A 72,089-nucleotide genomic window follows, 5' to 3' on the forward strand; every position below is an offset into this window, starting at 1 on the left:
GCCCCTATATTTACGCTCCTTTTCCAATTTGGTCCTTGGTTTCGGATTTCCTTAATTAAGTCCTTAATTGGCTATTAAACTTCAATATTTATGCAATTAAGCCCCTGATTTGACCAAATCAACCCTCAAAAATTATAATTTAACCCCAGAACTTTAATTTCTTTAAATTAAAGCCCAAATTGACATAAAAATCAATTTTTCTTGCAATTAAACCTTCTATAAATTCAATTAAACCTTCAATAAAATCCAATTGAGTCCATAAACCTCCAATTTTAGACTTTTCTCTTCAAATTGAATTTTCTTTTCCAACAGGGCTCTCATCATTCAGGGATATACTATCAAAATTTTAATCTTTGTATTTTTATCCTCCTTAATCAATTTTTTTTTATTATTTGCTGAGCGCTCTCGTCTCCTATTATTTATTTATATTTATTATTATTATTATTATTATTATTATTTGTGAGGACCCAAAAATAGGTTACAACAAACACAATCAGCATTAAACAGACTCTAAAAACTAACATCAAGAGAGAGCATGGTTAGCTATTGAGACGAATCTAAGCCCACTGCCGTGTAACACGGACAACACATCTAATATAAACTATTAAAAAAACTGAAATAAACAACAACAACAACAATGATTTGTGTAAACAACATGTCAAATAATAGCTTAGCAGAACTGGATCTACTTAGGCTATTCTTTTAAAGGGCATTGAGCTTGGAAATGAGCTAAACTCATATTATTTGGAATTGATATTTTGTCAAGCTTAGAATAATTTGAATATGAACATAAACTTCACTCATACTCAAACATTAAATTATCACCCTACTTTTAAACCTTCTAAAAAATATATACTTAGGCTCAAAATTATTTTTTCAAAATATGATGTGCAGCAAGTCTATGTGTTTATAGATATAGTCTGTACTCCTTCGCAGCTCGTCTGATGGAAACTGTATGTTCTTGGGGACTTTCACCCTTCTATGCCTTGTTGGCTTATAATCTTAATAGTAATAAGAATTTCTAATTATGCTTGAAGGATAAATCTGGAATTATATTCATAATTCATTTTTAATTCTATTCAGAATCAAGGCATTAATTTGTAATTTTTTTAAAAGTTCAGGGACTAAACTACATCGAAGGAAGCTAAAGGAAACTGACTTCTTTAATTTTTCTCACTGCTGGGAGAAGCACTAAGGAAGCTTTATGTATGGAGGGTGAAACATCCTTAGCTGAATGCTGACCGACCACATTTTAAACATAAGACCATAGGTCATTTGGTGTTTTTATGTAGAAATTTATTTTTAAAGTATTTTTTATTTAAAAATATATTGAATAATATGTATTTTTATTTTTAAAATTTTTTTAACACCAACACTTTAAAAACAATTTTAAAATATCAAAAAAATTAATCTGAAGCAAATAATATTTAAATTTTTTTAAAAACAGGGTTGGACTGTAATATTAAATAAACTAATAAATAAGAGTGAGTGTTGAAAATACAGCAATATTAATTTGTGGAAATCATTGATATACTGATAAATTGAGTGAGAATAATACTTCTTTCAGGATTTAAAAATAAAAACAAAAAAGCAAAAATAAAAAACTGCAATATGTATTCCCATCACTATTTACAGAAAGTAAGGCTCTATGACCCGAAAGTCTTCATTGACGAGACTATATGTACATGAACGACAGTATTTGATTTCCTAATTACTGTTTACAGGTTGCTGATTTTCTTAAATTAATTCATTCTTGTAGTGTTAAAAATAATTAAATATTTATTTGACAAATCTTGATCATGTTTAATTTAGTAATATTTTGTTTTTTTTTTTAATACTTCTCTTTCTTACCAGTCTTTCAATTTATATACTTTAATTTAGTAATATTTTTTTTTAAAACACTTCTCTTTCTATCAATCTTTCAATTTATATACTTTGATTTTTTATTTTTTCTATTTTAAATAAAAAATAGATAAAATTATAGTATGAAATATATAAAAATTATAAGTTATAAATCCAATTAAAAATATAGAGATTAAATGTTTAGTTTATAAAACCATTAGGACTAAGTTATCATTAACCCAAAATAAAAAGAAATTTATGCAGATGTCAATTGGAACTTGCATGTCGGAGATAACATCTACGACTTCTCTAATAGAGAAAGACTTTTATGTCATCAATTTCATGCAAAAAAAAAAAAAAAAGTCAATTTGCACAATCACAAATAACTAGTTTTTCAACATCAAAACACAATTTACATAAACAACATATAACATATTTAATCGTAAATAAAAAATTTAGACTGGCGATTAACACAACATAAAATTTTATAAAAAAAATTAAACTAACTATACATCTATTCAAAATTTTCATAGCATATAATAACATGTAACTATATCTAATAATCTATCTAGCTCATAGAAAGGTATGGATCACTCATGTACACATCTGGAGCATCACCTCAACTCTTCTAACTTGAGGACACGTTTGTCATATCCGTGTAGGTGTGACATCTTCCAACTTGAGGACATGTTTGTCATCATCCTCATCTTCTCCATCAACCACAACTCTATCAATATGATACTCATCTTCATTATCACTTGGTTCAGATCGTCCATAGCAATATGGAGGAGATGTCATGCCATATTAATGATTTCCTACTTCCAAACTTGTCTATTAACATTACCACCCAACCTAGATGGACTAGCTATTTGTGATGACTGTGTGGTTCTTTGAGAATTACTTGAAAATCATGTCAACTACATACTAGAAGAGCTTCCTCATCTATGTCTACTACTCAAGTAGAGCTCTAGCATATTAATCCCATTGATCCTCGCAAAATCAAACATTAATTTCACATTTCTGTCACTACAGATTGGTATACCGACATAACGAGCTGGACTAACCCTGATTTGCAACATCCTCCAAATAATTTTAACTTCTATTTTAAACATATTTCAGCCAAGTCGATCACATAACATTCTTGATAATTCATTAAGGGACATGTTTGATGTAGTAGTTAGGAATTTATGGCTTCCTCTATTATAAGTGATACAATTGTCAGTATTGACAATGATATTACCATAAAAGTTTAATATTTCTAAATTATAAATATTCTTTCAAACAATACAACAAAATACAATTATAATTTATTAATATTTTAAGGTTAATCAAAGTGCATCAATTATCAACTAAAAAATATAACAAAAAAAAAGAGAAAGAGATGAGTGATGTAGAGAGAGATGCGTGTGGTGAGGGGAAGGGGGTTAGTTTTGAGAGCTTAAAATTCAAAATGAGTGGAGGCTAGTTTTTTAATTATTTTTGTAGCCGTGTTACTTTACCCTTTATTTTAATTTGTAAAAAAACAAAAAATCTCCAATAATTGAACTTTAGTTTTCGTATAATGACCGGCTGTAATTTGGTAAAAAAGAATTAAAGAAAAACAGCCTTTTCCTCGACGTTTGAATTGGAGCAGCGAAAGACGGTGTTCATGAGCTCATAATTGAGTTGAAGAGGAGAAATTTGAGGAGAAGGATCGATGATTAAATTGTTGGATTAAAGTGCAAGGGAAACATAATGGAAATGAGAAATTGAGCGAGGGATAATGAATAAAAAATAAAGTAGTTTGTAGACTTAGCTTTCTTGACTCAAAACTCAGCAAGACCACAGATTACATGTATGCAAAATAATGCAGCACTAATGACTTTGCCTATTATATCTATATTTTCATTATCCAAAAGTCTTCATTGACTAGGAATGGGAACACCACTGTATTGATTTACATCATAGTTAATTGGTGTTTCTTATTATGAAGAAAATTAATTAATCATATTAAAAATAATTATATAGTCATTTGACAAGTGTTGATCAAAGTACAAATAATCGAGAATAATTATGTCATAAATATGATTAAAATTATAGAGATTTAATGTATAACTTGCAAAACTACTTACTAGGATTAAGTTATAATTAACTCAAATAAAAAAGAAATTTATGCAAAGGTTTTAGGAGCTGTCATAGCCTGAATTGCTTTCACTTTATCAGGATCAACCTCTATACCTTTATTGCTTATCACAAACCCTAGCAACTTTCCAGACTTCACCCCAAATGAGCATTTTGCAGGATTCAATTTCAACTGATACTTCCTTAGTCTATCAAATAATTTTCTTAGAATCTGAACGTGATCTTCTTCATTCTTAGACTTGGCAATCATGTCATCCACATACACTTCAATCTCTTTATGTATCATATCATGAAAAAGTGTCACCATTGCCCTTTGATATGTGGCTCCAACATTATTTAACCCAAATTGCATCACTTTGTAGCAAAATGTTCCTCATGGTGTGACAAAAGTGGTCTTCTCTTTATCTTTTTCAGCCATTTTAATCTGGTTATACCCGGAGAATCCGTCCATGAAGGAATAAGTTGAGCTTCTAGCAGCATTGTCTACCAAGATGTCTATGTGAGGCAAAGGAAAATTATCCTTTGGACTAGCTTTGTTTAGATCCCTGAAGTCCACACATACTCTAATTTTGTCATCCTTCTTTGGTACCACCACTATGTTCGATACCCATTGAGGGTTTTTAATAACTTCTAGAAAACCAGCATCCCACTACTTCTTTATCTCTACCTTGACCTTGAGTAGAATATTCGGGCGAGTTCTTCTCAATTTCTGCTTAACAGGTTTGCATCCTTCTATCAAAGGCACTCTGTGTACTACAATATCAATGTCTAAACCAGGCATATCTGCATAAGACCAAGCAAACACATCCATATACTCTTGTAGTAGTGAGGTTAAACTGCATCTTTCTTTTGTAGTAATCAGAGTTACAATCTTTAGCTCCTTTTTATCTTGCTCGGTGCCTATATTTATCACCTTTAATTCTTCTTTTGCAGGTTTCCAAGCATGCTCAGATTGTTCTACTCGTCTAGTAAACTCTTTCATATAATCTTCATTCCATTCCTCTTCGTCCATTGCAATCACATCCTTATCAAAGTTTGGTCATTCATTTTCAATGCAATATGTTTGTGGATTTATGGAGGATTCGCTTTCAGAATTCCTGAAAACAGAAGAAGTTTTTAGTGTAAATGTGTATCTTGTAGCCAAACAAAACAAAAGAAGATAACAATTGTTGAAGAAAATGCATGATCTCAATAATATTTTAAAAGTTGACTCAATAATTATGAAAAGACCTTATGTTGACATCTTGAGCCAAGATTTCCAACTAGGTACAAAAGCAAACTACAAAGCAAAGCACACAAAGCACATAAAAGCAAATATAAGCAGACGCTTATTCATTACTTCTTGAAAACAACTGGGGCTTCTTCAATCTCCCAATTATGGAATACTTCATTAACCGAAAGCTTTCGCACAAAGGCGTTGGTTGGAGCCTCTTCTAGAGAGTGGACAGTTAACTGAGGTAACAGTTCATCTTCTTTTGTTGTTTTTGGCTCGTCATTAGAATTCCAGCCTTTTCTTTCACCTTCCTTTACATTGTTAATATCCATGACATCAAGTTTCTGTCCCAAGACTTCCATCATGTTTTCAAGTTTCATTACATATGCTGACTTTAGGAAAGAAACATAGATGGATGGGATTACAATGTCTTCTTCTTCTGGCTTTCTTCCTTCCATTCTGGTGAACCTTCTTTCTCGCTTAATCCTAGCAGCTCTCTGGTGATCATCTTTCTTAGGCTTAAAGCCAAGCCTAAACCTCTGATCAACAGCCTTAATTTTCATTATGTTGACTCTCTTAAGATTTCCAGCAATTGGATCATTCTGGAATGGTAGCCCATGTTTCAAAAAGCACTTAGCTATCATACTTGCAGTATCAGAAATCATTGGTCTTCTTAACACCGTATTCTCTGGTACCCATTCAGTGTTCATAATCTTGAAGGCATGGAGATTTCCATCTTTGCAATCTTCTGCTTCAATATAAGGGACCGACACATTCCTTATCATAGACAAGGTTTCTTCTGCCTTAACTTTCACATTGATAATGTACTTCAAACATCAGTGTAGAGATGATGTCACAGCCCCAGCGGCGTGTATCCATGGCCTTCCTAATAACATGTTATACGAAGGATGGATATCCATCACTTGTGAGGTTATCAAAAACATCTGAGGCCCTATAAACAATTCAATGTCAATGGTCCCTATCACCTGTCTAGGGAAACCATCATATGCTCTAGCTGTCATCGTGGTTGGTCTCATATAGGTAGCATCAATTGGCATCTCATCTAGCATATGCCTTGGTAGCACATTCAACGCTGAACCATTATCCATAAGCACTTTGTCGATCAAACAATCTTTACATTTCACAGTGATGTATAAAGGCTTGTTATGCCCAGTCCCTTCCAGGTCTAGCTCATCTTCTGTGAAGTATAAGTAATTAGAGGCTTGAATTCTTCCCACCAAATGTTCCATGGTATCTTGAGTAATATCCTGTGGCACATATGCTTCATTCAACACCTTTTGCAATGCTTTACGGTGTAACTCAGAACTCAAGATAAATGACATTAAAGAGATTCTAGCAGGAGTTTTGTAAAACCCCGGATAATATTATTAATATTAAGAAAAGTCAGGATTATAAAAAAAATGAGGAAAATGGATAAATTAAATTATAATGATATATTTGAGAATTTGAATTAAAATGTTTTGTTCAAGTGTTAATATATATAAATAAATAAATATACAGGAAAATGTTAATGAGATTTTTTTTCAGAAGTGAATTTCATGAAACTAAAAGTATCAACGAGTAACAGATAGAAAATGGAAATTCTTGTATCTCTGAATGATTGTATTCACAACTATATTCACATGGTATACGTATGCACGTATATATAGTTACAAGTATTGTAACTGTCATGACAGCTGTCATGACAGTTATTATAACTGATTCAAATCAGTTATAGAATCAGTTATAGTCGTTACACATCAGTTAATTAGTAACTAATTCTGTTACAAGGCTGGGGGGAATAATTAACAGCAACAGTTCTTCTTCTTTTACTGGTAACAGCAACAGCAGCACGTAATCTATCCTGCTTCTTCTTTTGCTGGTTTATCATCCCCCCGCAAGTGAAAGGGTCTTGGTACGAGACACAGCTGTGACTTGAGAAACAAGAATCTTGAACTTGTAAGATGTTTAGTAAGGATATCGGCTGGTTGGTCTTCAGTTGGAACGAATTGCAATTCGATCTTCCCTTGCAGAACTTGGTCACGAATGAAATGTAGATCAATCTCTATATGTTTGGTTCGGGCGTGAAAGACTGAATGTTTGGCCATATGATAGGCACTGATGTTGTCATACCAGAGGATAGGGACAGCAGGGGTAGGAACACATAGTTCATGCAGCAAAGCTTGAAGCCAGATGATCTCTGCAGTTGCTAAAACCAGTCCCCTATACTTCGATTCTGCACTGCTACGTGAAACTAATTTTTGTTTGGTAGAAGACCATGAGATGAGATTCCCCCCTAGATAAATGAGGTAGCCACTGGCACTTCTGCGATCATCAGGCTGAGCTGCCCAGTCAGCATCGGTGAATCCTTCAATTGTCAGCTGAGGGGATGAATTGAGAAGTAGGCCATCATGCATAGTTCCACGTAGATAGCGAAGAATGCGCTTGACGGATAGCCAATGTGCTGATGTCGGTTGTTGCATAAACTGACATGCTTTATTCACAGAGAAGGCAATGTCAGGTCGAGTAATCGTGAGGTATTGAAGGGCTCCCACTATACTGCGATAAACTAAAGGATCTTCCATAGGTTCCCCATCAAATTTGGATAAATTCTGTCCAACAGAACCAGGAGTGTTGACAGGTTTCGTGTCAAACATAGTTGTTCTATGCAGTAAGTCAGAGATGTATTTGGTCTGACTGAGATGCATAGAATTGTCATGGTAGGAGACTTCAATCCCTAGGAAGTAGGTTAGTCTTCCCAAGTCACGCAATGCAAACTCAGAATTCAGTTTTGCAATGAGAGACGTGACTTGCAGATGTGAGCTACCTGTTACAAGAATATCATCGACATAGATGAGCACGATCAAGGTTGTAGATTGGCCAAAGGAGATGAACATGGAGCTATCAGTCCTGGAGTTACTGAACCCCCACTGTAGAAGAGTAGAACTGAGGCGTTGGAACCAAGCTCGTGGAGCTTGTTTCAGGCCATACAAGGCCTTCTTCAGGCGACAGACTTTGGCAGGAAATTTGGTATCCACGTAGCCAGGAGGTTGAGTCATGAAAACTTGTTCCTCAAGTTCCCCATTCAGAAACGCATTGTGGACATCAAGTTGTCTTACTTCCCATTGATAACTAAGAGCAATGGTGAGAATGATGCGGATAGTTGCAGCTTTGACCACTGGGCTGAATGTCTCAAAATAATCCAGGCCAAGTGTTTGATGATACCCTTTTGCCACAAGCCTAGCCTTATACCTGTCAATGCTCCCGTCTGGTTTGTGCTTTAATTTGTATACCCACTTGCATCCTATGATGTTGACATCAGAAGGCTTTGCAACGAGATCCCAAGTGTGATTGTGATGAAGTGCTGCAATCTCTTGATCCATTGCCTTTATCCAATGTGGATCCTTTAGAGCCTGACTGAGTGTATATGGTTCTGTTACAGCAGTGAGATTAAGGATAACCTTCTTTTTAGTGATACCACTCATTAATCTGGTTTTCATTCGTGGAAGTTGACTAGATTCAGGAATGAAAGCATCAGTAGCTAATGTAGAAGAAGAAGGTGAATTTGGAGAGGTTGCAGACTCATTTAAGGAAGCAGAACCAGTAGTTGGCAGAATGGAATCAGTATGTGTGGAGGTTGGTGTTTCTGTTGGATTGTGAGGGATTTCACTAGATGGAAATATTAAAACAGAATCCAGAGTGTCAGAGGAGTTGTCATCAGGTTGGGAAGAAGAAGCTTTAGTGGTGAGAGGAAATTGTGTTTCATCAAATACCACATGAGGTGTGATATAAATGCGCCCAGTAATGTAATCAAGACACAGGTAACCCTTGTTGCTGTCAGTATACCCAATAAAGATGCACTGAACTGATCGATATTGTAGCTTATGAGTGTTGTAGGGTCGAATGAAGGGGTAACATAAGCAGCCAAACACCCTTAGAGACTTGTAGTCAGGCAGTTTTTGAAACAGAATGAGATAAGGTGAGGCATTGTTGAGTACCTTACTAGGCATTCTGTTGATGAGAAATGTGGCCGATTGAAAGGCATATTGCCAGAACTTCATAGGCAAAGATGCATGAGCTAGTAAGGCCAATCCAGTCTCCACAACATGTCTATGTTTCCTTTCCACTCTCCCATTCTGAGATGAGTTGTAAGGGCAGGAGAACCGGTGTAGAATACCAACCTGTCGAAGAAAGGTGATAAAGGACTTGAACTCACCTCCATTGTCAGACTGCACGCTTTTTATATTATCATCAAACTGATTTTCTACTTGGAGTTTGAATTGTTGGAACATGGTGAGGGCTTGATCCTTTGTATGTAGTGGATACAGCCATGTGTACCGTGAGAAATCATCTAAGAAGAGAATGAAGTACTTAGCACCAGAAGTAGACTTTTCATAAGCAGGTCCCCATATATCCATATGAATTAATTCCAATGGTTTGGATGCACGAGAGGAAGAGAGATGAGTTGGCAGTCTGTGACTTTTGGCAAGCTGACAGGAGGAACATATAGCAGAACAATGAGCAGTTTTATTCTTTTCATAGGGGATATTACAACTCTGTAATATTTGGGCTACAACTTCAGTGGCAGCATGGCCTAATCTGTGGTGCCATATGTCTACTTTATTCTGAGTAGAGCTGGTGACTGGGGAAGGAAAAACAGAAAAGTCTTTGATGCCAACATATGCCATCTTCTTGTTCATCAGTGCTGGAAATTTGTAGAGTCCATTCTCAAGTCTGCCTTGTACTAGTTTCTCCTTCGTATGCAGATCCTTCACAATGAAACTATTAGATCGAAATTCAATCAAGACATTGTTGTCTGAGCAGAATTTAGCAACACTAATCAAGTTTGCTGAGATGAATGGAACATGAAAAATCTTCTTGAGTTGGAATGACCGAGAGTTAGAGACTAGATGGTGAGAGCCAATGTTGGAAATAGACAAGTGCTTACCATTCCCAACTGTCACCTTGTCTGTCCCTGTGTATGGAGTAGAGTTGCTTAGATTTCCAGCATCCTGAGTCAGGTGGTGGCTTGCTCCAGAGTCAAGATACCAATTGTCATCTGCAATATTATTAGAGGAGGCAACCATAGCAGGTATATTGGTTTGATTTCTTGTATTCACAGAGTTAATACCATTATTGGAAGAGTTTTGATACGAAATATCAAATCTGTGATAACAGACATGCACTGTGTGACCAAACTTGCCACACAACTGGCATTGTGGCTTTTCTGGATTGATTGAATTGTTTCTTCCATTCTGTGTATATCTGCCCCCACGACCACGGCTTCTATAGTTGTAATTGTTGGTGTTTGGATTGAAGTTTGAGTAGCTATGCCCTCTACTGCCATTGTATCTCCTTCCACCACCTCTGTTATTAGAGGAAGATGCATAATTGACTGTCATTGCAGACATTTGATCTGCTGAGCTTTGTTGCTCCAGTCGATTTTCAAATGCTAGAAGCATGCTGTGAATTGCTTCAACTGAGATTTTATCATCTCTAATATTAATGGCTGTAACCACTGCATTGTAGTCGGAGCCTAGTCCTCCAAGAAGGTTCATGATTTGATCCTGTTCTGATACAGGTTCTCCAATGGCTGCCAGGCTGTCTGCAGCTCCTTTCACTTTCATGATATAATCTATAATAGGCAGGGATCCTTTCTTTATGGACTGTAGTTCAAGTCTTAATTGCATTATTCTGGCTCTTGAAGACGAAGAGAAAGTCTTTTCCAATGCATTCCAAGCAGACTGGGAGGTAGTATGTCCAATGATTTGTGCCATTATAGCTGGTGTGAGGGATGAATAGATCCAGCTGAGGATTGTGCGATCCTGTCTTCTCCATGCAATGAATGCAGGATTGATTTCACCTGCACTCAGCTCCTTTTCTGGACAGGCAGAGGAGCCATCTATGAAATCTTCAAATCCATTAGCAAAGACAATGTTATCAATTTGAGATTTTCACAGAATATAGTTGGTTCGATCAAGCTTTACTGGTAATGTGTGATTTAGTTGTTGATAGGATGCAGTGAGTGCCATTGTTGCATTTTGTTGAGGTTCAAGAGAGCCAGAGGTAGAGAAGGAGGAGTGACTTGACGCAGAAGTCATGGCTGAATTTGAAGAGAGAAAGAGGCTCTGATACCAAGATAGAAAATGGAAATTCTTGTATCTCTGAATGATTGTATTCACAACTATATTCACATGGTATACGTATGCACGTATATATAGTTACAAGTATTGTAACTGTCATGACAGCTGTCATGACAGTTATTATAACTGATTGTAACTGTCATGACAGCTGTCATGACAGTTATTATAACTGATTCAAATCAGTTATAGTCGTTACACATCAGTTAATTAGTAACTAATTCTGTTACAAGGCTGGGGGGAATAATTAACAGCAACAGTTCTTCTTCTTTTACTGGTAACAGCAACAGCAGCACGTAATCTATCCTGCTTCTTCTTTTGCTGGTTTATCAGTAACTTGGTGAAATTCAATATAACCCGGGCAAGATTTGGTATAAACAGGTATCAGGATTCGGGAAATTTTACCCAAGATCTTAAAAGTTACTGTTGAGGGATATAGAAGGCATTAAAAAAAAAGTGAAAGAAATAATGTGGGCTAAAGTATGTGCACGGAAGGAAAGAAAAAAAAATTAGGGACATGGATGGTATATTTAAAAAATTTAATTTTATATATATATAAAAGTGCAAGTGTACACGGAAGAAAAAAATTAGGGACATGGATGGTATATTTAAAAAAGTTACCTTTTAAATATATTATATGTGAGTGCAAGTGTGTGCTGGAAGGAGAAAGAAAAATAAAACCAAACTTACCTTTCAAAGAGGAAGAAGAAGCATTCAGCCAGGATAGGAGTAAAAATAATTCAAGCAAGGAAAAGTTTAATACAAAAGTGTTAAAGCTTTGGCTATTATTTGGTAAAGTGCCCTTACACTTTTAAATAAGATTCTTGATGAATAAATACTTTAAATTGATTGAACTTTGTGAAATGAGGAATTAGGGTTCATGATAAATTTTTGGGGAAATTATAATTGATTGTGAAATTGTGTTAAGATTGTTGAAGTGAGTAAAGAAAGTAGGAAATTATGGAAATTGAAGCAAAATTTTAGGTGTTCTTAAAGAAGAGATTTTTTTGGAAAAATAATAATAAGAAGAATAAAATTTAGGAATTTGAATAAGATGATGAGATTGTGTAGGAACGAGATGATATTAGTGTTAAAGAGAGAATGGATCATGAATTTTTTTTATGTTTACCTTTAATTTAAATTTTGGTAAAATAAATTTAAATAAATACATTTAAAGAATATATATATATATACTGTTTTGAATGATGAAATGTTATGTGTTACAATGCGGAAATTTAAGAATAGGAAGGAATTTTTTTCATGTTTCTCTCTAAATTTTATTTTGGCAAATGAAAGGATAATTGGAAGGATTTTATTTATTGAGTGTTTTGATATGGAAAGTAGATTAATGATGTGATATACATGTCAATTCAGGAGAGGCTGCCAGGCCGACACCACAGCAGGGAACTACAGCTCGAGCTCAGTCGTCAGGTAATTACACGATACCTGAATTTAACATTAGACAATATGTATTTTTTTTATCGGATTGATTGTGGTTGATATATTAGAAATTATTATGTTGTTTACTTGAGAAAATAAGATATGCGATATTATGAATTAATTCCTGAATGAATGGGATTAGTGCCCTGGTGAATGGGCGTTGTAAGAAATTGAGTCCCTGGTTAATGGGATTAATACCTTGGTGAATGGGTAAGTTGTTGAACTAATTCCTGATTTAATGGAATTAGTGCCTTGGCAAATGGGCGAGATGAATAATTAATTCCCTGGTTAATGGGATTTGTACCCTGATGAATGGGTGAAATGTTAAACTAGTTTTGGACTGATGACAACCGTGCTTGTTGAATGGACTGGTAGATTATTCTGAAATTTAATTGATATATAATAATACTAGATGAGCAAGTTAATTTAATGATTTTTCGACTAAATTTACAAAAAAAAAAAAAAGGGAAGAAAGAAAGAAAGTAGAAATAATTTTATAAATGTCGTTTTATTTTTATTTGTCTAATTGAATTATTGTATTAAATCTATTTTCAGGTACATCCCCTTACAGGACTGAACAGTAGATTAGTTCCTTATATTTTGTTGAATATCATGTTGTAATGAATGAATTTATCCTTTTGTTATGTAATATAATACGTCTACAATTTATCGAAAGCTTTTTGTGTAGTATAATCTATATTATGAATTTCTTCTTTAATTATGAACTTATTTCGATTACAATTTCGTTAACGATCCTTATTTATAAATCTTTGAATTATGTAATGCACTCCAATTATCGTTTTTAGAATAATTCTTTAGATTGCATCCATGTAAGTATGGGATATTGAATTGTTTAGACATATGTGAATTTAATTATTGAGAAGTTGTGATGTAATGAGAGGATGATGTCCTGGATGATAGGACAAGTAAGAGATTTGTTAATTGGGGATTGTGGAAGAAGAGTCGATAACTTGGTACCTAATAATATAGAGGAAACTTTGCCGAATTTTTTATTGATTACAGAAAAAAAAATCCCTTATCTTAATTGAATTATCATGTCTTTACTATCTGTTTTGAATACAAATTTTAGGGCTGTTACAAGTTTTCTTCAAGTGATCTACCACACTATACTCACTATGCTTCATCAACTTCAGAAATTCATTAGACTCATCTTCACTTATAGGTTTGTTCACTTACATACCTTTAAAAGCATCAATTATCTCTTTTCCTTTAGCTTTCCTCTACCTCTCTAATTCTTCTGGTGTAAAACACCGACCACTTTGAGTTAAACCGCTGATTTCAGTGTGAAAGATAGGAGTATGATTCTTAATGTTGAAAGAATACCCATAATTGTAAGGCATTGTGCCATAGCTTCCACTGTTTGTGCATACAGGCTTAGTCAGGATTAGTTTTGGTGGACCACCCACAGCTGGTTGGAGTCTACAAACTTCTATTTTTGTCTCCTAACGACCTATCATCCCAACTTCACTGCTCTCTTCTTCACTCCCTATCCTTATCATGCTGAAAGTCAGCATCCTTTTCACTTCTTGGTGAAATTCTTCACAATCATCAATGTGATGTCCCGCCTTGCCATGAAACTTACAGTAGTTATTTCCATTCATTACTGGTTCAAACTCAGATAAATATCCAGACTGTACCAGCATACCATACAGTCTTTCCATAGAAACCTTCAAAACTCTTTCCTTCTTACCCTCCACTCCTACAACATTCACTCCTCCACTACTTGCAGCATGATTGGGCAAAGGGTTGGAATTCAAATTCGGTGCATCATCAAAAGTTATCCATCCAGCTTTTATCAATTACAGAAGCTTGTTTTTAAATGCATTACAGCTTTCAATGTTATGCCCAGTAACGCCAGCATGATACTCACATTTCAGATCTGGCTTATACCAATTTGGGTATGGAGGTTGCAATAGGGTTAAGGGAACAGGAGCTACTTGCCCAATACTCAACAACTTTGAGTACATTTCTCCTAAGGGAAATGGTAATGGTGGTAATCGTTCTAGGGTTCTTTGAAAATTCCTTCTTGGAGGATTAACAATATGGTTACTTTGTTAGCCATTTGGTTGGTTTTGTTGGTTGGTAGGGAGAGGTTTAGTGAAGTTTACACTTGCAACTTGTTGGGTGGGTATTTGGAAGTTATAATGATGGTATTCTTTTTTATTACCCTTTACACTCCTTCCACATTGTTCACATCGAAATCCTTCTTTTTCCCAGTAAAGCCTTTCTTCTCAGTAGGCTCTAACATTCTCCCCGTTCTTATTGCTTGTTCTATTCTCTCAACGATAGTTACAACATCATAGAAATGTTGAGCTAAACTACCCATCAAGTGTTCAAAGTAGGGAGATTTAAAAGTGTTAGAAAACAGAGTGGCCATTTCTTTTTCTAACAAAGAGGATTGCACATGAGATGCTTTTTCACGACATCTCAAAACATATTCTCTTACAGTCTCTTTGTTGCCCTTCTCGATGACTAACAAGCTTGACTTGTCTAGGGCTACCTCCATGTTGAATTTATACTGCTCCACAAAGGCTTTTACCAAATCTTTCCACTTTCTGATCTTAGTATTATCTAGCCTTGTATACCAGTTTAGTGCCGATCCAGAAAGACTGTCTTGAAAGAAATGGATGAGAAGTTTCTCATCATTCACTACTTCTGCCATCTTATTGCAGTAAGATTTAAGATGAGTGATTGGCATTCAGTTCCAGTATACTTGATGAATTCTGGTACCCTAAATTCTTTGGGTACAGCTACATTTGGAACTAAACACATTTTTCCAGCATGAACAGGATCATATAAGTTTGCCCCTTCGATCGCCTTCAATCTTTCTTCTAAAGCGGTCAATTTATCATAATCGACATATTTAGAGAATTTCATCTTATGTGGGTCATCAGTTGTCAAGTTTACAGTAACTGGCACTTGTGCTGGTGGAACATTGGTAGTGAACTGTTGTTCAAATGAAGAGGGATTTGCCCCTAAATTTTGAGACGTGAATACAAAAGGAGTTGCTGGCATAGATACAGATGGAGTTTTACTGTCAGCTGAGTAGAGGTATCTTCCCCAGACTTGGATACTAGGGCCTGCTCGAGTAGACTTGTAAGTCGTGTAATATCATTTTTCATGTTCTCAAACTCTCTTTGATAATGAGCCTTTAGATGGGCTCTTTCTTCGTTCTCCATTATCTTCCTTCATAGTCGAGTGTAATGAATTTTATGATCTTTTGGGGAACCTATATTTCAACCTGAATGAATGCAAGTAAACTAAATGAAATGTATAAATGGATGCAAAATGCCATATGGTTTATGCATGCTTGTTATTTGTTTTAATTTTTCCTTTAGCTTATGACGAGGAACAAACCAGATTAGATTCTCTTAAGAAAGTTCTTACTGAGGACTTCAAACCTACAGGGACTTGAACTGATTTAGGGGAGAAATTTGATGCCATAAATCAGAATCAAAATAAGCATTTCTCATGAAATTCTCTTTCATTATTTTACAATATTACAATCACAACAACTCAATCTTTCCAAAGCCTTGGACCATCATATGCTAAGATCTCATTAATTCCATCTCTGATCAACCCAAAAAACTGATGGAATTCATTTCTAGTCATTGGCTCATCATTTGCTATTTGTTGGGCTATGCCTCTTAATTCTAAAGCATAATTCTTGGCATCATCTGCTTGTACATGATAGCGCATAGCTTCAGAAGCCAAAATTATGCTTCTATTTCTGCATTTTCTTTTTTTGATGATAAGGTTTGCTTAATAGAAAGCAAATGGTCCTCCTGCTCATCTAAATTGGCAATTATTATATCTTGATTTCGGCACTGCTCCTGAAGTGATTCATTTGTCTCTTCCAACTTCAATACCATTTTCTCAGCTTTTGATGCTCTTCCAACCCATCTCTTCATGCTAACATCTTGCCTCTTCTTATCCTCTGACAAAAGTACATATTTTTCTTGCAGTTGCTAGAACTTAAGTTGTTGATGTTGTAGTTGAGCTGATAGGTCATCCTTTTCTTGTTTTGTGATAGTCAAAGCTTTTTCTTGAGTGATTAGATTAAATTCTAACTTTTTTTTTTTAGCCCTTAACTCTTCCACTTCGGAATTCAAACTTAGGTTATAAGATTCTTGTTAGGCGCGGACTTCTTCGTATATGTCTTTAGTAGACTAAATCAAAGACCTAGGTGGCCCTTCAAAAGGAGGAACTTTGTACCCTCTCCCTCTTTTCTTTTGCCATATTGGATATCCTTCAGTTGTTTTTCCTTCTACTCTCTTAGCAGAAGTAACCCTACCAGGATGTTTTAATGCCCTCTTCACTGACTCTAATAATTTCTTCGAGGTCTTGAAATCTTCATAAAATGTTGCCCGTTCGGTAGTCCTTGGAATAAACTACTCAAATCCAAACTGTCGTAAAACCATGTTGGGTTGGGACAATAACTAATACAATAGCAGGCTCCTATCAACAGAACCCATGGGTACTCACCACAGTATGCCAGATAAGATTTGAAGTAAGAGTATCGACTCCTCCAATGAAACTGAGATTTACTTAGACTTCGAAACATTGATTCCCATGTGCTTCTTCCTACTTCATGCAAATTTTTTTCAGCAAAATTCTCCAACTTAGAATAAAGATGCCATGGGGTACCATTCAAACCTGAAATCTTCCCCTCAATCATATGACTCACAATCCAGAAAAACAACAACTGCAAGCAACATCTTAAACGACCCCTTCCAGCTCTTCTACAATAATTCAAGGATGAGAAGGTTTCTGCCAATATTGTTGTAGCAGGGTTAATTTTAAAGGTCACCATACTTTTAAATACATTAACAGCCTCAAAATCGATCATTCCCTCGGCAGATGGGAAAAGAACCAAACCATATATGCCTAAGGCCAAAATTCTCAATCGAATTTCATTGCTTTCATTGTGTAGTTTCCTCTTGAATATGGCTTCTAGTACATTCCAAAACCAACGCTAGCTATTTCCTCGTTTAGTCGCATGTGATTTTGCTAGTTGACAGTCTATCTGAGTAATCCAAATGAAATTAAAAGGTGTATGCACTATATGTGTGTAAAAGTACACCTTTTCTGACTTGTGACAATCTAACAGGGAATCATACTCCTCGATAGTAGGAGTCATATCCATGATATCAAAAGTGAAGCACCGATATTCTGGATCTCAGAACCCTATCATGGCCTGAAAACAAGCATGCTGGACCTTAATTTTCAGTAAATGTGATAGATCCCCATATTGTTTCTAAAAATTGATCTGATCATGAGAAGATAACTTTTCCTAGCAATCTAGTAACTGTCCTGTACCAAGTGACTTGTCATTTAATTTAACATGCTTTAGCAACTAAGACTCAAATTCTAATGGCAAACAATCCCCTTCATCATATTCATTCAATTTTGATCTGGTCAAAAATTCCTTAATAGTAATGGGCTTTTCCATCTCACACTTCCTATAAGGATCGGTGGAGATTTAATGAGAATATGTATATAAACATGTATGTTAATGCATTGACATTTGTTTGTGTCCTAAAAGGTATATCCTAATTGATAGGATCTAGCTCATAAGATTTGGCTCAGTTTATTCTAATCTTAAAGATTTTTGTTGGTTCTTAGATTGCCCGAATTACCCATAGAGTAATCGGCCTCTTAACTTTAAACAACATGAGTATGAGAGAAAAACTCCACAATACTAGTTGCATAGGGTGAGTTAATTTCTAAGCGAAAGTCTAAATGAGCATCAGTGGACATAAGTCACACTTGCCACCTGAATCTTTCTTTTCTAATCGTAAAAGGATGAGCTCGGGTCCAGAGCTTTTATGGGTTCACTGTGAAGTGTGTGAATACACAAATAAATAACATGCATGCATGTGCAATCCGAAAAATTGAAATGATTTACAATAGATATCGCATAAAATAACTAGTGCAAATAAAATAAATGCTCAAAAAATAAATAGCAATAAGAAAGAACAAATGAAAATCAAACACACGCAATTGGTTCAACCCTACTTCCCCAGTGGAGTCGCCATTTTGTCGATACACGACGTCGGGCGACGGCTCCACTTTTTGTTTATTTAGCAAAAAGATTTTTTTTTTCGATTGGGGGTGTCATAACCCAATTCTGGGTTATTCCCCAAAAATAAATTTTAAAAATAAATAAATAAAATAAAGGCTGACAAAATGGAGAAAGTAGGCCGGGGAATCAAGCTGCAATTTTTGGAGGAAGTTCAAGGCCTAATTGTACCCCATTATGCCTAAAAAATAGGGAAAACAATGCAAATTCAAGGTCAAATTAAATGATTATTTGAGGAATTTGCATGAAAATTAAGTCCAAGGACATAATTAAATTTTTAATGGGTCAAATTGAATTTTAATTATGTTTGAGAATTAATTTTGGTTCAATTAAAGGATTTAATTAAGTGCAAGGACTTAATTATACTTTAAATGGTTCAAATTAATTTTATTTGGGGCTTAATTAGTGAAAAATTAAGTCCAAGGACATAATTAAATTTTTAATAGGCCAATTTGATATAATCATGAGCCAAATTAAATTTTAATTATGTTTAAGAATTAATTTGAGTCCAATTGAAGGATCTAATTAAGTGCAAGGACTTAATTATTACTTTAAATGTGTCAAATTAATTTTATTTGGGGCTTAATTGGTGAAAAATTAAGTTTGGGAGCTTAATTTGGGCTTAATTGAGAAAATTGGAATTTTAAAAGACCAAATTTAATTTTTATCAAGTTAATTGATTGAAATTGGGGGCCAAATTGCAAGAAAATTGAATTTTTGGGGCCAATTAAGGGTTAAATTGAAGAAATCTGAGACCAGGGACCAATATGCAACAGGCGGCAAACTATGGGGGTTCAATCGACAAAAACTATGGGGGCAAAATTGAAGAAATTGAAAGTTTTATGGTCAATTAGGGGTTAAATTGACAAAATTCGGGATCAAGGACCAGATTGCAATAGGCGTGTAACTTTGAGGTTTCAATTGAAGTTAATTAGGGGCTTAATTGCATTAAATCCAAAGTTTATGGTCAATTAGGGGTTCAATTAAAACAAATTGAAAGATAGGGGACTGCATTGAACTTCTGCAAAATCCATATTAAAACGCAAAACGGCGCCGTTTTGAGTATTTAAATAAATTAAAAAAAAAAAAAAGAGAGAGAGAGAAGACCAGACAACGCGTCATCTGGTCACTGTTCATTGTCTTCTTCTTTTACCCGATTAATGTTGGTTCGGTAGCCTACTTTGCAAGCGCATTTAATGGACCAAAAGGCCACCAAATTTAACCAAACTTGCACGAAAATGATCCCCTATAGTCACTCTACATCCCCGTGTGAATAGTTCAGTCTTAATTACATAAAATCGGCGTCAGCTCCGGCCTAAACATGCCCACTCTGGCAGTTTTTTCTGCAGAATTGACAACTCAGGATGCCTACTTTGGGCCAACGGTTGGGATCCTTCCCAACTGAATCAATGGCTGAAATTTTACCCCGGTGTAGAGAAGATTACCCTCTTCCACCGCCTATAAATAGAGGCTTCGTTGATGACCTGAGGGAGGTGAAATTAGAGTCCAAAGTCAGAAAAAAAAAAAAAAACCAGCCTTCACTGCCCCGGTTTCTGCAGTTTCTCCCTCTCTCTCTTTCTCCGATGCTCCAGCCACCAAACGAAGCCACCACCAGCTCCACCACAGGTATCCATCCCAATAACAAGTCGGCCATCCCCCACGCTTGAAACCGTCATCGTCTCCTCCTTTCTCACCTCTGCAGAATTCTTCTTCCTCCCTTCGTGATCGGCTCTGGCCACCATTGTTCCCAGCGAAGCCACAGAAACCGTCAACTCGACCTCCTGATCGCGTCCGTGACCACCGCACCCGGTAGCCTTCTCCTCCGCCGCCCCTCCTTTGTTGCCAACCAAGCCGCTGCATGCAGAATTCGGCATGCAAAACGAATTCTGCATGCAGCATGGTTAATTAGCATGGTTGCTGGCCAGCCCCGCAACCATGCGGGCTTGGGTCGAACCACTTGGGTCCGGCCTGGCCCAAAAAGGATGTGTTGGGCCGAGATCGGCCCAACCAAAAGTTACTGGGCTCGGCCCAGCCCACATTTAATATTATATATTATTATATTATATTATAATATTATTTTAAATCAAAAAAATCAAAAAAAAATTCAAAATCATTTTAAAAAATTTGTGATTTTCTCAAAAAAAATTTCTATCCATTTTACATAATATCGGGTTGTATATTTACATTGTAAAATACAAATCCGGTATTAAAATACCTGGTTTTTTTCCTAAATTTTTTCAAAAAAAAATCAAAACATTTTCAAAAAGAAAAAATATTCTGTTGCATACGGCCAAATCCTAAAATTTTTCCAATCATATTTTTCGTAAAAACAAAAAAACAAAAATTGCATCTTTTTAATGTTTTTTTTTTTTTAAATAAAAATGGATATCGTAACCAGTTTATGATTATCCATTAGGATTTAGCCAAAATATCAAAAACCTTTTCCAATAATTTTTTAGGGTCTAGATGTAGACTTTAATATTTGTGGGGTGTAAAATTACACGATAAAGTACACCCTCAAGTATTAAAGATACAAGATGTAAATAAATGTGATGCTAAAAAATTCAGTCCTTAGAACAGTTAGGATTTAACCCAATAAAGTACTCTCTCATGAAGAGAGATCTGCCTTGAACCTTAGAAAGAGACCAACCCAACTTAGAAAAGAAACAATCAAACAACAATGCAGCTTACCTTAGGTAGGGTGCACTGGGGTGATGCGTCTTCCCCTTGCACAATCAGTCCCTTACTCAGACTCTCGCAGACCATAGGTTCCTAGTGACCATAATACTAGGTGGCGACTCCTGACATTAATCATAATTTTGTGATTAAATCCAAAAACCATTCCCAACACACAACACCCCTCACACCGGAGGCACGGCAAAGAGCCTCAACCGTCGCCAAACAACGTCGCGACCCCCCTCGCGACAGGATGGCGACTCTACTGGGGACCACCTTGTTTGGTCGAACTAAGCTTTGATTGTTTGATTGTTTTTCTTTTGCTGGTCTTTAATTTTTAGCTCGTATTGCTTTAGCATGCATTTTAATTTTACGAATAAACCTAATTCTAGGTTAGGTGGGGAGTAGCGATCTGCCTCATGACTTTCAGTCGGGGTTCAGATTCGTGAAACATCCAACTATGAGATGAGTGTTTACTCGGTAATGGCGGTCACATTGTGCCCCAACCATTCCTTGTAAACCCCTATACTACCTTCATGTAAGGTGGTCACTGGGCGGTTCATAGACCCTTTTAAGACCAGGTAGAAAGCCTATTCATCATGTAATGACCTAGAACCTTCCTTTAGAGCATGAACTCCCTTGTTATTCATTCTGCATAAGTTTTTGTCATTCATACCCAATATGCATGTACATACATTTGCATCCACACACATACATCCATCCATTGTAAATAACATACATACATGCAACAGGTTGAAATATAGGTCCCCAAAGAGTCTACAACACTCAACTCCGAGCAAGAAACATGGAAGATGAAGAGCGTGCTCATCGTGACGCCCATTTCCAATAAGAGTTAGAGTTTCTGAAAGCAAGTGTGGCTCGCCTCACTAGCTTACTCGAGCAAACACTTAGAAATGCCTCTGGTGAAGGTCCTTCCAATCAGCCAGCTATTTTTGTTCAGCCTTCGACAATGGCTCAACCTGAAGAAACAATGAGTGAACATGGTCAAGAACCTCCACATAATCCAGCATTTGTGCACACAACGCCATCGGCACCAGCCCCTGTAGTCACAGATCCATTTGCCAAGGAGTCCTATAAGACCAAGTCATCCAATGGCATTGATCAAGATAAGATGGCAGCGTTGGAAGCTCGGATTAAAGCCATTAAAGGGGTAGACTTGTACAATCTAGTACGAGCAGCAGAAATGTGTCTGGTCCCAAATGTGGTGGTACCGAAAAAGTTTCATGTTCCTGAATTCATCAAATATATCGGAACGTAATGCCTCATGACTCATCTCAAATCTTACTACAATAAGATGGCAAAAGTAGTACTGATGAAAAACTACTGATGCATTTTTTCCAACATAGCTTAAGTGGGGCAGCATTAAGTTGGTACATGAGATTGGACAACACAACGATCCAAAAATGGAAAGACTTGGTGGATGCTTTTGTCAAGCAATACAAGTATAATATGGACATTGCTCCTGATAGAACTAGTCTATCCAATCTAGAGAAAAGGGACAAGGAAAGCATAAGGGAATATGCTCAGAGGTGGAGAGACCTAGCTGCTCAAGTACATCACCTTAACAATGAATATAAGTGAAAATTGAATGTTGATTTTGCATTTAATACTAATAACAATGTTTATAGTTTTAATGGTAGTAGATATACAGCAAAAGCTCTCTAGAATTTAAAAGTCATGAGAGACGAGCAACTATATTCTTTCCCATGGTTACTTGGGTGTGTTGTTTTGCTTAAGCCATAGTATCCAGTTTACTTATATGACCTAGCTCGCTCTAAACTTAAAGAGCATAGACCTATTAGCTTTAATATTATAGTAAACTAGAGATTCGCCAAGTGATTTGGTCAACATGCACAACATATTGGTGGTCAGTGCTTTCGATTCTTTCAACTTGATATTTTCATTTGTAGAATTTGAATTGTCATCAACTTATCCTTTCTTTCAAACATTAATTGTATGATAAATTCTTTCTTCCTAGGATAAGCTTTAGAGCTACAGTCTACTATGATGGAAATGATGGAAGTGGATGAGTTAAAAAAGCATAAACATAATAGTGCTAGAATGGAAGCTATTTCCCTATTATTGGAATTATGAATCAACAACAATTAAAGTTTGATTTTTGGATCATATCTTAATGATTGAGTCAGATTATAATTACTGTAATTTAGTCCTAAATCTTAGGTGTTAGTCTGTCAATTAACTTCTTTTATATGAGACATTTTCCTATATAAGCCATGTATATGAGTTGTACAAAACATAATAAACAAATAAGAGTAATTGTGGTTCTTTCTCTTCATTATTAGTTCCTCTATTTTCTTTATGGTATCAGAACAAAGGTCTAGTGCCTAAATTGTTCATTATTTTTGCTTCCACCAATATCACCATGACTAAAACTTCATCAAAAAAAACATTTGACAAAGATAATAAATTTTTATGATCCCTATTACATTCATCCCTCATATCACACCAGTCATGTTATCTTCACTCAACCCCTAGAAGGTGGCAACCACACAACATGGAGTCATGCCATGATGATGTCTCTAGAAGCCAAAAATAAGCTTGGCTTCACTAATAGCACGATCAAAGCACCTTCAAAGAAGGACCCTAAATATAGAGCTTGGAAGAGATGCAATCAGATTGTGAAATCATGGATACTCAATTCTATCAGCCAATCCCTAACTAATATCATAATCTTCTCTAACATTACTACTGATGTCTGGGCAGATCTTAGCGAATGATTCTCACAAAGGAATCTCTTATGTATCTTTGAACTCAAGCAAAGGATTGTTGAGCATCATCAACAACAACATACCATAGCAGCTTACTATACGATACCCAAGTTTTTTTGGGATGAGCTAGAATCATACAACAACCCGGAACATGAGTGGATCCTGCAATTCCTTATAGGTTTGAATGACACATACTCTGCTATTCATGGAAAAATTATGTTGATGCAGCCACTTCCCAACATCAAAAAAATCTACTCATTTCTGCTTCAAAAAGAAAAGCAGTGACAACTTATTGATGCTCATGATAGCCCTATTCATGCAAAAACATGAAGAAAAACACAAGAAACACAGAGAATAAGTAACCTACAAGGTTATAAAATAGCAAAGGCAAATCTTTATATTACACACATTGTGAGGGCAATAAACATATAGTTGATCGTTGCTATTATATCATTGGATTTTTCCCAGGGCACAAGTTTCATGGTAGAGATATCAAGCTACCAAACTAAAACAAATGATTTCCAGCCAATAATACCCATAACATGATCAAACCCAACACTGCATCAAATGGACTTCAAACCTTACTTTAGTTCATAGAAGAAGAGTATAATTAAATAAAGGCATTAATTGGTAAAAATCAGTTTTGTGGAAATGTGACAAATAAACACAATTCCAAATGTTGTAAAGCTTGGATCATTAACAGCAGTGAAAGTGATCATATATCCTCTTCTTCTCATTTTTTGTCTTAAACACCATACCATGATATTGTTCATTTACTTAATAGCTCGCACATGGACACTTTATTAGTTGGCTTTATACAAGTTAATCCATATTTATACATCAAGAATGTCCTCCACATACCCTTCTTTATTACAAGTCAATCTGCTCTCAGTCAGTAAACTCACTTGTGATTTGAATTGTATTATCACTTTCCATTCTAACTTTTGTATCTTACAAGACCTGAGCACGATGAAGATGATTGGACTAGAGAAGAAGCATAATGTCTTATACTACCTGTCCAAGCACACAACCATCAAGCCACCATCAGAAATTTGAGCCAACGACATCTCCACCATTCTAGATTTATAGCATTATTGTCTAGGACACCCTTCTACTACATCATTTCAATTTTTATCTAAAGCAATTCCTAATTTTTCTTTTCATCCTAATAAGCATTGTGAAATCTGCCCCATGGTAAAACAAACCAAAATACCTTTTAATTTGAGTTCCATTTCATAACATGCACCTTATGATCTTATACATTATAACATTTAAGGTCCCTATTGCATTTATTCACATTCTGGTGCCCGCTATTTTTTTAACAATTATAAATGATTTCTTACACTGCACTTGGATACACCTTATAAAATTTAATCAGAAACACAAACTTTACTAAAATCCTTCATTGTATTTGTCAAAACACAATTCCAATGTGATAACCAAGAGTGGATAATATGAGGGAGCAAGTTTACTTTTATGCGACCTCTCTTTAATAACTTAGGAATTCTTTTTCAACACTTTTGTTCAATAACACCACAACAAAATGAAATCATAGAGCGCAAATATCATCATCTTTTAAATATTGCTCATGCTCTACGATTCCAAGCTCATCCACCGCTTGAATTTTATAGGGAAATCATTCTCATTACAACCTACATAATAAATCGATTATCAACACCCGTTCTTTCCAAACACTTACAATATGAAAAGCTTTATAATACCATGCCTAACTACCATCACATGAAGGTTTTTGGTTATCTTTGTTATGCCACCAATATTACAACCTCCCACAAATTTAATTCTAGGGCACGCAGATGTGTTTTTATAGGTTATCCTCTAGGATAAAAGGCATACCATCTTTAGGTTCTCTCTACCAAAACCTTTTTCTCTAATCATGATGTCACATTTCATGAATTTATATTTCCATTCTCTACTCAACCTTTAGATACATAAACTAACTAGTCATACCCCTCAGTACTACCATTACCTTTACTAGATGCCACTTACCCACATATACTACCCACTTTCTCACACATATTTAATGCCCTACCTACCCTGCTGCCAATACATTCCTCACATGGTATTATAGCAACCTCTCTCATGCCTTCTATTTCTCCAAACCACATCATACAATCATTCTCCCTTGAGGGAATTACCATCTCCTACATCCATACATAATACCATTGAGACGCCCTTATCATCAATAGAGTCTATACCACCTATCCTTCCATGTTATAGTCATCATGATCACTACCAACCACTACATCTTCAAGATTACCACTGCTCCAACACCACCATGCTTCCTCCTAGATCATTATCTTCTCGACGAGGTACCCTCCACCCTTTATCTAATTTTGCTTCTTATGCTCATATATATATATCATCGTAGTTTTATTACAAGTCTTTTTGCCCATAGTGAACCAATATTGTTTGCACAGGCTGAATCTGACCCCCAATAGAGGGATGTTATGCAAGTTGAATTAACAGCCCTTGAACAGAACCATACATGGACTTTATGTCTCTTGCTAGCAGGAAAATGAGCCATTGGGAGCAAATGGTTATATAAGCTTAAAAACCATTATGATGGCATGATTGACTGATTCAAAGCTTGCCTAATCGCCAAGGGTTACACGCAAATGGAAGGTCTTGATTATACAAACGCCTTCTCACCTGTAGCCAAATTAGTAACCCTCAAATGCTTACTTGATGTTGCTGCAGTCCGTAAATAGCCCTTGCACCAACTCGACATCCAGAATGTCTTTCTTTATGATGATTTGGATGAAGAGGTTTATATGCAACCTCCCCCTAGCCTTCGTCAACAAAGGGCGAATATGGTGTATCAACTTAAGAAGTCCATATATGGCTTAAAGCAAGCATCATGTTGGTTCTTTAAATTTTCAACAACCATCAAAAGAGCTAGATTTCAATAATCCAAAGCAGACTATTCCTTGTTTACTAAGGTACGAGGTGTTTTTTTTTTTTTTACAATACTATTACTTTATGTTGATGATATATTCATCATAGGAAATGGCAATGCCACAGTTGAAGAGCTTAAGAGATTCCTTAATAATAATTTTCGGATCAAAGATTGAGGCCATCTTAAGTACTTCCTTGGAATTGAAGTTGTCTACTCCAAGTAAAGTATTGTTATTTCCCAACGTAAATACACTCTAGATATACTTAAGGATGCAGGTATGATTGGGGGAAAACCAACTAATATTCCAATAGGAATAAAAACCAATGACTCACCTTTCATAGGTGAACTACTCAAAGCCAACATATAAATGTCTCGTTGGTCATCTTCTATAACTCATCATCATAAGTCAAGACATCACCTTCTCAGTCTACGTTTTTAGCCAATTCATGCAGCATCCAAGGAAAACCCACCTAGATACAACTCACCGTGTCTTGTGTTACTTGAAGCAAGCACAATGCTAAGGCATTTTATTCCCATCATATAAAATGTAGTTGAAAGGGTATTGTGATGCTGATTGGGCAAGTTACCCAACAATCAAACGATCGATTATTGGCTTCTATGTTTTTCTTGAAGGAGCACTCATATCTTGGAAGAGCAAGAAACAATCGTTTATGTCATGTTCTTCAGTAGAATTAGAATACAAATCCATGGCATCACTTACTTGTGAATTAGTTTGGCTCTAACACCTTTTACATGACTTGCAGATGACACACTTATAGCCAACCCTCTTATACTATGGCAATCAAGCTGCTCTAAACATCATATCCAACCTTGTATTCCATGAATACACAAAAACACATTAAGATTGACTGTACAATCAGGCTTAATCAAGATAACTCATGTTTCTTTAGTTTGGCATATAGCAGATATTTTCACAAAACCACTTGGTAGCTTATTATTTCATACACTACTTCATAAGCTAGGAACTTTGGTCATCTATGCTTCAGCTTGAGGAGGCGTCTTAGAATTTCAAAATCAACAACAACTAAAACTTGATTTGTGGATCGTATCTTAGTAATTGAGTCATATTGTAATTACTATAATTTAGTCCTATATAAGATGGTACCTTTTTCTATATAAGCCATGTGAATGAGTTGTACAAAACATACTAAACAAATAAGATGGAATATATACTCTGGCTCTTTCTCTTTATTATTATTTCCGTTGTTTTCTCTACCTATTTTGGCTAAACTCAAGGTACATTAGCTAGACCATGATAGTCTACTCGTGGGAATTACCTGCAGCCATTCTGTTTTATTTATTTATTTATTTATTATTATAGCTCTATATTATAAAATGGAATATATACTATGTTCGGTATTATTTTTTTCAATCATAATTCAGGGGGAAAGGAAATGTTTTCAAATATTGTAACAGAACTGACTGCACTCTCCGGATCCCGATCATTTAAGCTGGTGCAATAGAAACTCTCTCAACCTCAATAACATACTCAAGAGTTGCAAATGGTGGAATCTGCACACCGGTGCCTAAATCTGCACCATTCTCTCTAAAACCTAAATTAGGAGGGACTATAACTCTCCTTTTGCCTCCAGCCTTCATTGATCTCAGTACATATTCTACCCCTTCACACATTCCCTTGCTATAGGGCCTTGACCCCATTACTAAAGCCAATGGTTTCCTGTCACCGCCAAATGTGTCCACAAACACTTCTCCACTGCCTTCAATTTTCCCCTTGAGATCAATCACCACCAAGTCCCCTGGCTTTGGAGAGGCTCCGCCTCCTACTCTCAACTCATAGTACCTGTTATAATAACAAGTGCAATGAGTTTCAGGATAAGAACATATTTCATGGGGGTCTCATGGAGTGTGGAAACAATTACCTTATGCCATTAGGTAACGCTACCTCTTCCTCTATATCAACATTTCTGTACAAGACTGAATCTTGTTAGTAGCAGCATGGTTTCAAGACTGATTACAAATGGTGGGGCTTTCTAATTATTAAGGAATCTTAGCAGTATAAAAATGACACACACACTGGCATGTCATCGTGTCAAATCTTTCAAAGTGGTGGTGGTGTCAAAACTGTTTAGAATTAATGGTGGCAGAGTTTTCTTTTTAGATGGCAATCACGGTCAATATTTCTGAAAATGTTGTACCTATAATGCTCTGATTTCACCAATTCTCAAAGCACTAAAATTACCCTGCTTGCTGGATTCATGTTGCTGAATAAATACCCACTGTAATTTAGTGTACTTGTAGTTGCTGCATTCTGTCATCCAACATTCAGTTCATTATGGTCGCAATGGAGGTTTTCAATTACAATTTGTAACATCGAGCCAGTAAACAAGGGGGTTAATGCTTATTCATTTCTCAGTGAAATTCAAACAACTCTGCAAGACTGCAACTCAATGAACATTTAATTTAATTTATGAACCTATAATAATTTTCAACGGACAATCGAGGAAAGCAATATGAACAAGGTCGATTGATCGAAAAGTTATGGTACAGACCTTGTATTTGCTTCTTGTTGGGAGACTTCGATGCGGGTCTTGATTTGTTCTGAAACCACACCGACTGCAAGAAAGGCTGCCCATGCTAGGCCAGCACCGAGGCCGAACCGCCTAGTTAATGTGGAAGCTATCCAGTCAGTGGTTTCAACTTTGGTACCAGAATTGCCAGCAGGTTTAGCAGGCTTCTGCTGTTGCACTCTAACCGAGGCTGGTAGCTGTGGTTGCTCAGATGAACTGCTGCTTAGCTGTGGAGATGGGTTTGGCTGCGAGGGTGGGATAGGTGGGGTGGGAGGCGGAGGTGTTTGTGATGATGAAGAAAAGTTAGTTCTTGTTAATGGATGGGAGAGAAATGGTGGAGACCCAAAGAAGGTAGCCATCTTTTTAGGCTGCAAGATAGTTTCTTGGTTAAGATGTTGAGATGGCAGAAAAAAAGCGATTCTTTGCAAGTATAAATATTTGGTCCTACCCTATCCTTTTATGTGATAGAATTTAAATGGTGGATCTCTCTCTCTTTCAGTGCTGCCATTTAAATTTATTATAATCCATAGAGTTTCCCAAAGGTTCTGATAAGATCCCCCTCGTGCCATAACTAATATTTTGAAAAATATTTTTAAAAAAATTATTTTAATGTATTAAAAAAAAAAAAAAAAAAAAACAGTAAAGTCAAACACCCTGAAAGCTCAAAGGAAATCCCAGCCTTCTCTTTTCACTTTTGCATGCCTGCTCTCATTTTTCAAATTTCTCCTAAAAGCTCCATTCACAAGTCTTTCGAATCATAAAACATTTAGAACTCCATTTTTCTGTAATCACGATCTTTCAGAAATTTAAATGGATTTAGGTAATATTCACACACAAAAACCAATTCCTTCATGATCAACAGCATCACACTAGTTATTGCCTCCTGATAGAAGTGCCTGTAGTTCATGGCTGGTTATGATCCCATGCTTTAAACCAGTCCTATTCCATTCAAATATCCAGAAACTAGAGAAAATTAACAGCAACAGTTGCAGGTTAGAAATTAGAAATGGAAAAATGATTAGTATCATTTAAGGCCATCAATCAATCCCTCCAATTCTTTCCTCCCGAGCCTCCTTCCACCTGAATCAGCTTCCTTGCACCTTGTCACAAGGTAAACAATCACCCAAGCACTGTGAAGTAGACTGCGAAAATCGACTGCAAAATCGAAGCTCAGCCTTCTCCGAGAACCCGACTGAGATGATATATTGCAGCTGTCCCTTCAACAATCACATGTTCATAACATTTAATCAGAACTGCCTGATGCCACATTCTTGATATCAAATCATAACCTTCCTTCATAATCTCAAAACCAGTCCTCCGGGAAGAATCGATCGTGATCCAGCAATCCAACGCCATTACCAACACCACCATCTCATCCAAAGCCCACCAAAGAAGGAAATACATCGGCATGTACCTCTCGAGCCCGAAAAACCATGGAAACACAATCGAAAACGGTATCAGCTTCAGCCATATAAAAAGCTTAAAAAGAAAATACCGATCATAAATCCGAGGAACAAACAACAAACCAATCCCATGACTTTCAGCATTTCTTACAGCCCATCTCAAACAGAAAAACCAAGTTAGCTTCTTAACCCCAACCTTAGCCCCAACCCAGACAACCTCTGAAATGCAAGAATCATGTCTTCCTAACAAATCATTAGCCACAACAACAAAAACAATCCCTGAAATACAAGAATATAAGACGGTAAATCCTACGATCGTTAGGAGATAATAACCAGGCACGAAAAGGGTAATAAAAAACCGCAAATTCATATGCTGCTGTGAAAACCCATTTTCCTCATCATCTCCTCCTTTGCTCTCATCATCATCATCATCATCATTTCCATTATCTTCAAAACCTAAAGCATTCTTCTCGGCATCAAATTCAATTCCAGAATGTATGATTTCAGGGAGCTCAACTCCATCATCAAATTCAATGTTTTGGAGAATGACGGAACTACCATTGGAAGGGAGAGTGAAGAGGGAGAAAGAGTCGGCATTGTCTTTCCCGGTAAAGGGGTCGTCACGGTCGAAGGTGGGGCGGAGGGGATGAAGGCGATGGTAATTGCGGTCAGCAAGGTCGAGGCGGGAGAAAAAGGAATCTGTGTATTCTTGCCAAGCAATCTGTGTATTCCCCTTCCCTTGCCTTCCATTGTTATCATCTTCTTATTCCTTACAGTCTCTATTGGTTATATTACATTCAAGTGATCTTCATCACAACTGATTGCTCTATATAGTAAAAGGTTTTAGACATTGAATGGATTTGAGGGAGTTGAAAAGATGGTAGGGTTAGAGCTAGGGCGTTAGCGTTTGAGATAATTTAGTGTTGTTTTTGTGATGATGAGAAGGGATGGCAATGAAGAGGCTTATTAAACAGTATCTCTTTCGTTGCAGGGAGGCGCAAATCCAGAACGTGGTGTTTGGGAGGGCCGAAACGTAACGTTATCAATTTGCGGTGGCATTGCTTTAGAACTTAATTAAAAAGTCTCCAGAAAAAAGGTGAATTTTGGAAGTTTCGTGCCCTTTGGGGGTTACCAGCATCAGGAAATAGCTTTCCTTTGCAACAGTGCGATCTTGCCGCCGCCACCTCCTTTACCTCGACAAATACCCATGTTTTCTACATGTGAAAAAGGGTGGGGTTAGTCCCCGAGTTTTGCTTGGGACCCAGTGAGTTGGAGCATTGCCCTTTGCTGCCTGCTCTTCGCAGCAGCAGCTGCACAAAGCTGACGACATTTTAGATCTTGCCTCAGTTTCCATGGCTAAAACAAAAATGGTTTACAAACTATGTTGTTGCTTCTCCAGTTCATATGTGACAATTTTTACAAAGAAATATACAACCTTGAGAACGGCCGAACAAGAAAATAAAACAAGGGAACAGAAAAAGAACCACAAACATCTCAAATCAAAGCATATGTCTGGTCTTCGACCAATCTCTCTCTCTCTTTCTTGTCCCAAGCAGTCGGCAATTTGCCTCCATATTTAGGCAATCCAATGAATTTAATGTTCAGTTTAGGCACCAACTTGCTCTGCTAACCTGCCTGGTCTTCAGCTCCTTGCGACAGCGGTCCCTTCTAATGCCCACTTCTCAACTGTGCATTTGGTCTGGGCACTTGTGGACCAGTTATAGGCTTCTGCAATAGCTTCAGCGCAGCCATGATTTCTGCAAATGTTGGCCTCAATCTTGGATCTCTACAGTTTCAAGGAATGTATAACGTCAATTTTATGTTGATTCACTTCACGAAACAGATAAAGAACACATTTAAAGTAAAATTACATGCACTGACATGATACATAGCAGCGAGAATTTGATCTATATGATATGTTCACAAGCTCTAACATGTAACTAGCTGTGTTACTTTCACAAAACGCATGGTAGTGATAACATCTATTCTTTCACGTGCATGGATTGAATTAATTCCTTTGGAGATACCAGTGGCAAGTCAGTGATCAAAATGCAATCTCTACAGATGAGGTCGCTGCTTCAGACACAAGGACCCAGACTCGACACCTGATAATTTCTAAGAGATGTTTTACTTCTTTTTTTAGGTTCAAATATGAAAGGGGGAGAATGGGCCTTTAAAAATCATCACAATATGTTCAGTGAAGCCACCAGTTTCATTAGCATTAGTACAGCTTCCATAGGTAGAAACTGTTTATACTCTAGCTTAACTCAACCAGAAATATAAAGCAATGAATGTTTCCAAACTATGGTAACAAACTGAGATGAAGAAATCAGGTATATATAAAACAGTGAGGATAAAAGGACCCAAATACTCACGTCTGCCAGCACTTCCTAATTATATCTGCAATTGCAGGATCCATATCATTTGGAATGTCTAGACTGCGATGTTGAAATCCAACCGCACCAACAACTTGCATTGGGTTCATTCCACCCCATGGTTGTTGCAAAGTAGAGAGCTCCCATAATATAACACCGAAACTATAAACATCGCACCTGCATGTTGATTCTTGCATCAATATAATCATAAAATGAAAAGTTTCTGAGGTTTCTGAAAGAATATTAGAAATATCCGCATACTTTTCGTCTGAAGGTTCATTTCTTAGCACTTCTGGGGCCATCCACTCTGCCTAAAGAGTCATATAAGAGGAATTTAAATTTTAACAAGTAATAAATCTAGTAAGAAAACATGAACAAGATGATTATTCAAGGAAATAAGAAACCAGATTACAAACTAAATATTGGTATATGTAAATGACATAGCAGATGAGCTTTTTTATATTTTTATATTAAAAAAAATTTGACTCGGCCCACGACATAGCGTGGACCACCTATCTAGTGCAACTAGCCAATCACCTACTGTTGCATGGGTGGTGCATGTTTTTTTTTTTTTTCATTTTTCATAAAAGTAAACATTTGCGTAAAATATAACAAATAATTTCTAAAGCAACATAATATTTATCAAAACTAATGTTATAATATTTCCCAAAATTTGGTAAGATTTTATTATATTAATCATCTAGTACACAATCTTTTAGAAATTCATATGATTATTTCTTTTTATTTATCCATCTTTTTGCATTGTTAAATTTAAATTTATTAATTTATATTTTTGTGTCTTTTCATTTTTGGTATTTTCATCTCTTTTTGATGGAATTTTATTATGTTGATCATATACATTGTATCCTTACTGGTTAAGTAGTTTACATGCACTCTAAAAAACACAATTTTTTTGGCAATTAAAATACTTGTATCTTTTTTAAAATTTATTGAATTTAAATTTATTATTTCATGTTTTTGTGTACTCTTCATCTATGAAATTTTCATATTTTTAGTAATATTTTATTATGTTGATGAGATTGAAAGTAAAGGTAATTTACATGAAACAAATCACACATTAAGTAAAATAGATTCATCCTAGTTAGCAATCCATTTGTCAATCCAGCATTCCAAATGATTTAAATTGGAATTGCTTCTACACTACTAGTATACTAATTACACACCCATGCATGCTTGAACGGTTGCAATTTCTATGTAAAAAAATTATTTGAGTTAGTAATAGTAAAACCACATGCCTTTGTTTGATGCTCAAATAGTCTCCTTGGTTATGGTATAGAGTGTTTGGTATCCTGAGTTTTTTCTTCCTTTGCAAGAATTTCTTTCTCCTAGCTTTGTTACATGTTCCGTGTTGAACCAGCATGAATGTATCTTATAGGATAATTTCCTATATTTAATGTCATAAATTCAAGTAATTTGTTTGCACAACATATGTTATATTCAAGATTGTCAAAATTACGATTTAACTCGTAAAATATGCTTAACGTGCAGAATCGTCTTAAAAACTCGAAAATTAGTAAAATCAGGTTGAAATCGGTAAAATCTAATGAAATCGTAAAAAATCACGATTTTAATACCGATGTTACAATTTCAACGGATAGAGAATGCTAAAAGCACTTTCCACTCTGTGTCCTTTTCTAATATCTGTCAGACAGTCAAACGGCTATATCTCCCAAATATGTGTCTACTGTGTACCATTCAATAATAGGTCAGTTTACCATATGGCCCTTGATTTCTCATCGTGTTGTGAAATTACCATTTGTCTATCACCATCCAGCTGGCCAATGCCCCCTCCCATCCATAAGGTAAGAGACACTAGAAAACTCGAGGCTAGTTGAATCGTAACGTCACTGACCATAATTAGTACACATGGCACAATATTCTGATTAATATTTTGATGTTGTGTGAAAGATTATTTTTTAAAATATTTTTATTAAAAAATATTTTAAAATAAATTTTTATTTTTTATTTTGTATATCAATACATCAAAACAATTTAAAAATATAAAAAGCATATTTAAAACAAAGAAAAATAATTAAAAAAAATTATTTTAAAACAAAATACTCTTAAAACACAAAAACAAACAAGTGACTAATTGCTATCTGTCATTGTTACTCATTTTCGCAATCAATGTTTATGAATAATAGTATTCATCTAGTTAAAAAAAATCAAATTAATAAATAATCCAGAATTTAAAAATTATATGAGGATATTTGATCAGTGATTCAATATTTTCACGAATCCACCATTCACTTGATTGTCCATGCAACATGCAATTTGCAGATTTTAATCTAGGTAATAGTATATTTTAGGGACTGTCATGCATGGATTTTAATTGTTTAGTTGATGAATAAGAATATTATAGGGAGTTTTGTTATCTTTGTGAAGGAATAACTTAGACTCATAAAATAGATTTGGAGCAATAATTCAAAGAAGATCAGAGGATAGCTTAGAACAACAGATTCGGTAGACACATGTATATGAATTGTGATCTCTGATTTAGTTTTGCGAGTTCTTTATATATGAATTTTGATTTGAACCATGTATTTTAAGGTGCTTGAACTATATATGAAAAAAACATTCCTTATGATTTTACGATCCGTTTTTACAATCCGAGTTTATTTTGCATTTTGCATTTTAAGGTGCTTGGTTAGATTCACGTGTGTTTTTATGATTACTCATTAATTATGGATAATTGTAGTATAAACAATAGACTAGATTCAATGCAATCTTATGAATGCAAAATGACTTTTTATAATAATGGCCATGTCCCTAAGAAACATTAAAACAAAAAAAGCAAACAACAATCATCCCCCATAACTTTTTTTTTTAAATCATAAATAAAAACTCAAAAATCACAAAATCATGAACCATGATTAAGAGAGCACATGGCAGTACTTAATTCTCCTTATGTTGATGTGATGAGTGTGCTAAGATCAAAAAACTAGAATTCTAGATGTATTTTTCAACTAATAAAAATTCATTAGTGGTTATTAGATTTGAAGTTAATTATTCCTAACACATTTTTATATATTGTTACGAATTCTTAAATATAATAAAAATCATTGTTAGTGAACAATCAAATATAATCATTATAATGTTATAATTTAAGATAAATCCATGTGATGCATGGGAAAAATGCTAGTACTTGCTTGTGCAGATAGGCACACATACATAAATCCATACTGCATAGCTACAAGAAAGAAAAGTGCAGCTTATCTGGCACAGCTTACCGTTCCTGCTGTTGATCTTGAAGATAGAAATGTGCTGTTCTTTATCCTCGATAACCCAAAATCACATACCTAGATGAGAAAAGGAAAACGAATTTAGAGTCATGCTGGGTGAAACTTGGGAGATAATAAATGCATGGAAGATATTTCAAATGTTTTTTTCAAAGATCTTGGTGAAAGGATAGACACCTTCACTACCCAGTTTTTATCAACCAGAAGATTTGGGGACTTCAAATCACGGTGCACTATCATTGGGGTGCAGCTGTGTAAATAATTCATTCCTCGAGCCTGAAATGGTTCAATTATGCAAAAGAGAGAATTTCCAATGAATTCAACAGGATCAAAAAGATTTATGCTATCTGGTATTTGAATATATATACATATATAAAGATTAACAAAATCATACAGCATCAAGAGCCATCCTCAAACGCCTACGATCATCCAATTGATTGTTAGGCCTGTGAAGTAATCTATACAAACTACCTCTGCAAAACATTGGAATGCTTCAAAACACCCTTTAACATGAATATTTGGTATGAAAAACTACAACTCTAACTCAAAGGCAAGGGCACCACAACAGTTGTTGATATCTAGCCAATAAACTGTGATACAGATAACAAGAAAAACATTACCATGAGTTTGACTAAGAAAACAGAAAAAAGAAAAATAAAATGAAAGTTCCGGTGACAAATTAACATGTCTGATGAGCCAATACAACAGTGTACGTGCCTTAAACTATCTGATCCTATACAAAATCTTCTGATGAAACCATTTCAGTTGTTACAAAAGCATAGAGTAGTAGCATCTCCTTTCCCTCTTGCTACAACCTCATTTTTCATCGGAAATTGCACATTATCTTATAGGAAAATGAACTGTACAAGTACTTGAGCATCATACAAATTCCATTTTAAACCCAAATTGAGCAGAACAGGTCAAGAAGTCCTTAGAAGTAAGATTATCCATGCATCATGCACCTGAATAAATCATATCAGTGTTTTTATAAGGCTCATATTATACCACATAAGTGGACTCTTGGGGGGAGAATTTGGAGACAATCCTACCCTTCATCATGTTTGCAAGAAAATGATTGTTCTCAAAACTCAAACCCATACCTTACAATTACAAGTCCAAGACTGTTATCATTGGACCAAACAATGGCCCCTCAAAAAGTTCCATTAGCAGTTAATAAAAAATCAAATATTTAATTGCAGATGATATAATATGAGAAACAATTAAGAGCATGGAAGTTGTGGAGCACCAAAATACCTAGGAATAAACTCTGTAACAATTGAAAGATTAGGGGCACGAGTTACTGCTCCCATGAAGAGAACCACATTGGGATGCCTGACTCTCTTCATGATTCGAACCTAACAATTCCAACCACAGGCAGATTTGCTAAATTAAACATTTCCTTTGCATATTTTAAGCAAATCCTAGTAAGAAGTATGAAAAGATTTTGCTAACATGTAAAGAGAGAAAGAAATGGCCAGGTGCAAGACATAACACTGCTAAACCTTCAAATTTAAAAACCACTCAATGAAAACTTATAACAGAAAGTTGCAGTTAAATCATGCAAACTTATAATTATCTATCCCTGAAAATTTAAAATTTCAAACAAATTCTTAATTTGCAAACATGGGCCCTTTTTTTTGTAATTGCAAAGATGAATATGAAGCAGCAAACATTAGAATAGAATTTTTCATGATCAATAATTTGGCTTCAGAAGCAAAGCATTTCACCATATATGCCTACCAAAATCCCCTCTTTGCACGCATATGAAGGACCAATTCCTGGAAATCATTTCATCCACTCCAGCCAAGATATATTTTATGCAATGACTACAGTGTCCATGATGTGCTAGCATACTGAACAAAGCATTGAAATCCTTCAAAGAAAGTTTTCACTGGTTTAGCTGTTAGCAGGTTAAGGTGTACCAAAGATCTCAGATTAGAAGGCTAATGATTGGAACAAATGATCTGTTGCCAAAGTATTGGAACCAAAAGAAAAAAATTTAAATGAGAGTACTATATCCGTATCATGATTTGCAATTTCAGTGTGGCATCTAGGAGACCATCCCATAATGGGTGAATTTTCTGTGAATGTTTTTATATACCTATAGCATCAACTTAACGAACCCAATTATCATTAAGTTGCTGGAACATGTACCCAATACTAGCATAGTTATTTCTTCAGCCTGCCCTTGTTTCTTCAGATTGGCTACAGAGCATGAAAATCACAATACCATCAATTGACACGACTGCTGACCTAAATCATCTACAGTAAGAGATACCTGGGATGCAGCATTATATCATGCAATAAAGAGACATAACGTGCATGGTCACCCAGATATATTCTAACAGTATAGAAATTACCAAAAGGTTAAGACATCTTCAACTGCAAGCATTATAAAAATATTCAACTAAGCTTTGCTTTCAAGGATATCAAATGACAGAATTACTAAGACAACAGCAAGAACAGAGTGGGCTTATACCTCACTTCTGAATTCTGCAAGAGATTCACCCGTAATATCTTGGTCTAGGAACCTCTTCACAGCAACTTCCTATGAAATACAGGAGTAGAAACAAATATATTTTCACGAATAAGCATTGAGATAGAGTATTTATGATCGTTAGCAGATATTCTGTTTAGTAGGCACAATCAATCACACAATCCCAGCTGTCAAACTTCACTATAACTTTTTCCCTCGGCAAAACTTGCTTCCTTGGATTCCCTTTCCCAAAACTGATGAGAATCTTGTAAGGATTTAAGAGGACCTAATTTCCTAACATGAAAAAAAAGAGAGTGCATAACCTCGTAGAATTATATACCGGTTGGGTAAAACCTTCATAACTAGGTCTTTTAGATTGTTGGTCCCAATTTTTAATATTTCAAATTGTAGCTGTTATTGTTGGGGGGGAGGGGGGGAGGGGTTAGCTGATAGAAAAGAAATGGAGAAAAAGAATCTTCAAATTCAACTGTACTCATTCAGGCATTCAACCCATATATCATTCCAAAAACAACAAGCCATTTATTGTCTTTCTAGCACATCCATGCAACATAGAGATAGCAAACAAGCTTCTGCTTTCAGGTCAACATGAAAATACTCACAGTTCCATGCCAGTCTCCACGATATACCTCTCCATATGATCCTGCAACACAAAGCATGCACCAAAAGCAATCAGAGGAAACCTAAATGAGAGTGAAGTAATCAAGATTGAAAATATTTATGAAGCCATGAAAATAATGGCATGTGCACATGGCAGTACCAAGTCCAATTCGTTCACCCATGGTAATTTCCTCCCATGGAATCTCACACTCTGCAACATCATCCAGTCCAGCATCAGATTTTGAGCGATCATTGACAGCCAATCTGTCAGATATTGTCTCGCCTTCTGAATTGACAACTAAAGCTTTGTGTTCTCGGCAGCCACTGCCACAGCCCCCACTGCCACGCCCCCCACTTCCCTTGCCCCCACTACCGTGTGGCTCATTACCAGCACTATCTGCATCTCCGTCACTTCGTGCACCCTGCTCATATTGCTTGTTGACAGCTGCAGTGGTTGCCATCACTGCTGCAGCAGTGGCAGTGGCAGCAGCTGCTACAGGTAGTTCAAGGTTTGAGTCAGTACTTGACTTTGCTGCAGCAACAACCATAGAAGATGCTGCAGCAGCAGCAGCTGCTGCTGCTGCTGCTGCTGCAGCTACAGGTACGTTTTTTACATATTTCACAGGAGTAACTTCAGACTGCAATGATATGGGTAATCCTGAGATCTCCTTTGTATCAAAAGGATGTTTGACCCCTAAACCTTCCACAGGTTTAGATTGCTCAGGTTGATTACCAGGTGAACTGGATTTACATGGAAGTTCATTAGGAGGCAGAGGAGGAAAAAATCGAGCAGGAACAAGATCATCTTGATCCTTCACATATCGGATTTCAGTCCTCTGTTTGTGACCATCCTTGTCTTCTGTTGGGGATGTGGCCTCAGCAGTAGATGCATTTAACTGTTCAGCATAAATCTCAGTAAACAAATTAGGAGGGGCAACAACACCACTTTCAAGTAACACATCATGAAGTTTCTGGGCTAACTGTGGATTCTCTTTTGCAGCATCTATCATGTATTGTGAAACATCTTTCACTTTCATTCTACGCATGGAAGGAGAACTAACACCTTCAGTCCAAGAAGGAGAGCGTGCATGTGCACAAGGGTAAATAGGTCTGCCAGGAAGTTCCTGCACTGGCACCTTCTCAGCAATGGAAATTTTTCCAAAATCATTCAAGGAAATTGTAGATTCTTCTTCACCTTTGCTCAGCTTAGTTAAACTAGCACCCTCATGAGAGTCACCTCTGACATCAAATTGGTTCCCTAAAGCAGCAATATTTCTCAATCTGAATCTCTTTTCCAATGTCCCTACTTCTGAATGTTCTTCAAATGAACTTGTGTGTCCACTACTAGAAGAAGCTATACGATAAGAGTCAATGTCTCTAGAAAAAGAACTGGAAGAAAAGAATGAATCATCATATTCTATATGTGATCCAGCTGCATCAGAAGGAATAAGTGTGCCAGGATCCGCAGTTAGATCAACAATGTATTCCCTGAAATTTGCAACATCTATCACCTTAATAAACACTTTTTAAGCATTTCAATCGTTTCCTACAACATATTACAAAATTTTAGAGGCATTTTACTACTGTGCACTGTAATTACCAGCAAAGAATGAGCTAAGCCCTAAACAATCCGGTATAATTTATTTAACTTCAGTACTGAAAGGAAAATAAAATAAACTACTGTGCACTGTAATTACCTTCCATCATCGATCTTTACAAAGTTCATAGCCACATCATCAGAACCAGTGTACAGATGCCCTTTTACCAACCGACATGGTATACCAACACTATCAGCCAAAACCTACACAATCATATATAGCAAAAGGTAGAGATGAGAGGCAATTAGTAAGATACCAGGACTTCCAAACTGTACAAACCATCTCATAAAAAACAATAGATGAAATGTGGCAAATTCAAAGCTAATAATTATGAAAAAAAGTAACTGGTCAGGAGACTGCATCAGTAATATGTCAATGAATTCTCAAACACTAACATGTGGAAGATACTTGAACTAAATATTCATAGGCATGCTTTTCAGCATAGAACAAAACATGAAAGGGAATGATGATCGGTATAAATTTTTGCCCTCTTGAAAAATTGGCATAGAGTATGAAACGCAGAATTCAATGCTGTTTAACATTCCTAAGGAAAAACGATGCGTGCAGCTTCAGCAAGACAAGCCATGAAAAATCTCAGATGATTTCAATAATGCCAGTGCCTTTTCCAGGATGCAGTTTTGCTTCTGGAATGTAAGACATCATATTTCCATATGCTTAGTTTCAGAAAGTTCAAACCAGGATTGCTATCAACAAATTTGATTTTTTGCTGCTACAAGAAGGATGAGAATACAATTGCATTGCTCAATGGTAAGACACCATATTTCCATATGCTTAGTTTCAGAAAGTCCAAACCAGGATTTCTATCAACAAAATTGATTTTTTGTTGCTACAAGAAGGATGAGAATACAATTGCTCACTGGTGCCAAGGCCAATCATTAGTGATCACACGTCAGAATCTTTGGCAACAGCTGCTCTAAGAGAAGGTGAAAACCAGCTTATCTCCAGGTGAGTGTTTTCTATTAGCATGAATATCCATGGCGTTGGTAAATACACCAATAATTATCCATGTCTTTGAAGAGGTTAGAGGCTAAGTTTAATTAATAAATGTGCTTTGTAGGTCACTTTCTAAAGAACCTGATAGAGATTGTTTATTGAAGTTTGTTATCGGATAGACTGGAGATGCGGAGGCCAAACTGAGCACGTGAGGATCATTGCAGATATTTGCAATTCAAAAAATCAAGGACCTATTTGGTTCATTTGTGGAGGATGTATTTTAGCCTGCCTTAAACATAGATCTATATAGCATGTTCAGGATTGATTTCAACAAATCCATCATAACAATCGCAAACTATTCTCCTACAGCACAGACTCATTATTGGATGCTAGAAGAGTGTTGATAAAGATATGTGCTCAGCATGAGAACATAGAATGCTCAAGTACAAACTTCAATAAAATGTCCAGAACAATTTCCAAATTTGTCTGAGAAGTTCACTGTTTACCTAAAAGTTGAAGTAGCTTCCTAGACTAAAGTATCTGGTACTAAAATAAAAAATGAAAACTGGAGCAATACCTTGAACATCAATGCACGATGACGAGGCAAGCCAATTGTTAGAGAACCAAGTGGCAAAACCATGCTACCAATGGTTGCTTTCAAACTGTAGCTAAGACTCCGCCATGCTCTTGACAAGTTACTGGGATCCCCAACTGATCCACCCATGTATTCAGAAACTAAAACAGCAAGCCTTCGCACCAAAGCGCTGCCTATGAAAACTTGAGATTCTGACCTTGACTTGACAGCAATCTCCAGTGCCTTCTTTTCAAGTTTCAACAAATTAGCATCAGCGGCCCTATTGACCAGCACTGCTTCCCAGGTGACACCACCTGAGACTGGTGTTGCTTGCAAATCAACAAGAGAAGGCATCTTGTCTGATGTGGACTCGGTCATGATACCATAGAGATCATAAAAACCATCCAAGACCTTGTCATCATAGCTAAGAGCATTGTAATTCTGTGAAGCACGCATAAATCTACGATATGAGATGGGTTAGAAAGGAATAAACAAATGAAAAATTAAGTTTGAGAAAAACATGTCAACTGAAGGAAAAAATCTAGTATATAACATATAAACTTCCAATTAGTCTACAAATATCTTCAGCACATAGCAAAGTGAGATACGATCCAAATCTAGAGACTGCAGACCAGGTCTGCAAAGAAGATAACAGATGTCATGATCGAAAGAGAAAAATTGAACTTTGCTATGTTTCCCAGGTGGAGAAAAGTAACATTGGGAAAGCACTGACATTCTCCTAGATGATTTTCCAGTGACAATAGGCCAATAGCAGGCACTAAACCATACATGTAATAATATCTCCTCCATTACTGCAGTATTCAAGACCATGGTTTCCAATTTCTAGAACAAAACCATCAATTATCTCCTTGACAGTAAGTATTCCAACAAGATCATGTCTAATATACCAAAATAAGCATGCTTTCAAGTAATTGGTCTCATTAAAATAGGGACACAAAACAGGAGTTGGAGGAACCAACTTCACGCACTAGTAAATGTCCAGTCATAGATAATGAAAGAGGAAACTAAACAGTCAATTGTCAAGAACACTCCTGTCTTTACCACCATAGCTTCACTTACAATACCAAAATTGAGAAGGATGTGGCTTTCCATGTCCTAAACTTTTTCTATTCCAATCAGCATTTTTGTAATCTCCACTAACTTGATAAAAGTTAAAAAGTCCCTACTCCTTCCTCCTTTCCTTTTCTTCTTTCATATGCACCTAAATTTCAGATTTTCTAAATTGTGTTCATCATTTGTCCACTATTTCTGCTTTCCATCTGGTTACAGTTAATAATACAAAGGAGCATTATAGTGAACCTTTAACAATATTATTTATAATACTATAATGATACTATAGGTTGATAGTTTCAGAAGTTTCTTTCATTACAGATAAGAATAAGGATGGAGACAGGAGCATAGGATGATAATGACACCCTCATCGGCCATTTTGCTCTGCTTCTCTTGTTTTCACAGTTCCATTATCATTATGTCAGAAACAATATAATTAATAGAAGCAATTTTTATAAATTTATTGGCAATTTCTATAAATTTATTGGCAATTTCAATTTTGTCAGGAGAACAATCTAATGAATAAGTTCCATTCATATACATTTTCCTCCAACCATTGTATCACAGAGGAGTTGACTTAACAAGTAGCTACGAAGCAAAAATTCTTCCTTATAACTTTCTACTGTGCTAAATTATGAAAAAGGAAACTTTGAATAGATTAGACAAGAGGAAAGTGAAGAGACAAACTTACCCAGTACCGATAAGCAATGAGTTCGGCAAGAGTATGCTCAGGTGCACAAGAGCCCAAGCTTATTTGCTTAACAGCCTCAATCTGGACTGCCTCAGGATCCTCTCTTGCACTCAACTCCAAAGCAAGCTGTATCTGAAACTCCTCCTCGACATCAGGATCCCTGGAGGTGGAAGACACTGAATCACGCCTTGCACCTTCTGAAACATCAAAACCACTACTACTAATCGACTCCGGTTGCTCCACCCTCTCTCCTCTAGTCGCATTTGAAGATGGTGGGCTAGGACTTTTCCTATTAGCAACTGAACTTAACCAATTTGAAAGACCAGAAAAGGGCTTATTCTCCTGCAACCTAGAATGCAGAAACTTATTATCAGAGGATGATTCATTACTGGACTTATGGCCTCTTGAAGAATTTGACCCCTCTGCATCCTGTGATTGATTGGGCATGATATGAAGCTTCTTAAGAAAGTTCTTCATATTATTATACTGATTTGTTCAATGCTAAAGCAATAAAAATCAGGCCATAAACCTCTCCATTGCCTTGGACCAAGCATGAAATCTCAATCACTAAAAGTCTAAAACAAAACCAAGAGAAACACAAATTAAGTTCAAACAAACGAAAAGGCCTCAAAACCCCACAACATTAACTGACCATAAATCAACCCATAAAATCCAATAAGCTTTGAATAACCATTTCAAGCAATACCAAGTTCAGCTTTTCTAATATCAAGAACGCCCAGATGCTTGAATTGAAAGAAGAAACCTTCTTTTCCAGGGAACAGCAACACCCTTACTTCATAAAGAAACTAAAGTTCCAACTCAAACTCCTTGTCTACTTACATGCAATACACCAAAAATGACTATCCCGCTAACAAGAATTGATCTTTGTTGCCTTCAACAAGAATACACCAATACCAGGACAGAAAATAATGGATCTTTGTTGGATATAAGGAAGATAGGTACATAAAAGAGAGAAGAAAGAGTCTTAAGGAGGGTTAAGCTTGGAAAAAAGAAAAGGTCAGAGAGATGCAGCAGAGAGACAGCAAAGCCAAAGACAAACAAGGGGGATAGTAGGACCTCAGGAAACAAGAAAGAATGACCCACTTGGAGTTTCAAGGTCACATAAAAAAGATTAATTTGGTGGCAAACAGAAATAATCTCAAATGGCTCTCTCCTATAAAAAGTCCAAAAAACAAAAACTACTATGCCTTTCTTTCCCTTTAGAAGGTCAAAAACTGGAATCTCTTTTCTTTGTGTCTCTGTTCATGGGAATGGGATCGGAGTCGCAAACTCCCCGGAGAATGGTGTGGAGTGGTGGCATAAATTGGAAATTTGTGAGAAATGGAATAGAATGGGCAAGTTGGGAGATTTTCCTTTGAAATTAGTAATGTTGCTAGAAGCCTAGAACCAACTTGTTGTTTTCGAGTGGATTTTTTCACTTGTCGTTTTGTGTTAAATGCAACCTTTTCCGTTACCTTAAGGAATTTTTTTAGTTTTTTTAATGATTTTAATTGGTTAATGTTAGAAAAAAATTCAAAAAAATTGTTTTAATATATTATTAAATTAAAAATTATTTTAAAAAGCATTACATGCTACAATTTCAAACAACCTTTAAACTGAATCTTGTAAAAACTTTTACTTACAAGTTGCAACCAATAGCAAGTTAATATTAAGAGTATATACTATATGACATTATTTTTTTATATTTTTATTTTTGAGATTAGTCTATAATAAGATTGTATTAACTCTTTTTAGTACATACAATTAAGGCAGAGGGTTTCATGCAAAAAGAAAATTTAATCTTGATGTCTAAACTAATCTGATTTTAGTTTTTATTATAAAAAAAAAATCACAAGTCATTATCCTTAAATTGAAAAATTATTAGATGTATTAGTAGTTATATTCTCTTATCTCATATTGATTTATGATTTATTACAAAAACAATTCATAAATCTACATATTTTAAATATATCATTTATATATGTATATATAAAAGATTTATGTGTGGGGTTTGTTGTCGGATTATAATACTGAAAGATGATAATAAATCAAGTTAATACTAAAATTAGCACAAGACAATATTAATATCATAGGCGGAGCTGGTAGTATTGGATAAAGGAGGTCAAAATTAATATAATAAGATATGCTATTAAAAAAAATATTTATTTAAAATAAAAATATTTTATTATTTCATATTTAAATACTAAATAAAAAAATATATATTATAAAATGAGTTTTTGTATTGTGTGTGTGAAGGAGAGATTAGAGTGGCAAATGGAAATTGGGGGTGATTGGCTTTTGCTATTTAATATTTATGTTACAAAATCTGGTCTTCGGTTACGAGAGAAAGGATCTTGACTTTTGACATTAATCTTAATTAATTCGGATCGCCTTTTGCACTATAAATGGAAAAGCTTTAAACTCTTTTCTTGCCTAAACAAGAAATCTTGTGTTAAAAGGGTGTTTGTTTATGTGATGTAGTCGTGTTTTCTAAAAAATTTAAAATTTTTTGTTTTGAATTAATTTTTTTCTTTGATTTTTTGGTATTTGTTTTATCTTTATAATGTGTTGATATAAAAATTTAATTTTTAAAAATAAAAAATATATTATTTTCATATATTTTCAAGCAAAAACTGTTATGATAATATTGTCAAGCACTTTCTAATAAAGTTATTGAAATCACACAAGAAAAAAAGAAATCTATAAGGCAACTTTAAGCTTCTATGTATTAGGAAGAAAAAAAGAAATTATTACAATAAAAAAAAAATCTTCACATATAATCACAAATCAAATAAAGGATGTAAAACCCTCTTGCTAGGGTATGTAATTTTTATGCAATAAGAGAAAACCTCTCAGTTAAGTTAACCAGTTAAGGATTATACAGGTATTTTATATACTTTCAAGAAAAATATATTGTAATAATTTGTATACGCAATTATATCCTCAAGAAAAATAATATTAATAAGAGAATCATATTTTCAAAAAAAAAAAATTATGATAATATTGTATATGCAATTACATCCTTGGAATTATTTCCTTTTCATTGTTTGTTTTTTTGGGTGTCCATTTTATTTTATATATTCGGTGAATCCTTTTGTATCTTGGATGACTTTAAATCTAGATGGATAAACATTTCTTATTCTATCTAATAAATTTTCTATCTTAAAAAAAAAAAAATAAAAAAAAAGCACAGAAAAGATTATCCCCTTAAAAACATTTGAAAACATGGTTGTGCTCGTATTTTTAAAAGCTTTAAAATATTTTTACTAAAAATAAATTTTTTATATGTTTCAAATTATTTTTATGCGTTGATCTTAAAAATAATTTTAAAAAAAAAAAAATATATTATTTTAATAAATTTTAATATAAAAAATAATCATAACTATATTTTTAACCATTCCTTGCGTGTAAATATTAACTTCCCTAGCATAAGGTCAAACTAATTGGTTTGCAATATTTTTATAAAGTACTCCTCCAAATTAAATTCTAAATCAATTTGCCTTACTTTGATGGAGGTGACAGGAATTTATTGCAGGATTGGAAAACAGGCAGCATTATCCAATATCACACATCAATCGATCTTGTTCAGAATCTGAACAGAAGGCAAAATATAATATAATAAGTGGAGTAAAATAAGTTAGGTGGAGGTAAGAAAAGTTAGGTGGAGGTAATGGTTGTAAATTCAAGTAAATGTTTATATTTGTGCTTTGAAAATATTTTAAAAAAATTAAATTTTATTTTTTATGTTTTTAGATTATTTATTTTGATATGTGGATATTAAAAATAATTTTTAAAAGTTAAAAAAATATTATTTTAATATATTTTCAAATAAAAAATATATTTTTAAAAAACAACTATTATTCCATTCTTAAATATCCTTTAATAATTTAATGTTTTTTTCTTTTTTAAAGTTGATTATAGATTATGTTGGAGGTAGAAATCCTAAAAACCATTCATAAATATATGGTTATTGAGTGTTTGAAAAATATTTTTTTACTAAAAATTAAATATTTTTGTATGTTTTAGATTGTTTTAATGCGCTGATCTTAAAAATAATTTTTTAAAAATAAAAAAAATATTATTTTAATATAAAAAACATTTTAAAAAACAATCAAAACTACACTCTAAAAAAACTCTTTCAAGAATTGATTGCGTTCTCAAGAAAGAAAAAAAACACGATAACAATAACTAGAATGATTCTTTTCAGATTTCTTTTTTTCATGGGAATTCTGAGGAGAAAATACAGAAATAGTGTGTCATCTTTTTGTCCAAATTAGGAAAAAGGTAGATGATCAGGATGACAACTTTGCAGATAAATATACCTTTCTTTCTTCCTCTCTGTCCCCATTACGATGCCCTAATCTACTGGGAAGATGGGAGAGTTCTCAGCCAGTTAAAATCTCCCTTTTTATAAATCTATTTCGAGGCCCTAGATTTTAAATGGTGACGACGTGTTTGATACCCAATTTGCCTCTTGTTTTTTTTTTTTTCTTTTTTCTTTCTTGACCAGCCATCTAAATGTTTATACACACGCAACTACCATCCCGAATTAAAATCTGAGATCAAAACCCTTAAATCTGAGTTGCAAATTCAATAAAAAAAAAAAAAATTCAGCAATCTTACAACACCTTCTATTCAAAACCCTTGAATCTTATACATTGCATCCTACACTCATAAACATTGAATAACTTCCTGATGATTTCTTACATATTCCAACCCAAATATCTTCAAAAAAATATTTCATCAAAATATCATTAGTTTTCTCGGATGATTTTAAACTAGATATTATTGCACTATTTAACATAGATACAGATTTAAGTTGTGTGCGCGCGCGCGTGTGTATGGAGTTTGCAGGCATCACGAACTAGATCTTTAAACCCTGAACAAGACTCGTAAAACAGAATTTATATTCTATGATATCAATATTAGCAAATTTATATCTCTTCATCATCATTAGACCGACTTTACACCCACTTATTCTTAAATGTATTCTTTTCCTTCATCACTGTATTAAAAGAAAAATTATCCAAAAATTTAGATAAGCTTCATCTGTTTCCTTCGACGAGAGAGTTTCCTCTTGCTTGACTATTATGAAGTGCAGCTGGCCACCACGCATCTTTCTAACACAGGCTTGGTTTAGCTAAGAACGTGTAAAGTATCAATTTCACATATATATATATATATATATATATGTGTGTGTGTGTGTGTGTGTGTGTGTGGTGTTTTTTATGAGAAACATTTTTATCCCACGTGATTCGAACACTAATTTCAATGTTTCGTGAAACATTAGAGGAACCTATCATCAGGATGCATAAAAAAACTGTTCAATGATTCATGATCTTTTTAATTTTTTATTTCTCTTTTAAGAATATTACTTAGTTTCGCTACATAGTTGAATTATTATTTTTTTACTTAAAAATTGATGTTTCTCTTTTAAGAATGTGAACATGTGCTTCGCCATGGAGCTAAGTTATATTTTTTTTACATGAAAAATATTTTTCATGTGCTGCAAATATATTCTAAATAATAAAGAAAAATATATGACCTAGGTTATAGAGCCGACTTGGTCAAATAAATTAATTTTATTTTAATTAGATGATTAAAAAATAAACAACAACAACATCAACAACAACAAATTGATCAAATAAAAAAACAGTTACAATAACCTAGTAAAAAATATTTTTTTTAAAATGAGAAAGAAAAAAAATATAGCTCAATTCTTAATCCATTAAATAAAGAAGGATAAATTGGGTTAAAAAAATTAGCTCGAGTCAACCAAAGTTAGCATGACAAACCTATAACTCGAGCAATAAGAGCGAGTTAATCTGGATTTACCCGTCAAATCTGTTGTCCAGGTCATGAAATCGGGATAATCCAGTAGAAAAAAGAAAGAAGAAAATCATGAACCCTTTTTTTTTTACAAAAAAAAAAAATCAATGTCGAATGATGAAAGATGAAAAGAAAATAAGTAAAACAAGAAAAATATCAACCTGCGTTAACTTTCAAACTCGTGACTTAGGTTATTGGACTAGATGTACCATGTCTGAAAAAACTGCAAAGCTCAATTCTCAATCAATAAAATGTTTAAAGATAAAATTGAAAAAAAGAATTTGATTATACAAAAAGATCCAAAACAAAAAATTAAAATTAAAAGAATGATGATCAAATTAAAAAAATAACATATCACAAATTAAGATTGGAGGGTGAAATTGAAAATTTTACAAAAGATCCAAGAACAAAATTAAAAATTAAAAGAATAAGAACTAAGGTTGAAATTCCCATAAATAAAAGAACAACTTTGAGATTTTGAATGGCCAGCATAAATATTGAGGGGAGAATAGAGGGAAAAAAAAGCATCTTTGGTGACAAACCATTCCACCAACATCGTCACACATTGCCCCAACTAAAGAGGGCACCATGACGATTCTAACAACATAAAAAAAAAAAAATGTTTTGGCTACTAGGAGGTATTGTACACACCGTTAAAAGATTGTAGGCACCTCCCAACATCTATTTTCGCTTTTTAATTATATTTTATATTTATTAAAATAACAAATTTTCCTTTATTCAACCTAATAATAACAAAATATAAATTGCATGAAAATACAAAAAACTTACTAGACACCCGTTGTAAAAATCTTGCTTTTAAGGATAGTTTAATCATTCCATTTAGCTTTAGAAATAAGAAAAAAAAATCAAGTTATCTCTAATTAATCTAATAATAACTAATAATAAGCCTTGTAAAAAGATTAAACTCAATGTTTGTATGGGAAAAATAAGACCATTATTACACTGTTTTAGTTAACAATAACCTTGAGTTTAAATTAATAGTGTTTTTTCAAGGTTTAGTCTCTTTTAATAATTAATAATAGTATTGTTCATTCTAAAAGAAAAAAAAAATCCTTAATCTAGTCCCTTCATGCATCTTAGTGCTCTTTTACATGGTTATTAAATCTAATTTGGAATTGACTCGTCCAAAAAGCCAAGTCTTAGATTACATAGATGATTCCAGCCAGCTAAAAAAATAAAAAAAAAATTATATTTGAGATTTTAATATCACATATGAAATTTTTTTGAAACAATGCATATGGATATAGGATATAAAAAAATAAAATGTGGGGCATGAAATATAATATAATTATCTTATATTAAAAAGTTAAAAAATAATTTATATGGATATAAGTTATAAAAAAGAAACTATAAATTTCAAATCAAAAGGTTAAGAAATATTTTTCCTGAATGTAGGCTAAAGACATCAAATTTCACTTGGGTTATGTTGGGTCACCACCCATGTTTTAAGTTGACATTGCATATTATTCAAGTTTAACCCAATCAATTGTACCTTTAAGTTTTTTAATTTGATACCTGGCTAAGACTATTGTTACCGAGTCAACCATATGCTCTTTTTAATCAAATCTCAGTTTTGGTTCGGAATATTAAATATATATTGCAAAAAACGAGCACTAGGTAGGAACCGTTAATGGCTACGAATTAGGGATTCATTTTAGGCTTCGTTTGTTTGCTATAAAATAGTTTTTTTTTTAAAAGTGAATTTTGAAAAAAGTGAATTCCGAGAAAGTATTTTTTGATGTTTGGTACATGGAAAATAAGCTGTAAAATAATTTATTAATATTTTATTTTTCTCAAGTTTATTAAAATAATAAGGAACAAATCTTACAAATTAAAAAGTTGAATGAGAATGAAATTGAAAAACAATATAATTTCATAAATTATCTCAAATAAAATAAATAATAATCAAAATAATAGAGATCAAATCTAAAAAATTAAAAAAATGAAAGATGAAGACAAATATTAAATTAAAGAGAAGATCAAATTTGATAGATAAAACAAAAAAAAAATAAATAAATAAAAAAATAAGGACTTAATATAAAAATAAATCAAGAAAAACAAAATGAATAAAACAAAATTGAAATTTTTAAAAAAACACTTTCTGAAAACCAAATCAAATTTTTTAGAAAGTGTTTTCCGTTAACCAACTTTTCTAATGACAAACAAACCAAGAAAGTTTGGAAAGTGATTTCCCGGAAACCACTTTCCGGATAAAAGGGGAAACACTTTCCTGAAAACCAAGCCAAATTTTTCTTTGATTAAAAAATGTTTTTCGTTGACCGGAAAGTTTCAGTTGACTAAAAAAGTGTTTTTTCATTGACAAAATACAAAAAATACAGGAAAGTGGAAAAAGAAACTACGAGCAAACTAACCCGAGAAAATTTCAACCAAGCCAAAAAATAAAAAAAACAAACTAGAAAAAAACCAAACTCAAACCAGTCCAATCGATTTTGAACTGGTTTCGGATTTTTTAAAAAAAATTAATTTGATTTTTTTTTATAAAAAACTAAACCAGATAAAAAATAATCACCTTGTTATTATCAAAGGAACTCCAAAATTGTCCAACATAAATCTACTAGGCCTCATCAAATCAAAATAATACATAAAAAAAATTCAATCATAAAAGATATTTATTTAAAAAAAAAAAAAAGAATCATACTTTTTTTTTATTTAGATAAGCTGAATAATACATTTTTTTTTTCAAAAAAACAAGAAAAAAAAGGAACATCATTACGGAGAGATAATTGGGGCAAGCAAAATTTAGAAGGTCAACTCGTAACGCTCAGCCGCCACGACTTTTGGATGCTGATGAGGATCGTACTCATCCTCTAGTTAAAATCAATCCGTCTTACTGTATATATTTTGGCTTTTTTTGTCCTCACACACTACTTGTAAAATGTTTATTTTCACCAACGAGTACCGAGAAACAATTATCATTATCATTATTATTATTTATTATTATTATATTATATTATAATTGTAATTATTAACCAAAGTTAATTGTGTCTGGAAAACACCGTACATAATAAAATGATTCGTGAGCACTATTTACTTAAAAAGTATAATGATTTTGCTATTCTTACCCAAAAATATCTTTAATAAAGTTTTTTTTTTTTACTTTTTAAAAATATAATAAAATGATAATTTTACTAGCAAAAAATTTAAAGTTTTCATTTAGAAGTTTTCTAGTCATTTCGGTGTTTTTTTTTTTTTCTGTTAACACAAGTAGAATAAGGGAAATTTACTTTTTTAGTAAAAATTAAACAATATTTAAATAAAAAAAGTTGTTGTGATATGTCACGCATGCACTAATATATAAGAGGTGTCCATATTTTTTAGGCGACTTGTGTAGCGCATCCCAGCAATCAAGATCCTCCTTTCATTGAATTTTTGAAATCATTGTGATGTCATTTTTCATTTACAATTATATGTGTGATTGATGATGTCATGATGTTGTCATAAAGTTTTTTTCATCTTTTTTTTCTTTCTCATCCCATTAAAATTTGCGCTAGTTATGCAAAATTCAATGGTTCTATGATTTATGTGGATTTCCTCTTTAGTTTTTATTTTGTTGATTTTTTATTTTTGTTCTCAGTCTTTTTATAAAATCTTGATTTGTTTTTAATTGTTTCCTTCGATCCCAATTTGTAATATGTTATTTTTTTTAATTTGGTCCTTATTTTTTTATTTTTTTGCGATCCTTTTATTAAAATGGTTGTTCTTTTCAATTCCACCATTTAATTAAAAATTTGTTTTTATTTTTTATTTAAATTTTGATACTCATTCTTTTGATTGTTTTAATTTTTTTCAGGTCCTTTTGTTAAATTGATTTTCCATTTCAATTTCACCATTCAATTAAAAAAAAAAATTTATTTTGAATTTCAATTTTGATCCCCATTCTTTTGATTGTTTAAATTTTTTTGAGTGTTTTTGGTTAAATTTTTCTATTGTTTTTAATTTCACCCTTCAATCAAAAATAAAATAATCCCTTCAATAAAAAAAATTCGGTTTTTTTGTTAAATTGATTTTCCATTTCAATTTCACCCTTCAATAAAAAAAAAAATTATTTTGAATTTCAATTTTGATCCTCATTTTTTTATTGTTTAAATATTTGAATTTTACTTTCAATTTTATCCTTCAATATTTGATTAATTGAAAATTAAGTTTTATGTTTTTTTTTTTTAACATATGCAGTGCTTTGTGTCTAATGACATGGGTCACGAGTTTGAAAAACTAACATGAGTTGATTTTTTTTTTTAAATAGGCTTTATAATTCTCTTTTATATTTTATATTGAGTTATTCTATTCCATAATCTGGGTTACAAATTAGATAAAATTTATTAGTTAACTTGGTTCTAATTACCGAGATTACATGTTTTTCATGTTAAGTTGAGTCGACGAGAGCTGATTTTTTAAGGTTTTTTTTTTTTTTTTCTCATTTCATCATTCCTTATTTAATGGATTGTTAATTAAGTTACATAATTTATTCTCATTTGAAAAAAAAAATTCCAGTTATAGTAATCAATTTCTTTTTAAAACGTGCTTCATCTACAGTCCGTTATCTATTTTTTTATTTAACCGATCCAAATATGTGTATAACCCAAATCATAAATTTTCTTTTCTTTTCAAAACATGTTCTAGTCACTTAAATATTATTTTTTATAAAAAAAATAATTTAACTCCGTGGAAAAACATGAATACACGGCTAGTAAAACACTAAAAAATTTATATTACTATGCTCTCAAAGTGCATTATTATTATTAATTGAAAAATGTCCATTAAACCCCCTGAATTTCAACTGGCCTCCGGAATGAGTAGAAGAGAAGGAATAAAAAAATGAGTTAGAGATTGAAAATGTCAAGGTCTCTAATTAGTGAGTCGGCTTGGACTTATTGTTGATGGGCGGCTTTGGTTTGTCAGCAAGTGTTAAATGCCTCAACTGTAATATGTTTGCCATTCTTTTTTAAGAGCCTTGTTCCCCCTCGAAGTGTTGAAAATCTTCAAAATCCCCCTAATTTCCATATAATTATAATTAATTTTTGCAAAACAACCCCCCAAAATTAAAAATTATGCATTCTTACCTCTCCAAATACTACCAATTAAAAAATATATAAAATATAATTTTATGAGGGAAAAATGTTCATGTTTTAAGCGATCATTTTGATAACAAGCAAATTGATTCTTTGTATTGTTTTGTAGAATAGTATTTAAAAAAAAAAATCTTTCATGAATACTTTATTTAAAATTCAATAATAAAGAATTTACTCTCAATTTAGAAAAATTAAGGTAAAAAAGAACACTATGAAAATATTTTAAGATTTTATTTTAAAATGAGAGAGAGCGAGCGCATCATGACATGCTTAAACCATTAGGTTTCAAAGATTATGATTGGACGGTGAGTTAGCTGTATAATTGCTAATCGGTCTTGCAATACAAGCTGGAGGGCCACTTTATCCACTTTATAATATTATTTGATTTTTTTTTTTTTGCCTTCCCGAGGTTCTTAGTATCTCTCTCTCTCTTTTTTTTTTTTTTTTTTTTAGAAAACTCTCTAACTTCTGGTATTCTCCAAGAACAAACTTCTAGCGAGATGATACAAGCATGGTTATTAAATAATCTATCAATTGAGTCTTAAATTAACATATAAAGTTAACCATATTAACAAAATCAACTTTGAGTTGAATTTTTTTACTCTTGATCTAGATGGAGAGAGTGTTGGTAGGGTCATGGGTTGACCTATTGAGCATAGAAGTCATACAACTTATTTATTAATAAAGGTCATTTAAAATAGATGCATACTTCATATTGAGCTAACTATTTAACTTGTGCTTTGCTGTTTAACTTGTGTTTTGCTATAAATGGTATTTTTGTTTTTCAAAAGAAACTTTGATATGCAAGCTATTCTAATGTGTTTTTTTACATAAAAAAATTAAAGTGTAATTCTAAAAACTTATGTGAGTATCTAATTAAACAAACTAATAACCATCTAGGTAAATAAATGAAAAAAAAATCGCTAGCAATAGCTAAAAGAAAAACTAGAAAAAATGAGAGATAAATGTAAATCAAGATATATGATCTTGCAAATTAAAAAATTTACTCAGTTGTGTTTTACTGAATTTGTTTATTAAAATCAATAAAAAATAATAGAAATAGAAACACATATGAAACTAATTGAATAAAATAAAGGAAATTAAAATTATACAAGGCCGAACATATTAGAAATATTATTTAAAAATAAATAGTTTTTATTTCTAAAAATAAAGTTCAAATGCATAAAACAAAACAAAAATTATAGATGAATCAGAATAATATCTTCAAAAATTAAATAAACACAAAACAATTTTTTTTAAAAAAACTCTATTAAAAAAAAGCCTACAAAACCTATGGTCTAAGTCATGATATCAGGATAAACCGATAGAGAAGAAATTAAAGATAACAAAAAAAAACAATCTTTCTTTAAATAATATAGAACGATGAAATTAGAAAAGAAAATGAGAAAAAAAAATGTCGAACTGCATTAATTTTTCAAAGCCGTGACCCTAGTCATTAGATTGGAAACACCACAAATAAAAATATATCATAAAGACCAATTCTTAACAAATCAAATGTTGAATGATGAAATTAGAAAAAAAAAATCAATCACATAAAAGGATCTAAAAAATATATAATTAAAAGGATGAGGGTGAAAGTCAAAATAAAAAAATAAATTAGAGGGCAACCAAAAATCTTCAATTGGAGGATTAAATTGAAAAGAAAAATAATTTTAATAGAAGAAAAAACAAATAAAAAAATAAGGGCCAAGTTAGAAAAAACAATATGACATAAAATTTTATTGAATGTTGAAATTAAAATCCAATAAAAATTTAACATAATGATCAAGGAAAAAATAGAAATAAAAAGAATAAGGATCAAATTGAAACAAACAATATATAACAAATTGTAATCAAAGGACTAAATTGAAAACAAACCAAACTTTTATAAAAAAGCTAAAAAAAAAAAAAAAAATCAAAAGAATAACAATTGAAATTGAAACACAAAAAATAAAAAGGATAAATGTGTACTTTTTCAGGTAGGAGAGAGAAAAGAATGAGAGAAAAAAGAAATGACTGTCGACGATAAACAATTGATCATTCATTGTCACACTTCACACTAGGAGGAAGATGACATATTATAGCTTTCAACGACATGATAGAAGGACATGTTTGGTCACTGGGATAATGCATATGCTACCTATTTACTAGCATGTAATGAGCATGTGTTAGCAGCTTTTTTAAATAAAAAATTAATTATTCCTATATTAAAAGACTAAAATGCCCTCCATAGGTAGGGAAATGAAAAAAGCAAATCTACATGGAAGGACAAAAACACCCCTAAATACATGCCTTGTTTTATCTTTTTTAAGAGAAAAATCTTTTTACTGGATTCTAAGAAGCAAAAAGACAAAAAAAAAAAAAAATTCTTGGTCAATAATTTTGAAATGTTTTGATATTGAAGATAAATAAGTTAATTTATTGTTTAAAATTTTTGAAAAAAAAAATATCCTCTAACAATCTTTTAATAAGCAATAGACCATTAAAATAGATCAAATTGCCTCCAACACTAAGGTTTTCATTTTTTTCAGTAAAAAATACAAAAATAATTTTACTATAGCAATTCAGTAACTAATGCTACAATGAAAAAACTCACGTCCTATCGAAAAAGGCGCCTTTCAAGCTAAGCCATTCAATGAAATAACTTGGTAAATTAGATAGAACGGAGAACAAGTACCATTTTGGCTTATGAAGAATGGATAACTTTATAGAACTCATCTTCTTCTTTAAGAGACAACGACGGCCTCATGGGGTCTTTCTTGATCTCTAGGCCCAGAAGTTGATTTACACAGCAAAATGACGAATCATGTATAAAGACATGGATAACGAAGGACATTAACAGTGATGATTAATGCTCAAATCATGCAAGTAGTAACTAACGACTATGATCACACGGAGAAGGAACATCAAAATCAGTCTCCTCGAAAGTTCTTTCTCATTAAATTTTACAGGGAACTTATCCATGGCAGAAAAGCAAAGACCTAAAACTTCACGGGAAAAAAAGGATACTCCACTCTGCTTAAACCTCCTCGGGGGGGAGTTGCAAGATAGCGACGCCGGAGGACTCCTGATCACTAATATTTGAAACAGCAACCACCCCAATTATGACCCCTATTGCGAGCCCGAGTAAAGATTCACTTTTTTTCAACTTTTATTTTTAAAACATAAGCACAATCATACTGATAGGCTTGAGGCATGACACAGTGGCCACTTAGCTGAAAGAGTGATTTATGGTCAGGAATTAAAACTTCAAACGGTAGATGGGACCATGCCCTTAAAGTATTAATGAGCCTTACATTCAATTAACCTGACCAAGTCGCTGAGAATTCAAATCTTCCAAGAAGGAAAGGAAGAGGAAAAACAGAGCCCCACAATCCACAAATTGACAAGGTTTTTTTTAATGTAAATTTATAGCATTGCTGCGCAGGCTTATGGCAGGATCAGCTCTCCTCCTTGAGGACTGCCCGTTGAAGTGTCTTCTGACTGCTGGCTTATGATGATAACTCTGTTTCAAATCAGTCAAAATCAAGTAAAAAATGGTTAGAAGTGTTGTTTCAAGTCTCTTAAATTCCAAGGGGCCAGAAGAAGTTGCATGCTTTTTAAATGTTACGTGGTCATGTTGGTGATGCAGCTAGTGTTAAGACATGAACTTGATACTCAATCCTGCTTAGGCGGTTGACAAAAAGGACTGCAGTGATCATGTACTAATGATACCATTGTGATTATAACTCTAGATTTTGTACGTTGGACGAATTGAAGCCATGCCACAGAGCAAAACCTAATCACCAGTGGGCACCCATACCCCGCCCATAAATGCTCATCAATGCTCAGCTACATTGATTACACTCAACTTGCCAGCAGTGAGAGATCTGCACATCAAGGCACATCTAACATTCAAACTCGTCAAAACACAGCTTGCTAAGAGGTTTGTGTTCCAAGCAGCACTAAAAGCAAAACCACATTTGAAATTTATGATAAAAAGTGCGAAGTTATGGCAATAACATATGAACTACATTTTTTTTTTTGACAGAACTAACATCAACATTCTCACATTTGAGACAGATTGGAGTTCGTTAAGACAAATCACTGCTAACACTAACGCAATTCAAATCTAGTCCAAATATACTAAACTCGTAATGATATCTCAAATCTAAAACAGAATGAAATCCATGGTCGCTTAAATAACAAGCTACATCCTCATTTTCACAACAATTAGTCCTCCCTAATTCCCTTTACAGACATTTAGGTTTTTTACTCCTGTCTTGGTTAGAAAGTTTCTTGCAAAGTTCTGATCCTGAAAATGTGGTTCTCTAACATCACGAACAAATTCATGATCCTTGTACATTTCTCCTAACTCTTGAGCAGTTGCTGCAGCGGCTGCGGCTGCGGCTGGGGCTGCGTCAGGGGCAGGGGCAGGGGCTGAGTTTGTGGTTGAGGTTCCTCCCTCCATGGTACATTAATGTCCATTGATGCAAGCCCTTCTAATTCTTGGATTGCTGCAACTGCACTGATTGTGGCACTAGTCAAAAGAGGCTTTAGGACCCCAGCGGCTAGCTGAACTCTTGATTGCTGCAAGCAACATAATCAGAGTGAATTGTAGTTCATTACAAAGAAAAGTACATGGCATAGCAGTGCAAGAAAATTGTTGTCTGACTTACAAAAAATTCAAGTTTCCTCTTAAGATCTCCATGCAATTCTGCTTGTGCTTGAAGCTGAGATGCCCTGTTAATTGCCCATGGTGCATTTGCAGTCTTGTTTCCAAAATGAGAAGTACAGATGATAATTAATTCAACATGCACAGATGAAGAGAAAATAAAAAATAAATGGAGATTTATGCAATTCTACTCAAGACAGGTAGCAATTTATCATACAATTGACTTAAAAATCACTACAAAAGAGCACTTTAGTGATAATTAGAAAACAAGAGTACATAAACATTTAGAAGAAAGCTTTACTTTGAACAACTAATTTTTTGAACTTCTGACTGACCATATTATCCACATTTTTTCTTGAGTTTGCAAATTCATGGCATTGTTCCATATTGAGTGGTGGCGGTATTGATTAGTAAAACAATACCCAACATAAATTTTTTGACAGAAACTCAATAACATGTCACAATATTAGTAGATACTAGATACCATTACAAGACAAATTAAACACCACGTCAAGTTACTGAAAAGGGGAAGGAGTAAACTTTTGAATTTTGGGTGGGGAGTTCCATAAAATGGTGGATATTAAACAATTTAAAAGGAATGAGGACCAGAGTTTAAGTAGAAAAATTACAGGGGTTATTATTTTTTAAACCACTTCAAAATCTCAGCATATTTTTAATTTTTCAAGATTTTTCTTTCTATTTGGTGGGGTTGATTTTGCAACTTGCCAGTATATTGGTCCAGCACCAGTTGGTTGGAGAAACTTGAATTCATAGGGACAGGTCCATCTCGAATGACAAGTATTTGAAATGATCTAATATTAAATACCCAAGACCAAATGTGCTTTCTCAACAACAGCAAAGAAAAAATAGAACAAATTCAAAACTTTTGGACCATGGCATGATGATGACTGTAAACACAACATAAATAGCAAACCAAATCTTTATATTTATATAGCACATTTTTATTTTCTGTTTTTACATGAGAAAACTTTTTGGTTAACAAATTAAACCAAACTGATGCCTTAACTTTTCCCCATAAAATAAAAAAATAAAAAACAACAACAGAATGATCAAATAGAAACTAAAGAATTAGTGAACATCAATGGAAATTAATTAATAACAGTCTAATTATCATGTCCCACAGAAAACAAATATAATTCACAATTGGTACAGATTAAAATATACCAAGCAAACAAATCCATTTGAGAAAGCTGATATAACGCTAATCAACTCTCAATCTGTTCAATCATGACGAGACCAGTATGTTAGATAACAAATAACATAATTCTCTGGGAAAAAACACAAACCCTCCTTCACTATCTGCTAAACTGTAGCGATGTCATTTAATGCCTATTTATGCCTCATGCCTATCACATATTAAAAAGGGAAAAACATACGTTCTTGCACAAAAGATAAACTACTCAGACAATTATGGAATTTACCAAACACTACCAATAACAACCAACTATTAACACTATAACAACAGACAATCAATCTATACCCTAATGCGTGTAAGGATAAGAACATTTACCTTCCTAGGCCGGCCGACAGGCCTGCCAGAATTCTTCTTAGGCTTCAGCTTCATAACCCCAGGAACCTTAGCCGGGCGACCCGGTCCCTTAGCCTGCACCATCACAACAGCGCCAGCAGCAGATGGGGCTGCACCCTTCCTTGGCCTGCCTCTGGGCTTTGGTGATGCCACATTAAACACAGCTACTGCATCAGTAGCAGTAGCAGTAGGAGAAGCAACGGCGTAAGGAACATTCACCGGCTTTAACAGATTCTTAGGTGGACGTCCGGGACCCTTTTTAGCACCCACTAAAGACTTAGGCTTTCTGGGCCTTCCTGGACTCTTCTTGGACCCCAACGGCCCACTATTCGGTGGCCTCCCTCTTCCTTTCTTTACCACCAACGGCCCAGCGTCAGTCACCATCATCTTCTTCGGCCGTCCCCGGCCTTTCCTCCCCGTCGAGGTGGAGTCAACAGGAGTCCCAACAGAACTCACAACAAGCTGACTCTGAGTCTGGGCAGTAACAGAAACATGTGAGCCAAGACCAGTCTGTGGCTGCCCATTAGCAAGCATAGGCGCAGGAGTTGGAGGAAGCCCATTAGCCTTAGTTTTAGGGGGCCTTCCACGGCCCCTTTTCTGCTCAGGAGGAGCTGTAGAGATAGGATCAACATCCTGTGGCTGAATTTGAGGTGGGTTAGTAGAAACAGTAGCTGTGGTAGTTGTAGTAGCACTGATGTTTGCGTTAATGTCAGATCTGGGTAACAAGTAAGATTTCTTGTTGAGAACAAGAGCCCCACTATTTTTCAAGCGTTTTAAGTGATGTGTCAACAAATCAGAGTGACTCGGTGGTAAACCAGGGTAAGCTCTCTCTATATACTTTGCTATGGCTATCCTGCTTGACCCATCTTGTTCTTTCAAAGCTGTAATCGCTGAATATATCATCTGGCAAAACAAGAAAAACAAATCAAGATTAGAACTTTATAAGAAACAAGAAAATAAAAGACGAGTCCTTTTTCTTCTTCTTCTTTTTTTGTTTACCTCAGCATAGGAAGGATGGATTATGGTGGGGGCGGGGTTGGGTGGAGGACTAAATGGGGGGTTTCGGTGGTGGGGGGGTGGGGGTGGAGGTGGTCGGTGGTGGTGGTGGTGGAGAGGTGGACGGCGGAGCGGTGGAGGGATCAATAATGAAGGAGGAGGTGGGTCCATGGAAAATTTAATTTTTTTCAGAGAGAGAGAGTTAAAGGTGAGAAATTGAAAAGGAGATTAGATAGGGTGAGTGTGTGTTTGGGAGAAATTGAGAAAAAATTGATTTTGAAACGACGACGGCGATGATGTATTGCAATTTGCAGAGAGAGCACTGAATGATAAAGTGGAAAAATAATTAAATAAATATATTATGAGGAAAAAGAGAAAGGAATCGAACCGTTGAAAATGGCTTTTACTTACTTTGTTTTATTTTTATTTTATTATAAAAGGTGGGGTGACGCTGTAGGGACTGTATTTTCTGCTACCTTTTTTATTTCGTCATCTAATCTATTTATTATTTGTATTTATGTCCTTCCCTTTCTGTCTTGTGGCATATCGAGCCAGTCATTCTTTCTCCCCTCGGAACTCACCCCAAACTCATCTTCGTTTTCAGAAGGCATCCTCAGTTCTATTATAAATTTATAATTTTCAAGTTACTTGTTCCAAAAAAATGGTTTGGGTTATCATATCATGTTAATTATTTTATTAAATAGTGTTATTTTTTTTTATTAAGGAGGTTTGATCAAGTTATTTAAATCACTAAAAATATAATTAAATCAACCGAGTTTTATTGAATTAATATTTTTTTTTATTCAATTTAATTTTTTTTCTTAAAGTTTTTAAACATAATTCAATGTATTACTCGACCTATGATCTCAATCATAAGTTAAGAATCAATTAGAGCAATGTTATTTTATTTTTTTATTAACAAGTTAAAAAAAAAAGACATTATTTTTGCAAAGAAAAAATGTCAGTTTTGATCAAATTACCAGGATCAACCGGGTTAATTCCATATTTTTTTTAACATTTTATCCGGTGGATCAAGTCATGTTTAATAATTTTGTCTAGCTAAAGTTAAATCTGAATCATGAGTTTTCTCTATCAATTTGTCATAACAATTTAGTAACTATAAAGCCTGTTTGGAAGTGTGGTTGCAGTTGCTTTTTCATGCTGAAATGCATTAAAATAATATTTTTTAATTTTTTAAAAAATTATTTTTGAGATCAGTACATCAAAACGATATAAAATATATATATAAAAATAATTTTTAATAAAAAAAATTAAATCTTTTAAAAAACAATAATTGCCCGGTATTTTTCAAAGGCTCCCATAATTTCTATGTTTTGGATTAAGGATGTTAGATTGTTCTGTAATGCAAGGTCATTATCTAACTGTGCATAATTGTTTAGTCAATAGATGATGTGATTAACAAGTCTTAATGAAAGTATTGATATTTCATCATTATTATATTCTTAAGGTTATCTAAGAAATGTCACGCACGATTTTATAGAATTACCAAAAGCTTCTTTTCATTCACAAAGTTAATAAGTTGTCAAGACCACCAAATCCTTGAACTTTATTAGGATCGATGAATTTCGGTTGTTGCTAATATAATAAAGTAGATTGATTTTGATATTAAGGCAAATATAATATGCATTGAGATTTCATTTGTCCATTACTTATGTTATAAAAAGCAAGACACATTTTATAAAACGAGAGAGAAAATAAATTATTCAATAATGTAAATACAATCATCTTTCTATGATATACTTTGGAATTTATTTAGTTTCAAAATGTTAGTCACTTTTGCATAATTATAATATAATTTTCTTTTTGGCATAACCAGAGAGGTAAATAATGTGACCAAATCTAGTCTTATCCAAGCTGGTTGACTAGCTAGCTATGTAGCTCATAGTCATGAAATTAAGTAAATGTATTTTTAATTTAAAGTCCAGGTTATAAGTTAAGGGTTGATCTATATCAACTCAATTTTTGATTTTTTTTATAAAATAAAATAATTTTATTTTGGTAAAATAATAATAATAATAATAATAATAATTGGTTTTTTAATTGATTTGGCCCAGATTACAGTCTAAAGTAACAGATCATTGAGTTGATCTTCGTTGGTGATGATTCTGACTAGTAAACAAGTTAAAATTGGTGTTGACAAGTTTCACTAGGTGAGGGAATTCTTGTGGTGGTTGTTTTAAGTCTCGATGTACCCTAAAAATCAGATCTAGGTCAATTATGCAATATATTTTTTTGGTTTGATTTAATGATTTGGATCTTTTTTGGGTTTAATGGGTTGATAGGTTGGTTTCTAGGTATTCTAAGAGTGTTTTGTAGTTGAAATGAATTGTAAAATAGGTTTTTTGGGTTAGGCTCGATTTTCCAGTCATTATAATAGTGGTCGAAATCTGACCTGACAAACGACACATGAGTTAAATTGATCCTTTAAAATACTTGATTCTTAACTAATACTTTAAACTGTACTTAATGTCATTTTAAGAACATATTGATATTCTATGTCATAAAATCTTGAAGAATACATCAATACCAATAACTTGATAATGTTTGAACAATAAATAAACCTATAACACATGATCTCAAGAACATAATTAATCCAACATTAATAGTTTCAATAATCAAACACAAAGAGCAATTGGTCTCGTTAAGATAATATAAAACCTTCTTTAGATGCATTCACTTATTCACTTAGTTTTTCACTTTTGTCAAGGATATTTGTTTGGTTTTTTTATCCAATAACACAACCTACTACACGAACTAGTAGGGAAAAAAAGAGTACACTTTCAATCTACATTGTTATTAAAAAAAAATAATAAAAAAAGAACCTAGAATGCATTGGTTAGCGTCTTGTCCTTCTTCGTTTAATTTTTGTACTATAAGGCCTCTTTGGTGTATGGACCACAAAAAGTGGATAGCTTAGCTTGTTTACTTATGGGTGTAATGACATTTATTTTATCCTTAAATTGTTGGGAATGTAACAAGATAAGATTTAAACTATTAATTTTATCTATCATATCATTAAACTATGATTTAAGACGTGTTATTGAGATGGAAAAAAAAAATTGATGTACTTAAATTAACATGGTTGGGTTGACTTATGAAATTCATGAGGATAATCTTGAAATTGTTTTTTCAAAAACTCTGTCCTAAATTAACACAATGTTGAAGTACAATGTTGGTAAAAAATAGAATTTAATTAAAAAAAACCTAAGTAAACACGAGTCAACCAAGAAAACTCGCGACGCAAGTCATGCATGTCATTGGATTCAATAATTCTTTTATTTCAAGGTTTATTTTTATTTAATTATACAATAATAAAAAGCATAATAATTTTTGTGTGAATTGTTTTTTAAAGTAAAAAAATCATGATAGGCATGTGGTGCCAAGATAGTAATAATACATCATTGATAACAAAAGAGTGATATTGTATTCTTTTAGGTTTAAGCTAAATAAAATAATAGATGATCGATAACAAAGGATTAAATTGTAATGAGAGGCAAGAAAAAGCATTAAAAAAAAAAAAAAATGGGCCTAGTTGCCCAATGTGTCTAGGCATTAAAAAAAAATAGTCAAACCCATGCGTGCGGACTTGTTGTTATTTTTTTAAAAAAATATTTCTTAAGTTATCAACCTTTTTTTTTTAAAAAAGATAACAGATGATTTGTTTTCTATATTCTATAGAATCCAACAACTAGAGGTCGTTGGAAAAATAGGGTTTTGGCTTTTTTTGGCTTTAAAACTCATTTTTCAATCCATTTTTAACTCACCACACCTTAATAAATTTATCTATGATCTAAAAAAACCTAAAAAAAACAACTAAAAAATCAAAATTAACCTAAACCCAAAAGATTCTTATGGTTAGATCTGTCTCATCATGTAAAAAAAAACACCTAAATAAAACTACCATGGTAAAATAAACCCATTGACATCGTAAATGTTTTTGTCTTTAACCCAAACTCGCATCCTAAGTAAGATCTCGAAGCCATAAGCTTTGACCACCGAAGCTTGTACGCACCAAACCTATCAAAATTAGCTAGCCCATACACTTACCAGCCTCCTTTAAAGTTATAATAGCTTAACAAACAGAAGGTATATAGGACCACAACCACTCATTTTCTCTGCCTAGTAAAGTGCACCTCTATTTGTCTGAGCCGCGTGCCTCTCATAGTTCTAGCATGGATGATATAAATGCCTCTGTTTATGGGCAGTAACAGATTTGCACTTATAAGCATGGACAATTTGTAAGACCTAACTTGCATTGAGGGAGATGGGGTCAACGTGCTTTGAGGTGACAATATGTCAACGACTATGACATGACAAATTATGTATTTGGTTCTTGAAATTTTGAAGGGAAACCCGTTGTTTCCTTGAACAAGTGCCACATTCCCCCGAGAAGCAGGAGATGTTGGGCCCTTGATAAATTAATTAAGATTTCTTACATATAAAAATAATAATGTGTTAAGTATAAGTTTCTATAAAATGAGTACGTTGGTGATTTTCTCAAAAAATGTTAATATATCACTACTTTGCCGATCCTCTTCTCCTCTATTTCTTTTTTTTCTTCCTTATCTCAATTCTTCTCTTCCAAACTACAAACAACCACCCCCTAAAAAAAATCACTCTCTTCTCAACATTAGTCATATTTCTTTAAGTTTTGTGATCACATCATTCGTGTTCTGATTTATTGTGGATTTTATTATTTTCTGTAAGTAAATCTATCTTTTTAATTTTAACATTTAAATGTTAATTTTATTGTTTTTTTAGTATATGTATTTTTTAGTGTATGTACATGTTTATTGTTATTTCTCAAACAAACTTGTAGTATGAATGTATAATTTTGTACTCGTTATGGTTTGTTTTATATTTTGTAAAATTATATTTATTTGTAAATTATTGAAACTTTGTTAAATTATCGAATTACATGTGTTGTGGTGAAATAATTAATAGCTTTTTTAACAGGTCAGTTTTAATTTTTATCAATGCTATTGTAGAGTTGTAATTTTCATAAATTTATATGTATAAATTTGTATAGACGTTTATAATTGATAATGAATATTTATGAGAAGTTGTAATTAGCTAGATAATTTCGAGGTAAACTAATATTTTTGCAAATTTATTTACCTAACATAGTTAATTAATACATGTTGTCATCTTAATTTTATAGAGGTTTGATAGAAGTTATGGATGATTGTTCATGGAAGTATCGAGATTCACCTCAAGGATCGTGGAGGATAGATTATTGTAATAAGGTATAGGGTTTTATTAATTTTGCAACATTTATTTCAGAAATTTTATTGGAAGCGATATTAGGTGTCCATGCAGGAAGTGTAAAAATAAAAAGTATCTACATCCAAATGTTGTAATGATGCATCTTCTACACAAAGAGTTTATGGAGAATTAATTGTGTTGGTATGCACACGGGGAAGTATTTGTTCGTAGTAAGAGAATGAGAGTAAGGGTGGTTGGGTCAACTTCTAGTACTAGCAACGTGCAGGGAGTTGCAAATGACAACAGTACTAATCCTTACAGGAATATGGTTATGGTTGCAATGAGAATGAATCAAGGTAATTTCAGTCAATGTCCAATCATAGAAGAAGAATCTAATGTAGATGCAGTTAGGTTTTTTGATCTATTGAAAGATTCTAACGAACCATTATGGGATGACTGCACGAACCACAATAAATTATCAACCGCAGCACATGTGTTTACCATCAAGTCAGATCACGGGTTGAGTGAGACCGGTTATGACAAAATTATCGAATGGGTGAAAAGCATTTTACCTGAAGAGAACGGGTTGAAAGATAACATCTATGCTGCAAAGTTCATGCTAAAACCCCTCGGTTTAGGATACCATAAAATTGACATGTGCCATAACTTCTGCATGTTACACTACCTTGAAAATGATGAGCTGACCGAGTGCATGACATGTGAGCATTCCCGTAACAAACCCAGAACTAGCAGGGGAAAGACTCTCGTGGTATATAAAAAACTTAGATACTTCCCAAATTAAATGTCATGCATCTTATTTTTCATGCAGTACATAATACATAAAATTACATAAGTTACAGAACAACCAAAAAATATAAAATAAATTAGCTAGAACTCAAATGCATATCAATTCCTCTCGTCTAAAAGGATTTAGGAGATTTTTCATCGGTGGTTTGTATGGATTATTGTTAGAGGCTAGACACTTTAATGACTTGTGGTTTGCAGTAACCCAACCTTGAAGCAATTATTCAAAGCTGAAAAAAAATATTTGATCTTCAAGTAATCTTTATATAAACCTTAAATATCTTTAAATCTTTATAACAAGATCCATAAGACTCTTAAAAATTTTAAATGTACCATTTCCTGTAACATACACATGTTTTGGAAAACCCAACATTACAATTGAACTTTTATATATATATATATATATATATATATATATATATTAGAATTAATAATAGTATAATAACTCTAGTTATAAAATCTGAACAGACTAAATGGTCAATGCAGGACCTAGCTTACCTGAGACTCAACAAACCAGGAGCTTGAACTAATCCAGGCTTAAAAGAAAATATAGTAAAAATTGACTCGGCTTGACTCAATCAAAAACTTGAATTGACAAGTAATTCGAGATAAAACTTGTTGATTTTTTTTATTATCAAAATGACATCATTTTAATAATTAAAAAAATATATTAATTTAGGTTAAAGGTTGACCCTTTCCCGTTTCATTAACTTGACCTTGTTTCAAGTTGAGTTATAAAACTACGATAAAAATTATTTTTATACTTTTCCTGTTTTGGTTGGATAATTTTGAATTAGAAGTATTTTACATGGGTATTTTAGAGATAAAAAATAAAAAAAAATATTATCTTTAAATACATTTTTTTTTATATACATTTATAAAAATTTAGTTCAAAATTATCTATCCTAAAATACAAACAGTATTCAGTGGTTGTTGTTTTTAACCATGACCGTAACTTTTAAGTGTTAAGTAATATTTTAAAAGCAAAATCACAACTTTTCCTTGAATTATCTTGAGAAGGTTTTTCGAAAGCTACCACAACTTTCCCAAAACGACCAAAAGTGTTTACATCATCTAACTAGACAAGACCATCAAAGTTTGGTTTTCTACTTTTTACCTTAACAACTAAAAAAACACGTGCCACGAAATTAGCTCACATACTAGGTAAAATATTCCTTTTAAGTACGAATTTTATATTCTAATCTCGTCATTTTTTATTTATTTAAAGGGTGAAGATAATCAAATACTTGTGGAAATGAAAATGCAACACGTATATTATTTTTGTACTAGTTTATTTATCCACTGTGTTATATAATTGAAGATACAAGAATATGTCCCCGTCTATCCGTCCGTCCGTCCGGCCGTCCTGTGAGGCTAAATATGTGATGTCATGTCATCAAGTCACAAGCCTAAAGAGTAGCCAACCAGACAAGGACGGCGCCTGCTTTTCTCCCTCTCCTCCGCACGCATCTCCCAGTCCATGTTTCATACATAAATGAGATAAAAAACCCATACACCCCCGCACACGTACATCTATATATATATATATATATATATATATATATATATATAGAGAGAGAGAGAGAGAGAGAGAGAGAGATCATCCCAGCAGTGACAAGACAAGAGGTTTTTTTGAATAGATGGCAAGCCGGGAGATAAAATAGGGAGAGAGAGCGAGGAATGCTGGGAAGCTGGTGGCTGTAAAAGAAGAAAGGGAAATCACCAGTATTTTTTATATATATATGGGTGGGAGTGGAACGCTCGTGAACGGTGTTCGTCGCTGGTTTCAACGCCGAAACAACAATAATAATAGTAGTGGTATTCCACAATCATCGGTAAAGGTGAAGGAGGAAATAGAGGAGACAGAGGAGCAGGAGTTAACTGTGATTGAGGATTTTGATATTTCTGGTCTCCAACTTATTAGAGTTCCTAAACGCATCCATTTCCCTCCTGGTTTTACCATGGATCCTCACAAGAAGGTAACCTAAATCAAATCCCATTCAAGAATATACATGGACAGATCTCTGTCTTGTGGGTTTTTCTTTTTTCTTTGTTTTGTTCCTGATCTCTTCTTTGTTTTCTTTGATAACTACTGTTTCATTTTGTTTTTATGATATGGTTAAATATGTTTTCTTTTCTTTTTTAATGGGTTTTCTGGGATTTGTTTGGCTGCTCCGTTAATCTGTTTTAATGTGCTTAAATTTTCAACTTTTGATTGCAAAAATACAATGGGTTCAATGATAAAATTGAGTTCTTGTATGGTATTTGATATCGATTTCACTTTTGGTACAATGTATTATTCCTTCATTGGATTCATCTGCATTTTTGGGTCCAGAAGAATGTGGTTTTTTTAAAGTGTGGTTGTCATTGTCGATTTGCTTATTAGATGCACAATTGTGTTAACAATTATTATTGTGCATGGTTATGTGATGCTTCAATCTTAGTTGTTTCACTTTCTCATATTTGGTTCTTAGGAATCATTTGTTAATCTTACTTTTAGTGAAAAGAGTCTTTTATTTGACTGGATCTGTAGGTGACAGTTTTTTTTATTAAAAAATGCTCCTTATGATATGATTAAAAAATTATGGTGGTAGATGCATGTTATTTACCATCTGACATATTTCCTTTTGTATAACATGGTAAGAATGCAAAGCTGACCATTTGGTGGATTTTGTAAGTTCAATCAACATTTATGATGTTCTCACATGAGTTTCATGGAAATTGAAATACTTTTATGAAATTCATCAAGAAGTTTTAATTTTTATCTGAGTGTTAGTTTTACATTCGTTTGCTGCATTGTACATGAACCAATAAGCCATAAAAGATAGGTTTTAACATTACCTCCCATTGTAGATCTTCCTTTGATCAATGTTTACCAGTGACATGTTTGCATGAGATAGGTGATGCTATACCTTTTACATGTACTTCAACCCTCTACTCTGTATCTCTCTACGTAAATTGCAGTTTGATGTTGATAAAAAGTAAGTTTGATTCTTTAAACAGGGCTCGGCTGAGGCAGATTTCTTCACCGAGTATGGAGAGGGTAATCGATACCAAGTACAAGAAGTCGTCGGGAAAGGTAGTTATGGTGTTGTTGGCTCAGCAATTGATACTCATACCGGAGAAAAGGTTGCAATCAAGAAAATTAA

The 72,089-nt window shown here is 33.7% G+C and overlaps 5 protein-coding genes across 8 annotated transcripts in view; 1 reads left to right on the top strand and 4 right to left on the bottom strand.

The window, feature by feature from the left end:
* Positions 1-28,573: 28,573 nt before the first annotated feature.
* LOC118046280 (peptidyl-prolyl cis-trans isomerase FKBP17-2, chloroplastic) lies at positions 28,574-30,195 on the bottom strand. Its single transcript, XM_035055113.2, has 3 exons — positions 29,734-30,195; positions 29,104-29,148; positions 28,574-29,024 (listed from the first exon to the last, which is right to left on the bottom strand). Exons 1-3 carry the CDS (start codon positions 30,108-30,110, stop codon positions 28,670-28,672), a joined length of 777 nt encoding a protein of 258 aa, XP_034911004.1. The 5' UTR covers positions 30,111-30,195; the 3' UTR covers positions 28,574-28,669.
* Positions 30,196-30,921: 726 nt separating this feature from the next.
* LOC118046313 (uncharacterized) lies at positions 30,922-32,484 on the bottom strand. The gene is made up of 2 exons (XM_035055150.1): positions 32,348-32,484; positions 30,922-31,897 (listed from the first exon to the last, which is right to left on the bottom strand). Exons 1-2 carry the CDS (start codon positions 32,482-32,484, stop codon positions 30,922-30,924), a joined length of 1,113 nt encoding a protein of 370 aa, XP_034911041.1.
* Positions 32,476-46,158, bottom strand: LOC118046279 (probable serine/threonine-protein kinase SIS8). Of its 4 annotated transcripts, none has more exons than XM_035055108.2 (13): positions 44,772-46,155; positions 43,013-43,450; positions 41,581-41,684; positions 40,044-41,371; positions 39,886-39,926; positions 39,269-39,337; positions 38,044-38,144; positions 37,184-37,262; positions 36,967-37,065; positions 36,781-36,849; positions 33,791-33,840; positions 33,530-33,706; positions 32,476-32,940 (listed from the first exon to the last, which is right to left on the bottom strand). In XM_035055108.2, exons 1-13 carry the CDS (start codon positions 45,246-45,248, stop codon positions 32,823-32,825), a joined length of 3,150 nt encoding a protein of 1,049 aa, XP_034910999.1. In that variant the 5' UTR covers positions 45,249-46,155; the 3' UTR covers positions 32,476-32,822. The 4 variants fall into 4 exon arrangements, with proteins under 4 accessions (XP_034910999.1, XP_034911003.1, XP_034911001.1 ...); XM_035055112.2 differs by having other exon boundaries at positions 43,013-43,469; positions 44,772-44,913; XM_035055110.2 differs by lacking the exon at positions 39,269-39,337 and having other exon boundaries at positions 44,772-46,156.
* Positions 46,159-59,656: 13,498 nt separating this feature from the next.
* LOC118046281 (uncharacterized) lies at positions 59,657-63,264 on the bottom strand. Its single transcript, XM_035055114.2, has 4 exons — positions 62,914-63,264; positions 61,897-62,817; positions 60,370-60,462; positions 59,657-60,280 (listed from the first exon to the last, which is right to left on the bottom strand). Exons 1-4 carry the CDS (start codon positions 63,079-63,081, stop codon positions 60,062-60,064), a joined length of 1,401 nt encoding a protein of 466 aa, XP_034911005.1. The 5' UTR covers positions 63,082-63,264; the 3' UTR covers positions 59,657-60,061.
* Positions 63,265-70,250: 6,986 nt separating this feature from the next.
* The window catches only part of LOC118046282 (mitogen-activated protein kinase 9), a 6,807-nt gene continuing 4,968 nt past the window's right edge, over positions 70,251-72,089 (top strand). The window contains exons 1-2 of the mRNA XM_035055115.2: positions 70,251-70,919; positions 71,944-72,089. The exon at positions 71,944-72,089 is cut by the window's right edge and continues 263 nt beyond it. Coding sequence (XP_034911006.1) covers positions 70,683-70,919; positions 71,944-72,089 — 383 coding nt within the window. The 5' untranslated portion in view covers positions 70,251-70,682. The remainder of the gene's footprint in view (positions 70,920-71,943) is intronic.

This window comes from Populus alba, chromosome 12, assembly GCF_005239225.2.
Source record: "Populus alba chromosome 12, ASM523922v2, whole genome shotgun sequence".
Taxonomy (NCBI): Eukaryota; Viridiplantae; Streptophyta; class Magnoliopsida; order Malpighiales; family Salicaceae; genus Populus; species Populus alba.

Excerpts from the sequence above, each read along its gene's own strand:
- LOC118046280 (XM_035055113.2), bottom strand. The coding sequence starts at position 30,110 with ATGGCTACCTTCTTTGGGTCTCCACCATTTCTCTCCCATCCATTAACA. Across the intron at positions 29,149-29,733 it reads CAACAAGAAGCAAATACAAG|AAATGTTGATATAGAGGAAG; the intron begins GTCTGTACCATA and ends AGTCTTGTACAG. Across the intron at positions 29,025-29,103 it reads GCGTTACCTAATGGCATAAG|GTACTATGAGTTGAGAGTAG; the intron begins GTAATTGTTTCC and ends TTATTATAACAG.
- LOC118046313 (XM_035055150.1), bottom strand. The coding sequence starts at position 32,484 with ATGTCGTCAGCTTTGTGCAGCTGCTGCTGCGAAGAGCAGGCAGCAAAG. Across the intron at positions 31,898-32,347 it reads AAACATGGGTATTTGTCGAG|GCAAGGGAAGGGGAATACAC; the intron begins GTAAAGGAGGTG and ends TAACAATGGAAG.
- LOC118046279 (XM_035055108.2), bottom strand. The coding sequence starts at position 45,248 with ATGAAGAACTTTCTTAAGAAGCTTCATATCATGCCCAATCAATCACAG. Across the intron at positions 37,066-37,183 it reads TGAGGATGGCTCTTGATGCT|GCTCGAGGAATGAATTATTT; the intron begins GTATGATTTTGT and ends GAACCATTTCAG. Across the intron at positions 33,707-33,790 it reads AATGAACCTTCAGACGAAAA|GTGCGATGTTTATAGTTTCG; the intron begins GTATGCGGATAT and ends ATCAACATGCAG.
- LOC118046281 (XM_035055114.2), bottom strand. The coding sequence starts at position 63,081 with ATGGACCCACCTCCTCCTTCATTATTGATCCCTCCACCGCTCCGCCGT. Across the intron at positions 62,818-62,913 it reads TCCATCCTTCCTATGCTGAG|ATGATATATTCAGCGATTAC; the intron begins GTAAACAAAAAA and ends TTGTTTTGCCAG. Across the intron at positions 60,463-61,896 it reads CTGTCGGCCGGCCTAGGAAG|ACTGCAAATGCACCATGGGC; the intron begins GTAAATGTTCTT and ends TTTGGAAACAAG.